Source organism: Pelodiscus sinensis, chromosome 3, assembly GCF_049634645.1.
Source record: "Pelodiscus sinensis isolate JC-2024 chromosome 3, ASM4963464v1, whole genome shotgun sequence".
NCBI lineage: Eukaryota > Metazoa > Chordata > Testudines > Trionychidae > Pelodiscus > Pelodiscus sinensis.
In genome coordinates, this window is record NC_134713.1 from 182,349,865 (window position 1) to 182,421,953 (window position 72,089).

Below are 72,089 nucleotides of genomic sequence, written 5' to 3' on the forward strand. Positions count from 1 at the left end.
TCTGAGACTGAAGTCCACTTTCTCTTCTTCTTGGCTTCTGTAATTCTATGCTTTCCTAGTCCCAGCCTTCACCTTCATGACAGCTTCTTCACTATCTCCTCTAATGGCTTCTCCTCTTCTCCTCCTCTACTCATCTTGCCCTTGGATTCTTTTCATCAGTCCCTTCCTATTCTCTCTCAAGCTTATCTGCACTTAGATGGATTCCAGTTACCGACTGTTGCAGGTTTGCAGATCTACCTCTACTTAGACTGTTCCCTCTTTGTCCAGACTTTGCTCTGCAGCTACTTTGTCTTATATCTTCTCCCGGATGTCCAACTACCATCTCAAAACTGAGTGATTCCAAGCTCAACTTCTTAAATTATCTCTTCATTCTTTTCTACTTTCCTTTTTTTAATCTCCATTGTGAACTCAGTTATATTTACTGCTGCCTGGGCTTGTAATCTGTGACTCTGTTCCCTCTTCCCCTTTGTATCTGGTCTCCTGCAAAGCTCTTTCCCTGCTTGCTCTTTAATATCACAAGCATCACTGGTTCCTCACTTTTCTTACTGGTGAAAACCCCTATCCACACTTGGTTCACCAATCTTCTTCATTGCTAACGGCAGTAAATATGTCCGGGTATGTCTACACTACCCTCCTAATTTGAACTAGGAGGGTAATGTAGGCATACCGCACTTGCAAATGAAGCCCGGGATTTGAATTTCCCGGGCTTCATTTGCATGAAGCCGGCCGGCGCCATTTTTAAATGCCGGCAGTTCGAACCCCGTGCCGTGCGGCTACACGTGGCACGGAGTAGCTAGTTCGGATTAGGCTTCCTAATCTGAACTAGCTGTACTCCTCATTCCACGAGGAGTACAGCTAGTTTGGATTAGGAAGCCTAATCCGAACTAGCTACTCGGTGCCGCGTGTAGCCGCAAATGAAATTCAAATCCCGGGCTTCATTTGCAAGTGCAGTATGCCTACATTACCCTCCTAGTTCGAATTAGGAGGGTAGTGTAGACATACCCTCCCTTTTCTCTCCAGTCTCTTCACCATGTGGCCTGCTAAAGCAATCTTCCTCTCTCTCTGGTTCTGATGTCATCTACCTGCTTCATTGTCTCCTGCTGTGTCCAAGTCAAGCATCTTCAAAGCCCTACATAATTTTCACTGACTTCAAGCTCTGTTTCAATTATTTCTACTCCTACTCCTTCTGCTCCTCACAATACTTGCATCTTACTTGCGCCCCTCTTCTTGTTTTCCCATTCCCTTCTGCACTTTCATGCATGCTTCTCCCTACACATGGAATGGTTTCCTGGAACATATCCACCCAATATCCTTTCTCTTCCTGAAAACTCTCCTTAAAACTCACCTCAGCTTCAGACATATCATCTAGCATTTCACTCACTGATGATTCCCATGCCTCCTGATGAACTGCTCAATACCTCATCCTATATTTGTTATGTCCTGGGTCTGTAAACACAGTGAGGCAAGGAATGCATTATCATCCAAAGCCCTAAACATACTATTTGCTCTATGTGGAGAAACGCTTATGCCCAAATGAAGTTGCACGGAAGCTGATGTGCCTATATAAAAATATATAACTGGTTTTTTTTTAATTGCAAGTAGCAGTAATAAAAAGAGCTGAACACATTTTTGCGGAAAACTGAAAACATTATCATCTGAAGCTGAGTTTGAAGCAGAAATTTCTAGCCAATTTCTAGCTTTAATGGCAAAACTCCTGTTCCCATTCTGCGATATTCTGGGGAAGAGCCAGCAGAGAGGAAATTGGATACATACCGCAGTTTGTTTGGGTTTCAGAAAGCTCACAATAGACAACACTTTTGGTTTTACCAAGCAAGGTTCTATGTTATTCAGAAGGTCAGACTAAATAATCATCGAGAGTCTTTCATAGAGGTCCAATAGGGGGCAAAGAGGGCAACTCCCCCAGGGGCGGGCGGTTCAAAGGGCCTCAAAACTCTCAGCCACTGTTGCTACTACTGCAGCCCTGGGCCCTTTAAATCCCCACTGGCGCATAGCATCACACACTCCAATGGCTCTGAGAGCTGTGGCGGGGGTTCCAGTGCTATGCTCATGACGGTACTGAGGGCTGGCTGCTCCTGGCCCCACCTCTTCTGAGGTGTGGAAATGGTTCTGCACTCACACCTTGCCCAGAGACCTGTGGTGGCTGTAGGCCACGCTGCATCTATCAGTTTTTATCTAGAAATTTCTTGTCTAGTCTATAAAATTTCTCTATAGGGTCAGAAAGAATGATGGAGTTAAGCACATAACATTTGTTGGGACACTAAAAGCAAGGCATATGCAGATGTAGAAACAGAGACGGCAGATAGACTGTCACGTGGATTCATATTCTGATTCATTGTAGACCCCAGTCCTGTAACTGGATCCACAAAAGTCTGCGACCAGGGAGCTGACAGAAAGATTAGACCTCCTCTTTGCTTAGAATCAATGAACGGGGGAAGGAATGTACAGGAAAGGAGCCGCTAAAAATGACAAGACCAACCCATACAAAGAGGAAGGCAACCAAGTCAGAATGACCTGACTAGAATAGGAGTAAGAGAAGACAAGGAGCTTCTGTATGTCAGTGTAGAGAAATATAATGAGACTATCAATATTATTCAAGGACTGTACTTTGAAAGGAAATTCTCCATAGTGGAGTAACAGATCAGAAGAATATGAGTACGCTAGGACACAGGAGTCTAAAAAGCTTCAGCGCAGTCCTTAAAAGCACTGAGGTAAATTACTGTGCACACATCGGAGGAGATTATTATCACATTCTTAAGTGGGGATTAGTTCCAAATGGTCGCTTTCTCTCTCTCTCTTATAGGCACAATCCCTTCCCTGTGCTGATCCCGGGCTAGTGCAGATGTAAAATCCTGTTTAAAATATTAACTGGTTAAACTAAACTGGAGCAGCACTAAACCTTAATACAAAAAGAAACATCTACATTAGATAAACTAGACTTCTTCCAACTCATACAGGTCTTAAGCAGGCTTTGGATCATGCAAATGCTTCTTGCATTATTTTAGTGACCGTGGATTTGGACCATGGTATTATTTAATATAGATTCATTAGTGAGGGATTTCATTGAGGAAATCTCTATAAAAATCAATGTAGGGAGATGGACCTTTGTCCCTAACCTATCCTTTTTTGTCTAGTGCTCATGGTGTGCCAATATCCAGATTGTTCCATAGCTCCCCTGCTACAGGAGGATGATATAAATTATATCAATGGGTTCTCTGTTTAAGTACAGTGATCACATAGGGTATGTCTACACTACAAAGTTAATTCGAACTAACAGACGTTAGTTCGAATTAACTTTGATAGGCGCTACACATGCAAACCGCTAGTTCGAACTTAATTCGAACTAGCGGAGCGCTTAATTCGAACTAGGTAAACCTCATTTTACAAGGACTAAGGCCTAGTTCGAATTAGCTAGTTCGAATTAAGGGCTGTGTAGTCACTTAATTCGAACTAGTGGGAGGCTAGCCCTCCCCAGCTTTCCCTGGTGGCCACTCTGGGCACCACCAGGGAAACTCTTCTGCCCCCCTCCTGGCCCCGGAGCCCTTAAAGGGGCACGGTCTGGCTATGGTGCCCGTGCCAGGTGCAAGCCTGCCAGCACCCAGCCAGCAGACCCTGCACCTGGCACGGCACAAACCAGCCACCCGCTGCCACCCAGCCCTCCGCCTCTTCCCAGGACCAGGCTAGCGGCTCCCAGGAGACTGCCCGGGGTCGCAAGAGGTGGGCGCCCGCCTGGTCTAGTGCGGACATCGTGGACCTCATCCAGGTTTGGGAGGAAGCCTCCAATGTCCACGACCTCCGCACTAGGCACAGGAAAGTGGCCGTATAGGGCAGGATAGCTGCCAGCCTGGCCACCCAGGAGCAGGTTTGCATGAAAATCAAGGTGGTCGAGTGAGACCCCCGACCTTGAGCCCTGAGCTTAGAACATAAGAACATAAGAATGGCCATACTGGGTCAGACCAAAGGTCCATCTAGCCCAGTAGCCTGTCTGCCGACAGTGGCCAACACGAGGGACCCTGGAGGGGATGGACCGAAGACAATGACCAAGCCATTTGTCTCGTGCCATCCATCTCCAGCCTTCCACAAACAGAGGCCAGGGACACCATTTCTACCCCCTGGCTAATACCACTCCATGGACCCAACCTCCATGAATTTATCTAACTTCTCTTTAAACTCTGTTCTAGTTCTAGCCTTCACAGCCTCCTGCGGCAAGGAGTTCCACAGGTTGACTATTTGCTTTGTGAACAATAACTTTCTGTTATTAGTTTGAAGCCTGCTACCCATTAATTTAATTTGGTGTCCTCTAGTCCTTCTTTTATGGGAACTAATGAAGAACTTTTCTTGATGCACCCTCTCCACACCACTCATGCTTTTATAGACCTCTATCATATCTCCCCTCAGTCTCCTCTTTTCTAAGCTGAAAAGTCCCAGTCTCTTTAGCCTCTCTTCATATGGGACCTGTTCCAAACCCCTGATCATTTTAGTTGCCCTCCCCTCTCCCACCTTCTCTCTTCCCCTCTCCCACCTCCTTTTCCCAGTCTCCCCCAGTTTTGTTCAATAAAGAGAGTTTTTTTGAACACACGTGTCCTTTATTTTGTACATCAGGAAGGGGGGCTAGGGAGGGGTAAGTGGAAGGAGGTGAGGGAGGAATGGGGTATGAGCCCCCGATGGGGAGGACTGGGGTGGCTCTGTGGGCTCCTCGGGGTGGAAACTCTCCTGCAGCCCCCTGATTGACGCCCCCCCGGATGGCAGCCTGCGGCAAGTGCAGCCGGGCTGATGGCCGAGTGCTGTGATGTGCCGAGTGTGGGCACTCAGGGCACTCCAAGCCAGGACTGCTTTGCAAGTAGGGAACCCCTGAGAACTTTCTGTCCGGGGTGGGGGTCGGGTCCCTTTAAGCACAGCCCTCGGCTAGCCTGAGACAGCATCTCCATGCTCTAAGTCCTCCTCTGATGCCCTGCCGGCACTGCTTCTGGCCATCCTTAACCTCGGTTCAGGGTCCACTCAATGTGGACATGCTAGTTCTAATTAGCAAAATGCTAATTCGAACTAGTTTTTAGGTCTAGATGCACTAGTTCGAATTAGCTTAGTTCGAATTAACTAATTCGAATTAAGTTAGTTCGAATTAGTGCTGTAGTGTAGACATACCCATACTGCCTGCAATACATAAGCACAACAGCAGAGAATTAACTGTTATTTTCTAGTGCAGATTGTGTCCTTCTAGGCTCTCCATTTTCCTGCTTTAAACCCCTCCACTAAACTCCCTCCTGAACCCATCGTTCAAAGTGTGATGGAAATAGCTCTTTGGAAGCCTGAAATTCCAGTCCTGATGGAGTATGACACAGTGCCTCACTCCTTTCCTGAAACAAGGCCTCCAGCTTTTGCTGTCTCATGTAGAGAGGAGACAAACTCAGTGCCCAAGCATTACCTTTTACATGACAACCATGAAATCTGCCTGGCTTTCACTAGTCTGAGTGTTGCCGTCATAGCAGTATTTTGTGTGTGTGCATTTATATTATTTTCTTTAAAGTTAGCTGAAGCAAGCTAGAAATCATGGATTTAAAAATTGTCTTAAAAAGCATCCACCCACCAGGTGCCTGAATGAAGCAGGCCCTCTGATCACGGCAGCCCTGCTGTGGATGATTGTGCAAAGTATATCTATTTATGAACACTTTGAAAATCTGTATTACTTACCAAATACAACATCAGCCTTGAGTAAATATCTACAGGAATACTTACAATATACCTGAGGAGGAACTTCAACAATGCAACTCCTTTACCCAGCAGACCATTGTAAATACCCATTTGGTCTAATAAAAGGTGAAGCACACCTGTGGGGCAGGAGTGAGAAATCACAAGTTTCCCATTGAGTTGAAAGGAAAATTCACAAGTTCCCACAGTGCATGTGCATTTCACATTTCAGTAACGGGCATTATGTCTCTGCCAATGTCAAATGTTATAGCTCCACAATGGAGCTATGACAGCTTACACCAGCAGAGGATGATGCACAAAGTGTTTTGTTATAGGTGTTATTTACTCAAGCACTAGTAATAGTTCCTCTGGAGTGTTTATGGCACAGCCTGCTGTGCCAGCCTCTTCTAAGCTGACTTTGAGCTGTTGGAAAATGTCGTGTCAGTCCATAACATAGAGACATTCTAACATGCATGCCTGGAATAATCTTACAACAGGTCTGTGTCATGCTCATCTCTTTGATAGGTATGCAACCATTTTGACCTTAACAAAGATGTGCAATTACAAATAGAGTGTAGAGGAAAAAATTATGATATTTAGACAATTAAAATTATGTTATTTACTTAGTTGTGATTTGACATATTTACCACTCTTACTGACTCTGGAAAATACCCTTTAAGTAGTACCAGTGATGTCATTGAAACTAGTCGCAGAATAAGGCTTTGGGTCAGATTTACAAAGGGAGTTAGGCATCTGAAGTTGTAGATGGGTACCTAGTGTCCTTTTCAAAATCAGGTCCTAAACAGGTGCTTTGGAAGAGTTTGCTTGATGCATAGTTGAGCACTGGGTACCTTTGCAAATCTGGTCCCCTTGTCTACATGAATGGACTGTAGTGATTTTACTAGAATGTTTCAGAAAGGATTTTTGCCAGGTAAGTAATCAATGCAAGTTGATGTGATATTAGCTGCTCTTAAACTGAAATAACAATTTCACACAATTCAATTATGTCAGTTTGTAAACTGATTTAGCTCAATCAGCACAATTTTCTCACGTAGCTAAGGCCTAAGACACTATCACAGATCAACACTGATTTATCAACTCATATTTGATATGCAGTAGAATAAAATTCAATTAATTTTATGCAAAGGGGAATTCTAACTTAATCCTTATTTTGTAAAGGACACTTATACTTTAAGAATAGTGATAGAAATGTAGCCGTATTAGTCTGGTGTAGCTGAAACAAAATACAGGACTATGTAGCACTTTAAAGACTAACAAGATGGTTTATTAGATGATGAGCTTTCGTGGGCCAGACCCACTTCCTCAGACCTTAAGGACATTTTTAACTTCCAGAGCCGTGTAAATGAGGTCTTGGTATTAATGCGAATTGGGCCCTAAAACAATATTGGCTGTGCATGTTATTTCTTTAGTTTTAATATGATTTTACTCTCTCTCTCATCTTCATAAATCACATTTTACTACAAAACAGGTGTTTTTCCTGTGGATGAGGAAGAGAAGTCATCTTCAACCTCCATGGTAGTGAAGGAAGGGTGCCTGGAGACTCTTGCATGTGCTGCTTTCAAGGTTGTGATCCTCTAAGTGCCCAAGAACAACTTAAGTCACTTCATTTATAGATCCAAAAGCACTTTAGAAAGGAGGTTAATATTTTACAGACAGAGCAACCGAGAACATCAATGTGAAATGACTTGCTAAACAGCACCCAGCTGGCCATGACAGAGCAAAGTCTGTAAAGCAGGTCTCCAGGATCTCAGTCTAGTGTCCTACCACAGTAGGGATGAGAGTTTTCATGCCCACGTAATACTGTTCACCAGGGTGCCCAATAGTGCAAAATGTATGGGGTGGTTTTGTTTGAACTTAACCTGATACCATTCCCCATAATATCACACACACCAGTGATCAGTCATTAGGTAATTAATTTTCAAGTCACTATTATAGCCGAGTGAATACTGCAAGCTCACACAAGTAGATACGTGAAAGAAAAAAAGATACTTTTAAATATGCTTTCCATAAGTATTCATGCTAGTAACATCTGGAGAAACAATATTCCAATTCAATGCCATGCAACATACCTCTCACTTTGAACAGCAGGGCTAAGGCAACCATATTAGGGTTTGTGTGATTAGACAGTTGGCAACCCAAACAAATATTTAACGGTAAGTATGCATGGGACTCCTCATATGCTTAAAGTTAAGCATGCACTTAAGTTCTTTACTAGACTGTGGCTTAAATTTGAGAAGACAAAAGACAGTTTCCATTACTGAATATTCTAAAATGCAATATAGATGGGAGCATGACAAATGACAAACTGCAGCTGTTTCCTGCTACCTTCTTCCCACTATAGCCCTTTAAACAAACATTATTTGTTGATATTTTAAACTGCAAAACCCACGACACAATAATGGAACGAACACAGTTTTTTCTTAGAAGGTGATGAATGTGCTTAAGTTAAAGCATGTATTTAGCTGAGACTAACACACATGTAGTGTGATATAGTCATTAGGCCATCACAATGCATGGAACCCAGCTTTTCTCAGTAATTTTGAGAGCTCCTCTTATTTTATGTTATCTTTTCTCAGGTCAATGAGGGTTCAAGGAGTCCATTAATTAATGGCGAGCAGAGTCTTTTTGCTCCAATGGTGCATAAGACAGTTTCTGGCAATGGAGAATGTGGCACCCATGAATCTTATTTTGCATTTGTCTAAAGCAAGTGCAGACAAATTGCTAAGATAACACATTTATGGTTGTAAAACATTCATTACATATAATACTTCTTCCAACAAACTCCTTCTTTGGAATTTTTCAGTGACTGGGTGTCAAAAGTGCATTCTCCAAGTACCTAGTGTCACATTTGAATGTAATGTCATCATAACTGACAAGCATTTTATTAACCTAACTTGTGTCCCAAGCTTTCTCAATAAAATGAAAAAGAGCTGGTTTGTATTTACTGACATTGTTTCAAACGCTTTTCAAATTTCTTTACATTTATTTTCATAGATCTCTCTCTGCAAATTGTCTCCCTACTTTCCTCTATATTTATGCAGTTATTCATTAAAAAAAATAGTAATCATTTATTTTAACTGGCTCCCTACCCAGTATTATGATCTAAGTAGTTCAGTAAATTCAACTCTGGTCCTTAAAACTTTTGGAGTTAGTGACTTGACCACGTATTGAAGATATATGGAGAAATGAGTGTAAACTTCAGGAACTTGAAAAGCAACTCCAATCCCTTAAAAAGTTTGATTGCCATATAAACTCTAAAAGAGTATGCTTACAAGAGCACATCCAAGGACCTCTTCAGACTTTGAGAGCTTACAGTTCACAAAGGTGAACCATCCTGAGGAGTTGTGAAAAGCTTAAATGTCATTTGGATTGCAGTATCTTCCATAAAAATTCCATTTCGGCTTTTGTTAGCCTAGAGAAAATCTACTACATATTTGAGAGAGTTTGTCTGTCTGTGGGTGTCTGTCTGTGGCTGTCTGTCAGTTCAAGAATTCCTCCTAAATGGCAAAAGCTAGGACCACCAGCAACGCAAGGGTTTGGTTGTGCCAAGAAAATAGGATATAGCTGACACTGGATTACTTCTCATAAAATATAATGAAAAGAGACAATCTTGAGGCAGGTGAAAGGGGATGGTTAGGGACATGATCCTCTCCTCACCCCCATTCCCCATCCAAGACTGCCTCAAACTTCCCACCTCCCAGGCGCCCTTTGGGGGAGGGAATAAAACTCTCTTCCCTCCACCCTCCCGAGTCATATAGGAACATTGTTGGCTGGTCCCCTTTCACCAGGGAGTGAGAGGAAAGTGCAGTTTGCTGCATTCCTCACTCTAGCGGAGGAACACAGGGGCAGATGAACCTGGGCCTGCCCAGCTAAAGGACATGCACCCCTCCCCCAAGCTGTGCCTGCTGGAGCTGCAGTGATCATGGAGTCATGCTTTTCACCTGGCCCCAAGCTGCTGCAGAGAGAGAGGGCTGAGGTAGTCCTCTTTCCCTGCGCAGCCTGCATACAGGACAACCTCATCCCCAGCCCCACCAGAGAGCAATTACTCAAATGAAGCATGGACATACTCATTCTATTTTCCAAAAAACAAAAATGAATTAAGGACCCAAGTGGTGCTGGGTAAATATTCTAGTGTATGTATAAACAACCCTTTTAGATCACAAGCAATTGGGGGGAGAGGGGAGGCTGACTTGTCTCTTTTTTTTGCTTCCTTTTGTTAGTTTGTGTCATTATGGTTGCTTTGAGAATTAGTCTTTCAGCCCTGGAGTGCCCCTCCTCCCCCCATCAGCTGGTGTCATGCCTGCTGGTACCATCCTCAGTCAGTGCCCTGTCCTCCCTTCCCAGGGAACCCCAATCGCCCTATACCTGCCTTGCATCAGTGACCCACTGCCAGTCATCCTCTAGCCCCTTGCCTCGGGGCAAACTGCAGTCTGAAATGGCCACTCATCACTGGCAAGGGATGTGGACCTACTGCTTTTTCCTATTCTGGCAGTTTCCCTGCAGCCTTAGTACCTTCAGGCCTTGGTTCAGGCCCTGAAGTCTAGGACTATGTCTACACTGGTAGCTTCTTGCGCAAGAACAGCCATTCTTGCGCGAAAACTTGCCTGCTGTCTACACTGCATGCGCATTCTTGTGCAAGTAAACAAAGTACAGCGTTGTAAAACAGGGCTTCTTCTGGAAGAATTATTCCTCTCCCCACGAGGAATAAGCCCTCTTGCACAAGTGCTCTTCCACAAGAGGGCACTGTAGATAGGCAACTTGAATTTCCTGTGCAAGAAGCCCCTATGGTTAAAATGGCCATCAGAGCTTTCTTGCGCAAGAGCAAGAAACTACACTGCCATGGATGCTCTTGTGCAAAAGCACATGCCAGCGTAGACGCACTCTTGTGGAAGACTTTTTGCGCAAGAACTCTTCCGCAAAACAGTTCTTGCGCAAGAAGCTGCCAGTGTAGACATAGCCTAGGAGTGAGGTCAGGTCAGAAATCCCCAGCTCTGCCCATCTTTCCTCAATCCTGCTCTGTCTACAGCCCTAGTATTGTCGAGCCTTGTCTCTGGCCCCATTGCTTGGAAGTGAGGGCAGGTCAGCTCTCCCCAGTTCAGCCTGCCTTTCCCCAGCCCTACTCTGTTTCAGGAAGCCTCTAGTTCCCTGGCAGCCAGGTTCCTCCTGCTCCCCAGCAAGAGTGAATCTTTCCTCCCCTCCAGGAGCCCTCATTTATATAGCCCCATCTGGACCCTAATTGGCTGTATCTGCCTCAGCTGCAGGCTCCACCCTCCCAGCCTTCTCCCAGAGCTAGGTTTTACCCTTAAAGAGCTAGTGCAAGGCAGATGCCCCATCTCAGCTTGAAAGAGGGTATTTTAAAAGAAAGTTGCTGGTCTTTCATATGTAAAAGTCTGATTTTCCCTGATCTGGCAGATACTGAGAACTGCACTACTAGTAAAATGGCATAGACACAAGACACAAAATAGTGAAAGCTGAGCTATAAAGAGGGAAAGAAATAGCGAGTTTATAATATTTGACAGGAAGGATTGATTTGTTTATGGCAGTGATCTCCGACCCTTTTAAGTACAAGATCACTTTCTGAATTAAAGTCAAACCAGGATCTACCTCAAACCAAAATTCCCTTGTCCTGCCTCCTTCCTTGCTTCTTCTCCAAAGCCCTGTCCCTGCTCACTCTGTGAAAATGGGGTATACAGGTGATGGGAGGGGGAAACCCTGACATCAGCGCCTCCTTCCTCTGCCTACACCACCCTGCAGAGCAAGTAAAAGGCTCCGGGTGGGGCCAGCTCCAACAGTAGGAAAAGAATGGCAGTGGGAGGAGGAGCAACTGAAGTGCTAGCTCTTGATAGCGTCCTGGTCAAATCAGTCAGGATCACCTGTCACAGGCTTCAGGATTTACCAGTAGACCCTAATCTACTGGTTGGCAACCACCTGCTTAGGGCTTTTGTTTGTTTGTTAACATTTATTTAACTTCAGTAATTAAATAATAGTTTTGGTCTAAGATCATCTCTGTGAAATATCCAATGTCCCGATTCTTCTCTATGGCACCTACTTTCTCTTAGGTCTACACTGGAGATAGAGATACCGTTTTCATTTTGGAAGATATAGCTGCACAAGCTCTGGTTGAGCTAGTATCCTAAAAACAGAAGGGTAGCCATAGTGGCTAGTCCAACCCTAGCATAATCCTCTGAAACCCTTCGCATGTACACACCATCATGGTTACACTTCCATTTTCAGTGTGATAGCTGTCACCAGCTGACCCAAGCTGGAAATTGTCCCTCCACTCCAGAGCAAACACACTTAGACATTCAAGAAGTCCTGCAGTAACACCAAGCAGGACAGGAATTTACATTCCTGATATTTCTAAGATGAAATAAAAACCAGTGACGTAAAAGCAACTTCTCTGCACTTTGTAATACATAAGTATAAGTCCATTAATAGATGAGATATGAAAATGTTGTCAAATTTTTATCCCCACCTATATGTACTTAATTTCTTTCTTAAAGTATGTCTAGTTTTGTCATTAAGGACCAGATTTTTAAAAGTATTTAGGTACCAATTTTTCAGATACCAATTTTTCAGACTGCCTGGATGTCTAATTCACATTGGTTTCACTGGGAGTTGGGGGCCAAGGCATTTTTTAAAACCCCACTTGGCACCTTTTAACAAATCACACTTAACCCTCCCCCCCCCAGCCCTAAGGCTTCAATTCAGCAAAGCATTTAAGCCCATGCTCAGTTGCCACATGGAAGTATTCCCATTTCTATTCAGCAAAGCATGTGTTTAAGTGGTATGCTGAAGTGCAGTTTGAATTCAACCATTTTCCATACAATGGGGATAACTTAAAACTTTATATAAGAGAGAGTTGTATTCAAAGTTTAATTTTCCACATCCTTATAGATCAAAATTCTTCAGAGTTCAAGTCTGAATCAAGATTTTCCTCTATGGAGGGTAACCTGAAAACCCCATGGCAGTTCAGGTTGAACCTCCCTGGCCCGGCACCCTTGGTACCTAAGGAGTTCTGAACCAGGAAGTTTTCTGGACCGGGAGAGGTCAGTGCTTCCTTGATGGCCACCATCCCTGTAGGCTCCACCCCTGTCTGGCAGGTCTTCCAGCCACGGGAGTTGCATCTTCCCAACAGTCTGGGACTCCCAGCTGCAGTTTCCCAGTCCTGACCTCTCTGCTGCTGGCTTGACTGAGGCTCCTCTGCAGCTGGTCTGGCTGGGGTCTTCCCAGCTGCTACCAGTTTTCTGGCCACCACCAGCCTTCGTGCCACTGTCCAGTCAAGGATTTCCAGCTGCTGCTGGCCTCCCTGCCACTGACTTTGTTGCAGCCAACCCACCAGCCCCCCACGCCTCTAGACTCCCAGCAGGCCCTGCTTCCAGCCACCAGGGCTCTCTGGCCAGCAACATCTGTAGTCCTTGATGGACCACGGATGTTGCTGGACCAGAGAGTCCCGGATTTCAGAGGTGCAACTTGTACCTCCAATAGAAATCAGAGTTAAAGAATAAAACAATGAAAAATAATTATATTTATGGGTCTGATTCTTCACTCACATGAAAAATAGTCCCTCCATTTTTAAATCAGTACAGTAAAAGGCCCTTAATGTTTTGCAAACTACCGCTCTGAGCTTGCCTGCAGACAGTAGTAAAAAAATACATGATTAGTTCCACAAAATCAGTACATTAGACATTGTTAAATTTTTTTTGAGGCAGGGTTTCTCTGACTATTCTGGCAAAAATACCAGTATACGGAGTAACCAGAGCTTTGGAAAAATATTAGTTAAGATGATTTACAACACAATTGCCAATGCATTCCTAGCTCCATCTTTGATGGACACTTACTCAAGCTGTCATCTGTAGTTGCACAGATAATATCTCCCATTGCCCCCTTCCACAAACACTGGAATCACTGGAGTGTGTTACAGACAATTCAGCTCTCAAACAATGAAGCATTTGTGTTAATTTTCTTCCATTTTACCTTTGGAGTTTTGCTATTTAGGTCACTATCTGTTGCTCCCAGCTATTCTTTCCAGACAAATCACAGCTCTTTTTAGACTTAGAAGATATAATCAAAGAATGTATCTAATATTATTCTTTGGGTATAAAGCTCAATAGGTAATAAATGGTACACACGTTAAAAGATAACCCTGCCATTCCTGGATGGCAGCCTCAAGATTAATTATGTGTTACAGGAAAGATTTGAGAGCTCCTGGGTGCCAAATCCTGACCCCATCAATTCAACAACAACAAAAAAGCAATATTTGTAAACTACTTCACTGTGTTAAGTTAAACATAATTAAGATACTTCACTAGCAGGAATTAGGACATGGTGTAAAAGAGGTAGAACTACTAACTGAATTTCTTAACTGCTCATAGACTTCTGTCTTAAAAAATCTGCTTTAGTGACCTCCCCTCCCCCCCACCCCCCCACACACAAAAAATCCAAAGGATACAGCAGTGAAGATGATAGACTCAACAAGATTAGTTGGTCTCTGGAATAAAAAAAAACAAAACACTCTATAAGAATCCTATATACATCTGCATATTTACATGAAATTTAAACTGACTACTCTGTTTGCATCAAATCCATTATTATGCTCAGAATGAAATGAAGATGAGAGCTTAAGCAAAGTCATAAACTGATTTATAATGAAACATGACGGTCATAATTTAATTTGGAATGTGTTTAAAATTGTTGTTACTTTTTGTATAGGTCTTTTCGCCCTGAGGAAAATGTGGCTGCACAGTGATGCATCAGCTATTGAAATACCAAATTTCTGTACATGCGCATTAATTAATTAAAATGATGTAGCTACTTTACTAATCAAGAATTGTCTATTGCAAACATTATTAAATACAAATCTTACAGGATAGAAACTGACACATGGAGATTATATTAGAGGTATGCACTCAAGAGTTTATCAGTGAGTAATGCAACTCAGAAGTTAATAGGCTAGATCAGTAATGGCAACCAAGGCTAGCAAGTGGGCTGCATGAATGGCCCTCCATCTGAGTGGACTACAAGACTTTTGTAACCAAGATGGTTTCCCGGGATAGGGTAGCTTTGCTAACTGCACTTGTATATCTTGAATTTGTGGGGTGAACCGCAACAGCACTTTGACTGGATGCAAATGGAACACATGGCTCTCTCAGTCAATTATGTGTGGAATCAGCATGCCCCTCACTCACTTCAGGTGTCCTTGCTTTACATGCGTGTCACTTTATTAATGCCAGTAGGAAAAAAACTATGTGAATGGAAATCAGAAGAATCTGGCAACTAGCAGAATTGCACCCGAGCACTGGGAAACAAAATACCTTGCAAGCCATAGACAGAACCCCGACATGCTGCAGACTTCCCACCAGTAACAATGTGCCCTCTTAACTTTTTCCATCCGTGTGCAGAATAAATGTTATGTGCACCAAGGCATGTGCTGATGTGCACCACCAGTAGAAACAGGCTGCTGGCAGTTGGCACTCTGCCAGTTGGTTGGGCGGCATCTGAATCTCTCCTGGGCAGCTGCCCAAATGCTCAGCTTACAGGGAACCGGACTAGATTTAACACTGCACTGTGGCTACTATGCAACATCCCTATTCTATGGCCAGTGAAGGGGATGGAACTGAGGAAAGCAAAGTACAGATAGTACTTCCTTGGGTCCCAACTGCTGTATCAATCCAAGACTATAGGCAGCCTGTACAAGTTACAGCAATTTTATGACTGCTCTTACACCGGGATCTGGTCTGGTGCACAGTTGCTCAGAGACTATCTAATGGTAGTTTTACCTTCACCCAACAACACACCTGGGAGCTGAGTTATCCTGTGTGCTTCTTGGCCACAGACAACAATCTAGGCCTATATTATAATATTTTTATGTTTTTATATTTTACATTTTATGGGTGTTTTTTCCTGTGGAATTTGCAAATTCTCTGCATTGTGCTAACTTCTTATATGCAGCTGGATAGGCAGAAGGGGAAAATGACTGGATCACAAACCATTGCAAAGCCAGCATAACTTTTTAAATGGCATACCAGTTCAAAAAGGGAGTGCTCTGCCAGCAATGCTCCCAGTCTCATAGGTATTATTAAGAAACTATATATTCAAAAATGTTTGAATTAAAAGTATGTAGCAGATTCACAAAAATGTGGACATGAAATATGAATATCTTGCCAGCTTGTAAAAGTCAAGGAACTGTCATATTTGCATATGCTAATGTTCTACATGGTATGGTTTCCAACAGTGGCCAATATCCAGGCACAGCGACAGGAAGGGACAAGGGCTATGTCTACATAGCTACCTTCTTCTGCAAAAGCCTATGCAAATGAAATGAAGATTAGCACATTGCTACACTTCATTTGCATAATTAATTAGGAACGGTTTTTGTGCAAGAGGTTTTTGCGCAAAAAGGAACCGTCTACTCAGCGCCTTTTGCACAACTCCCCCATCTTCCAGAAGAAAAAATGAGGAAGAACGGCTCTTGCGCAGAAACCTCTTGCACAAAAATGGCCCCTAATTAATTATGCAAATGAAGCACTGCAATATGCTAATCTGCCACCTACCCCCACACTTACCCCCACATCTCGTCCAGAGGCTCAGCAATTCTGTTAGCCCCCTCAGCAATACTTAAGACTTTATAACATGATGACCAGGTCTCAATAAACACTATTTTTTTTAATTCTAGGGGGAGACATTTAAAAGGATCAAATGAATTTAGAAGCACTAGTCACATAATAACATTCAAAAGGATTTATTTTCCTCAGTCTTAAGGACAGCGCCACAAAGACGTAAGTGCCTAACGTCCAGTTTGAGGTACAGTCTTAGTTTTAGTGACTGTTGTGAATGATAAAACCTGTGCATGGCTGCTGCCTAACTCTCTAGGTATCTGAAGTCCCTCAGCACCTAAATTTCCATTGTAAAAGTTCCCTGGAAGCCTGTATTTCTGCTGCTCCAGGTGGCTGAATGCCCACTTCCTGCCTAAGCCACACCAGCATTCAGAAACCAGTTAGCAGGTTCTAGCTTCACACAGACCCTGAGCCCGAGCTCAGGTGACAGGCCCAAAGCCCAATGACACAGCCTTTTACTTAGCACATGAGGTAGATCTCCACTAGAATGATTGTCTTGCTGGGTTGCAGGGTTCGCTCTCAGCTGCAGTATAGACATACTCTTAGGTGCCTAATCCACTGATCGAGGGAAAAGGAGTGGCTGTGAATCACAAGCACAAATTGTCACCTCTCTGCCACTTGGGTGGCAGTCTCTCCTCAGGTCATTGGTCCTGCAGGCTGCCACTGACCACACTGGCTGTCACTCTCAACCTCTTCAGCCGAGGCTCTCTGGTCTAGCAACATCCATGGTCCTTCTGGACCATAGATGTTGCTGTACCAGAGTCCTGGAGGAGAAAGGCTCAACCTGTAGCAGTAAATGGCTCCTCTTCATCTGTATTTAAGGAGAATATTACCCAGCCATGCATGGAGGAGAGGCCAATCCAAAGGCAAAGATTAATGAAACAGCGGTAAGCACATACCTCAAGCCTTAAGTGAATGAACACACACAAAACTAAATCTGGTGCCCATACCAAGATTTCACAATAAAATCTCTTTACGATGCATTTCTTTTATGCTGGGAAAGCCAATATTTTTTTTCTGGTGATGAATTTACAGCAAACAAAACTCCTCCAACCTTGACTATTCCTTTCCCATATGACCAGGAGCTACCCCTCCTCCCCCAGAGCCAGGCCCCCCAACCTAATGCCTCCTCCCTCTCCCAAAGCCAGGCACCCCCCCAGGGCCTCCATACCTAATGCCTCCCCCTTTCCCAAAGCCAGGCACTCCCAGCCCTCCCTAACCTAACCTAATGCCTGGATCCCGGAGCTGCTGCTGCCGCCACCACACATTTCTTCCTCGGGCACTGGAGCAGCATGAGTACAGTGGCCAGCTGTGAGCAGGCGCTTGATGCCTGTGCAGAGCGGCCTGGCTGGCTGTGAGCACATTCTGGAGCGCCCGGGCTGGCCGTGAACAGTCACTGCGGTGCTGTGCTCCGAGCGGCCGGCCGGCCATGATCTGCACTCGGCCATGTGCTCTGACGGTATGTCTACACTAGTGTTATTTCAAAATAACACATCTACACACAAAATGCATTTCGAAATAACATTTCGGTATTTCAAAATAGTGCATAAACACTGAGAGGACTCAATCACATTTAAGACTGGCCGGAACCAGCTCCTGCAGGGCACCAGGTCAGGACTGACTTTGTGTGGCTGCTGCCTGAGGCTACCTGGTCTGTGCTTAAAGGGACCCCTCCAGACAGCCAGTTCTCAGGTTTCCCTGCTTGTCTGTCTACCTAGATGAGGGACAGCAAAGCATTTTGTCTCTGCGTACTCTGGTTGCCCTCACTCGGGACACCATAGCACTCTGCAACATGGAGCCAGAGCTGTGCCTGGGCACTCTGGTGCTTCTCATGGATGTGTTGCTGCGAGCCTGGCTGCACTTTCTGCAGGCTGCCATTTGGGAGGTCCATCAGGGGGCCGTCAGTATCCAGGAGGTCCTGCGGGAGAGCTTCCACCCTGAGGAGCACTACAAGCCTCCCTGGTCTGCCTCACCGGGGCCTTGTGCCTCATTCCTCCCTCATGTCCTTCCACTTTCTCCTCCCTAACCCCCCTTCCTGATGTCAAATAAAATACATGTATTTTCATGAAGACAAACTCTCTTTATTTAACAAAACTGGGGGGGGGGGAGGGGAATGAAACTCTGGTGAGACTGGGGAAAGGAGGCAGGAGAGGGAAGAGGATGGGGGATGGGAGGGGGAAACCTGGGAGGAGCGAGCTGGAAGGGGGAAGCAAGAGCAAGAATGGGGAGGGGAAGCTCAGGGTCTCACTGGACCAACTTGATATTCTTGCACACCTGCTCCTGGGTTCACATGTGGCCTTTGGTGGCCAGACTGGCAGCTATTCTGCCATAGACAGCTGCATTCCTCTGTCTAGTGTGGAGATCATAGACATTGGGGGCATCCCCCCCAAACCTGAATAAGGTCCATGATCTTCACCTTGGACCAGGAAGGCGCCTTCCTTCTCTGGGCTCTGGCAGGCTCCTGGGAGCTGGCAGACTGCTCCTGGGGAGTGGTGGTGGGCTGGCTGCCAGTGGCTTGCTGGCTCATGTTTTGTGGCCACTGGGTCGGGGCAGTGACTGTTGGCTCTGGGCTGGCAGGTGTGGAGCTGGCACAGGCACCTGTGACCAATCAACCCAAGGGCTTTGGGGTGGGGGGAGGGAAAGGAATGTTCTTGGTTGAGGCTGGAGTGGCCACCAGGGCACCCTGGGAAGGCTGGAGGCCCCCTATTTCGATACAAGTGTCTACACAGCACTTATTTTGAAATAGTATTTCAAATTTGGCGCTTTTCCTCATGGAATGAGGTTTACCAAATTCAAAATAAGTGCTTTGCTATTTCGAATTAATATCGAAATAGCTGTTTAGCTGTGTAGACGCTAGGAAAGTTATTTTGAAATAACTTTGATGTGTAGACATACCCTGATTGGCCAGTGGGCCGCACTTTATTCTTTTATAAAAATGTAGTGACAGGCCGCAAAAAATTTTGATCAGGCCACATGCGGCCTGGCAGAAGCCTGTATGACATTCCTGGCCTATAGTCTAAACAGACCAGACAAAAGAAGCATTATGCCAGTGTTCATAGATGGGGAACTGAGGCACAGAAAGATTAAGTGACTTGCCCAAGGAGTCAAAATTAATGACAAAAATCAGATACTGAATTCAGATCTCCTAAATCCCAGGCCAGTGTTATATCCACAAGACCAGCGTTCCTTTTTTTCCATACTTGGGTATATTCTTCATTAAAGTTACTTGCTTTTACAGAACAAAAGAGAATACTTAAATGTAAAAATGGCAAGTTTAATAATGGTTCACAAATATACAATATTTACATTTGTAAGTTTTACAAACCAAAAACACAGTGTACAGGAGATAAAGATTTTGTGACCCTTTAGCAGCACTCAGCAAGTTATTAACAAAACCAGATAACCAAATAATGTTTATAGTATCACTTATGATACTAAAACATTTTAAACGGAAAGCAGTGGTCTGCTGTGAAATGCCTACCAGCTTAATCACAAGTAATTTTACAACTTGAACTAGTTCTCCATGTATCACTGTTGAAACAGAGCTTCAAAATTTCACAGTCAAGTTCATCAGGTCAAATTAGGAAGAATATAAAGAATATAGCATTTGATACATTATGTTTAAGAGCTTCACTGACCAAGGGTTACACCAAAATCTCTCTCAAACTAAAAATAGTTGAGAAGTTTCAGGCATTTTAATAGTGAACAGATGAAAGCAGCTATAGTACAATTTTCTGCATTATGTATTTAATGTAAATCATATTTAACCAAATAAAGTAATAACTGCAAAAGAGACAACAGGCCAGATCATTAAAAACAACCACCACAAACCTCAAACCCCACCTGTAATTCCAATGAGGTCAACGTGTTGTTCCCATTCATGCCATTTGAGGATCTGCCTCAGTATATTCTATTTTGTCTACAATTTGGTGATGGTTCAGCAAAGTGGCATTAGCTACATCTTAATTAATCATGTAATACTTGTTTTTGAAAAATCCATGGCGTAGCCAAGAACTTGAAATGGTAACCAGGAAAAAAAAAATACATCCTACGCTTATTGCTAGGAATAAAAAAAGTCTGTTTTTATAGTACATCATCTCAATTTTACTGATTAGCAAGCTGCTGAATTAATTTTTTTCTTTACCACTAAGATACTATTCCACCATTAAAAAAAAAAGGAGATTGACAATGTACTCTTCAGGTCATGTGCATTTCCACTAATTTTCTGATGGCTGAACTTGTTCTAATCAGCAAGCTCTAACTTCATCATTTGAAAGCTAAATTTTTAGGCTCATCTCTATGGGTTAGTTTCAAGCTAACCAAAACCAGTTTGAGAACCACAATGATATAATCAATGCACACATCAACATCTGAGCCTACTTTTTTTAAATTCTTTCTAATTGAGGAAAAAATAGACATAGAAGCCTGTGAATTAATTTTATGCTATCCTTTTTTTTTGAATACTTTAAATATGGTTCATATGAATTTCAAAACCTCAGAATTGCAACACTTGATACCACTAGTGTGTACACAACATTGAACTTGATTGCGATGGCTGTTAAGCTACTTAGAGAAAATTGTTTACAAATGTAAACTATTTTCATAATTTAATAAATTTAATGTATAGTGCAGCATTAGTTTCTCATACAGAAGTCAAGTAAAGACCAAAATGAGGCATATCAGACAGAATTTTAAAAAATGGCTCAGTCTTTATTACAATAATTTTCCTACCCAGCTAATTAAAATGCTAAAAAAATCCAAACCAAATTCAAGTATCTTTCAGAAATGCCTGCATTCTGGATTTTCTTCGAGCAAGAGCTTCTTGTTTTTTCCTTTCAATTTCTTCTTGAGAACATTTTCTGTTTTTCTGTTCCACCACAAATGCTGAAAATATAAAATATTCATTAGGGGCCTTGAATCTTGGCCAGCATGTATTTTTTAGTTTTATATCTTCAGTGTCTGAAGATAAATGGTAACAATACACTATACTGACAAATGAGGAACCCACATATAAAAATGGCCTATATACTAATATAGTTCATCCTCAAAGCAGGAGTTGGAAAGTTGCATGACCTTTGCATTGCTGCTGAAGGCTACCAACTACCGAGTATACTAGGAAGCAGACATTTACTTAAAGAAAATTTTACTGTAGCCCTTCAAGTGAACCTGACATCAAGAATAAATAGAGACTATAATGGGTTAAGAAAGTTATGGATATTAGAGAGGAAAGAGCTCTAAAATCCAAGTTGGTACTGGTATCATACTGGAAAGACATGGGGGTCAGCTATAGTTCAGGAGTCCAACAGATTTGTGTGTTTGTGTGTGTACTGTCAAAACCAACAAAAAACAGGAGACAGGGTCATGATAGCTAAACATAACATTTTATGTATTTTCCTATAGAGCGCTAAGTCAGCATGCACTAGAATTCTGGCCCCACTGAAATCAAATGAAAACTCCCACTAAAGTCAATGTGATGGTCTAGAGATGTAAATGGTTAACCAATTAACTGTTTTCCTCACCCTTAACAGATGAGGCTTATTGGTTCTAGTTCACCAGGAGCAGCTCCTCGGCCACCCCATGTAGGGGACTGCTCCAGGCCCGCCACAGCCAGTGGCAGGCCTGACCCTGCTTGTCACCGCAGGTTATATGCTGGCTCCCCGTAGCCGGGCTAACCGTGAAGCCTCCCCTTCAGCCCCGCTCCCAGAGAGCCAGCTTTGCTGCAGGCTCTGTAATATAAAGCTTATATATAAACTTTTTACTGCAGAGCCTGCAGTATGTGTAACCGCCAGGATTTTTAGCAGTTACATGGTTATATTTTTAAAGAACTTTTTACCTCCCCAGTGTGACCAGGTTTGCACCTAAGATTTTTTGCCTATTAACACATCTGGGAATACACGGTCTTTCACATTAGCGAAATAAGACAAAGGGCATAAAAACAGTTAAGGCAACTATATATGCTGGTAAAAAAAGTACGTACAAGTTTCTAGACAGATTACTTGCCAAACACTATACACTTCTAAAACAATGAATGGTCTGGTAGCACTTTATAGATTAACAAAACATGTAGATGGTATCATGAGCTTTCATGGGCACAGCCCACTTCTTCAGATGAACAGAGTTACGAGTTTGGGATGTGAACACTCGAAATAAATTGGAGGGGGAAGGAGGGAAAAGACAGAGCATCAGTAAGTATCTGGAGAATTCTTAGTAAATTCTGAGAATCTGGAGAATTCTGCCTTAGGGCTGCTGCTGCACTTCAAAGACGAAAGCACGCTTGGAGCATGGGATCAGCTGGGGACTCCCCCCACAGACCTGGGCTCCATGCAGTGCTGCCGCTTTGGAACACCGGGAAGAGCCTGACACTGGGCTCCCTGTGGCATTTTAAAGTGGCAGCACCGCATGCAGCCCGAGGTCAGTGGGGGAGTCCCCAGCTGATCCCGGGCTTCACGTGGCGCCTGCTGCTTTGAAATGCCGTGTGCAGCCTGGGGACACCCCAGAAGGCTCCAGGCTGCACACAGCACTTCAAAGCAGCAGCTCTGCATGGAGCCCAGGGTCTGGCCCTAGGATTCAAGCGGCACTACGACTTCGAAATATCTCGTCCTCTTCCCCCTCACCCCGCCTTGCTGCTTCTTTCTGATAGAGGCAGTGGGGAGTGGGGGGGGGGGGGGAAGTGGGAGGGAGTTTTCTTATCGAACAGTTGACTAGTCCTTCACATCCCTAATTCGGAGAAGCATAACTCCCAAATTTAGGATTTCTACTGGTGGTGCACATAAAAATGTATTCTGCACATGGATATGAAAAAATCTGCATATGGATAGAAAAGATTAAAGGGAACATTTAGCAGGGTATGTCCAGAAGTGTCATCAAGACACACTGGACCACAGTGATTCTGAGCACTTATATGGAGGATCAAGTACTTCGGCAAAATGGGGAGGAGAGAACACATTCCTTCAAATAAAGTAAGTTGAGAGAGGTTTTCAAAACAGAATTTCATTGCCCAAAAAGAGTTAGAATTATTTTAAAATTGTCTCATCAAGCCTAGTTTGAGAGGACCAAATACTTAAATTTATAAAAATAACATCTAAATTCCATACAAAGCTTAGAGTACTCGGTTTGGTCTGACATGATTTAATATCTCTCTCAACCCCCACCAGGTTAGTAGAATTAAAAAAGGAAACATACCTGTTGTAGAATCTGCCAGACAGTCTGAAAGGTGCCTCTTAAAAGGTAGCTTCTGATTAATTTCAATCTTCCCATGCAAAGGGACATTCAATTGATTCTTGCTTACTTCCAGACTCTGCTGAGTAACACTGTTTCCAGAAGTGCCTCCTATACGTATACTTTCAGGATCTACATGAACAGCAACCTGGGAATTGTTAATCTTTTTAAATGAAAACTTTGAAGGCACAACTGACCTATTTATCATACAATTATTATTTTGTACCTTTCCTGTGTTGTGTGAAAGATCTCGGTTGCATAACACTTTACTGTTAAATGCACTCATACATGGATTTGTTATGTTAACTGGACCAATTCCAGAACTGAGACTTCCTGCAGGCACAGAATTAGACCGATACCATTTTCCTGGAACACTCTTTGCAGTATTTACAGAAGCAGTTTTATTACAGTTTTGGGAATGGGTATACCTGTGCTGTGTAGGAACACTTGCCATTACAGCTATAGGATTTGCAGAATTTATACAGTTCACTACTATATTTCCAAATGTAGTTAATCCATCGGTAACCTTTGAGGAATTTGTACAAAGTCTTCCCATCAAAATGGTGTCCTGGTTAGCATTGATTTTTTGTGCCAATGGGTGATTGAACAGTCCTTGTTCAGATGCTGTGAAGCGATCATCAGAATCGGATTTGGAAGTAACACTGGCTCCTTTTATTACTGCCATTTCATTTTCTTGTTTAATGCCTTGGTTCTGAGTCTGTTTTTCTATATCATCACACACCTGATACAACAAATCATCATCTTCACAGTTTGTGTCCCAAAGACTATCAGATTCACAAAACATATCTAAAACTTCATCAGGAAACTTAGGCTCATTCCAATCATTAAATGACACAGGACATTTCTTTGGCATTTCAGCTTGGTTTAGGTTACTCACACCAGTACAGGTCATCACCTTCAATTGATCATTGGGCTTAGCATTAGTAGAAATGGATGACAGAGGGAAAATACTCGATTTGTTATTTCCATATTTTTCAGTGTGTGTTCTATGAGGATTATAGTGTACCAAGGCAGAGGAGGATGCTTTTACAGGAAAATTCATGGGACCACATTTAAGCTGTATTTGTTCCTTGCCAGTCTTAATATCAGATTTCACTGGAATAAGAGAAGTAGAGTCTGAAACTTTGTTTTGGTCTATTTTCCAAGTGGAATTTATCTTACCAGTTTTAACAACATGCTCATTATGTAAAAAAACAGTTTGTATCTTTGAATTTCCCATCTCATTATTTGGTTTCTGGAAAGAAAGAGATTCTGCAGCATCTTGTATGGTTTTACTATTTTGTTTCAGAGGTGCATATTCAATACTTTGGGGTTTGGATGAAAAACTTACACCAATTACAGAATTAGAAGTGTTTGTCTGTTCCTTAGTTTTACTAAAGCCACTGAGAGCGTGTGTGTTTGGCTTTTTCAGAGCTGGTAAGGCTTTTTCAGGAGTACTAATCAGTTCAGGGTTTTGGGTAATCTCCATTACAAAGGAATCATCTGCCAAAATATCAATATCCCAATTATCAAAATCATCATGAGCTACTTCTGCAGGCTTTCTGGAAATCAATGATTCTGTCTTAGAGGATGTCAAACTTTGTTTTGGCAGCACAAGAATATTCTTAGTTTCCGGAGCTGCAATCTGAGTCATAATTTCTAATGCACATGTTGAACCTTGCTTCTGACATCTCTCTTTAGCAATGTGCTGCTTTGTTACTGTACTTTCCTTAAAAGTATGTTTCTTCTCTACCAAGGGACTTCCATTTTCATGGAAGCTATTATTTAAGGAAATAGCTGATAGGTCTTGGCTCAACTGTCCACTACATTTCTGGGTAGAGCAATCAAAAAGGGCATTAAGGGCCACTTCTGCCTCAAGGTCTAAAGACTTCTGGCTGCTAGTTTGACAAGGTTCTGTGGCAGGAATGCCAGTATGCTCTGTAACAGGCTCCAAGGACAGAACAGTATCTTTTTCAGAATTTTCATCAAGGAATGACTGCAGATTTTTCAGCTGTGCACCATCTTTATAATTATTTTCAGTCTCTGCCTCTGAAATAGTCTGCATAAAACCATCACATCGATCGTCCTGCTCCTGGACTAAATCTGGCTGAATCAGGTTTTTATCAAATTGTTTAGCCAACTTCATCAGTTCCTCTTCAGTATTTTTTGCTTTATTATCTCTAAATGCAAAAACAAAACAAAAAATCAGGAACGCTGAATAATACTTTGCAAAGCGTAACCAGTTTAATCTCTACTTTAACAAACATTTATATAAAAACCTCTAAACAAGCACACAACATAACTATCAAGGTATGCTGCAACCAATAATCATCCCATTTTAAAAGATTACAAAGTAAAGGGTGAAAGCATTACCGTGTATTAACTCTGCTAATGTACAGAATGTATTCTTGAATACAATACATTCATGTATTCAATGAAATACTGCTTCCCTTACATGAAAGCGAAACTTATTTGGTGTGTAAGCAAAAGTTAATTTGAACTTTACCTTGTACCATTTAATTTTGTTCTAGTTCGCACTTTTACTATCCCAGGTGTACAAGGAATAGCATCTTCACCAATCCACATCCCTAGAAGAGATCCCTCACAACAGCCTGGTTTTTCATCCTGAACAGTTAAGATTAAATTAGTATTACTTAGACATTTGATTAAAAATTAAGATTTCTTGACACACACAAGTTTCACTGGTTTAACTTAAAACAGTTTTAGAAACAGATTTAAATTGGTACAAACTTGGCTATACATTAAAGGCCCAAGCTAAATCAATACAAACCAGATTTAAACTAAGATAAGACTGCACACAAAGTTGTACAAGTTTAACTATACCAGTTTGAAAACCACAACTAGGATATTACCATATTTACAAGCAAATTACCAAAGTGAATGATTACAATAAAATATTCTGCAATGTTCTCTTAAACTTTATTTTAGTCTACTAATACACCTAACTGAATAACTACCTAAGATGTGTTCTCTTTGTTATTCGGTTAAAACTCTGCTGACAAATTAGAGAAATTCTGAAAATCATATTGATCACGTCTCCTGAATGGGAACAAGTTTTGAATTCTTCCATTACAACATGAGTATAAAAAGATCCCCCAGAAAAATAAGTAGAAATATATAGAATTTAGACCTTAAAGAAAGATGGTCCAGAGTGCTAAAGTTCAGATTTGCATGTGAATTCTCTGAAAATTCTTCAATATACAAATCTGTGAAATTGATTCATGGATACTCATAAACAAACAAAAACAAAGAAGACACAGAATTATATAAAAGCCAAAGGAAGGGACTTGAGCCTTACTGACCAGTAATGCAAAAGTGCTTTTATTTTTTGGGGGGGAGGGGAAGACTGGTGATACCAGCCAAAGGTAATCCACAACCTGTCAAAAAGTGCAAATAAGAAGCCATAGTCCAAAACAGGCCATACATGATGCAAGAGACAGCAATAACCTATAAACAAAGGGGAGGTGCAGCCAATGGTGTTTTTAATAATGACTGTCAAACTCCAGGCTGGACTATTTTTCCAAATATTCTCTCTTGCTCTATAAATATATTTAAAAAATTCCTACGGGACAACAGAGTAACATCATCATGTCACTCTGTGCCCAGCCTGCCTCCTTCCTACCTCCCCACTCCCTGGTGCTCAAGGGACGAGAGATAGGGCTGGCGCACCATGGCTCAGGCCCCAATGCCCCCCTGGTGGCTCGGGGGGCGGGGGAGGAAAGAGAGCCAGGGCTGGCTGAGCCTTGGCATCACCCTCCTCCCCCACCCCCCGGGGAAGCCAGGGGAGGGGAGGGAACTGGCCCTGCATTGGCTTGGTGGAGAAGAGGGGGGGAGAGAGGAGGAGGGCTCAGGGGCAGGCCGGGGTTGCCACGCCTTGGCTCAGCCATCCCCAGTGGCTGGGGAGGTAGGGGGGAAAACCAGGGCTGCCTAACCTCAGAGAGAGGTGGGCTGGCGAGCAGAGGCCATAGTCCCCTACTATACTATTACTTAGAAATACAAAACCATTTTAAATGGGCACTATCAAACAAGAAGGTATATTTTTGCCAGCTGAAGATTACATAATTGTGTCAGGAAATGAGATTTTTCTTGTGGATCTTATGCTTCAGTAAAAGATGGCTTTACTATTAGAAAACAGTGTTTCTCAAAATGGGTCGTGGGCCCGCTTTGGGAAAGCCACTAGTGGAACTGAGATGGTTTTTTTTTTTAACCTAAAGGGTCTGCAGCCACAGAGCCTCACAACTCCCACTGGCTCCAACTCAGCCAAGGGGAACCACATGGCCCAATGCTGCTTCCTGCAGCTCCCCGTGGCTGGAAATCGTGACCCAGAGCCAATGGGAGCAATGAGGGTCATTGGCTACCAACCCTTTAGGTAAACAAAGCAGCGCAGGCCCGTTAGTGGCTTTCCCAAAGCAGGCTCGCAGACCTTTGAGGGATACTGGAATAGGATATTGTTTACTTTGTCAAATTCCAGGCTATGTCATTTACGTAGGTTCACATGCATCAATCCTGAAAACAGAATATCACAGACATTACCACCTACATATGATTGCTTGATTATTCTATTCTACTGCACATTTTTCCTCATCTTAATCTTGCATGGTTTCTGCACTTTCATAGTCTTTATTTCAAGATCATTCATATTTTAAGGGAAAAATAAGATTGTATTCTTTCCAAGATTAGATTTTCATTTTTTATTGCTGAAAGAAACAAAGACAAACTGGAATGGCAACACAAAATGAATAAGGTATTTTAAATTGCTAACTGACTGTTTCCAAGATTTTGGAAATACAAGTTTAAATAGTAATATAAAAAAGTTTACAATATTTACAGTCACTGAACTGTTACTATTTATAGTCAGTTTACAACAGTTAATTGTATTAAAAAGTCTGGATATAAAGGAAGTACACTAGAAAGCCCTACTCATGATTAGCAAAGTACTAACGACTTATCTATGAGTACTGCTTTTTTAGAAATGTAACTTCTAAAAAATTAAAGACAAAAGATATTAAAAAACTCTGGAAGCACAGGGGAATGTGTGCACATATCATATTAGAGTTTACACCACCCTTTCATTTAATCTCAGTTACACAAATAATGTAACATATGTACCGTCAGAAAGATGTTGAGAATGTATGAAGGGACAGCATTTACAGAAATGCTCAAAGGGAAATGGCAAAAATTAAAACAAATCTGACATACACACAATTAAATTGACTTCAATTTTAATATCCTTTTTAAAATCTCAAACTCTACAAGCTCCTGCTTGCCATTAATTGCTTTTTCTCTATTATATAAGCGACTCCTAGTGAATCTATAAAATTAAATGTAAACGGCACATCCTTACCCGATATAAACTGTCTTAATGGAGCTATGTGAATTTACACTGGGAGGTTTTTACCCAGAGAGTACAATGCACTGGCTATCTTACAGCAAGTAATTATGTGACACACACAAAATTAAAATTCTAATTTCAATGTACAAATGACTGAGGAATGTTGGTACAAACCACTTAACATAATTGTTTATGAAATAAATGTATAAGTTGAACACCAACTGAATCATTTGTATCTTCTTGTAGAAAATTCTGCCTGTGCAAACTTATTTCAGACTCGTTTAAGCAATGAATAATTTTAATTTATCTTTACTGTACTGTACTTCTTTTAACTTTGCATTCATGGGAAATTCAGACTTAATGGTGCCATTCAGGAGTTTGTTGCCAGCAAAATTGCAAGTTGTATGATTTTCTAGTTGCTCCAACATTTTAACTGCAGAAATACTATTTAAATGAACCGAGTTGCATGAAGAGTCTGAAAAACTATCCCAAAGGCAGGCCTTTCAACAACAAAATTGGCTTCAATGGGTAAAGCAGTCCAAAAGAGAACCTTAACAACATCTAAGAAAAAAAGCAAGGAGTAGAAAAAGAAAAAAATGAGGTGTCAGGAAGAGGCAAAGATGGGAAACAAACTGAGAAGTTTGTAAAAGAAGGAATAAAAGCAAGGAGCAAAGGCTGAACTAAACTTATAAAAAAGACGACGAAAGTAGCTCCAAGTAATTTCTGAACTGTTAATCTAGGAGTGGGATTAGTTTCTAAAACCAGAAACACACTAAATCATTTGTAGAAATAGGTTATTTTGCAAATACTGCACGGAAAAGCTAAAAATAACCATCAGCAGAGTAGTCTATGATTTAACAAAAAAAGGGGTGAGGGGTACAAGAAACCTGAAAGCTAGCTACTTGTATTGTGTTATCATGGTAAATAAAAAGAGGAAATCACCTAGTAAACATGATATACCTAAATTATACATTTGAAATAAGTAGTTGAAGCTGAACATGCCACTGCATCAAGAAAATGATCATAATCATCCCTTTCGAAGCTAACATCTTCTAAAAGATGGGATTGGTGCCTGTTCAAATTTCTGCACTGACAGACACATGGGTAATTTTTAACCCTCCAAATTGTACTATAATCTGAAATCAAAGATTTCCCTCAAAAGAATCAGAATAGTACAGGCAGTCCCCGAGTTACGCGGATCCGACTTATGTCGGATCCGCAGTTACGAACGGGGTTTTTCTCGCCCTGGAGGACGGGAGCGGCGGGATGCCCAGATGAACCCGGGGCGAGAAAAGCTGCTCCGCATCTCCCTGGTCTGCTGGGGGGGGGGGGGGGAGCCCCCCCGAGCAGACCAGGGAGACGCGGAGCAAAGCTGTGGAGCACGCGTACAGCGGGACAGCCCAGACGTGTCGCGACTGTCCCGCTGCTGGCGTCCTCCGAAGCTTTGCTCCCCGTCTCCCTGGTCTGCTGGTCTCAAGCAGACCTGGGAGACGTGGAGCAAAGCCGCGGAGGACCCAGGCGGCGGGACTGCGGTGCATCTCGGTCCGCCGCCCGCGTCTCCCTGGTCTGCTGGGGGGGGGGGTGCAGCTAGTGCGCCCCCCACCCCCCCAGCAGACCAGGCTTTTCTCCGGACGCCTGTGGTAGAGCAGCTGGGGCACTGCCGGTTGGTCCTGCAGTGCTGCTCTGGGTGCTACTAGACCAACCCGGCAGCACCCCAGCTGCTCTGCCCTAGGCGTCCTGATTCAGCCGCTGCTGGTCAGTTTCAGCAGTGGCTGAATCAGGACGCTTGGGGAAGAGCAGCTTGGGTGCTGCTGGGTTGGTCCAGTAGCGCCGAGGAGCAGCGCTACTGGAGCAACCCAGCAGCACCCCAGCTGCTCTGCCCCAGGCGTCCCCAAGTCAGCCACTGCTGAAACTGACCAGCGCTGACTACAGGAAGCCCGAGGCAGAGTTGCTCTGCCCCGGGCTTCCTGGAATCAGCCACTGATCAGTTTCAGCAGCAGCTGACTTGGGGATGCCTGGGGTTCTTAAGTTGAATCTGTATGTAAGTCGGAACTGGCGTCCAGATTCAGCCTGTTGAAACTGATCAGCGGCTGATTCCAGGAAGCCTGGGGCAGAGCAACTCTGCCTCGGGTTTCCTGTAGTCAGCCGCTGGTCAGTTTCAGCAGCGGCTGAATCTGGACGCCAGTTCCGACTTACATACAGATTCAACTTAAGAACAAACCTATAGTCCCTATCTTGTACGTAACTTGGGGACTGCCTGTATGTCATTTTAAGTTCAACATGACAACTAATACTAATGCAAATATTAGAAAAATTAAGAATCTCATTTTTATTATGCAAAGGATTACACAGACTAAAACTGTTTTCCCATAAACAGTTTTTACTCTAGACATGGCACCATTTTTAACCTTTGAGTTTTTGGTATAAACTGCAAAGTGCTGCGATAGAAAATTATAATTACCTGCGGAGCAATACGATTAACAATATCTGAAATGTCAACTGTACAGCTACTGATGGCTTGTTTCTTTCTTTCATTACCTAAAAAGAAAAACCTTTGTATAAACTGTCAAACGTGACAAATCCAGGTTTCTCAAGTAGAAATGTTTCACATACAACTGCTAACTTCAAAACTGCAGTAAGTGCTGGATCATAGTATGTACTACAAAAAAGGCAATAAAAAGCCAGCCTCCTAAGAAGAGTGCTTCTGTAGTAAAAAAAGATTAAGACATCTACAGTATATTTTAACTATACATTTCAAATGGCCATTTACTTACTAAAAAGCACAGATGAAATAAGAAATCTTTGGTAATAGTTACCTAGTTTGTGTGTAATTGGCGAATGAGGATCCCAAAAAATTTCTTGCTGTATATCAGCATCATTGGCTGGAGAACTGAAGGTTGATAACCTTGATCTGCTATTTAGTGATCTCTTCGGTGTCTTATATAAACATGATTCTGTGTGAATAAAGATTCTCATATAAGAAGTTAGCGCTGGCAAAAAAAAAAAAAAAAATACACAATACAGATCCCATGAATCAAGGTCACACATTTTCTAAACTGGAAAAATGAAAGAAAGAGATACAATCATCCCTTAACTATTTTTTTCACAATTACACATTAAGTTGAGAATATGACTTGTCAGCAGCATTACTGCAGATAGAAGAAATTCATTTTCAAAATGCATTGCAGGATACAGAAAGCAAGATTTTCAGACTATCAAAGAATAACTTAGTAAAGTTATTGCACCACCAGTGGAATCTAATAATAAAAGTTATCTTATCGAAACTGAGGGAAAATCCTTTGGTAGAATAGATGCTCCTCCTCCTTTCTCTTCCCCTCCCTTGGCATAGTTTGTGAACACAGTGGTGATCTCTGGTTAAAATTTCACCCTTTCAAAACTATTAGCAGCCAGTGTTAAAACAGCCAAAACAGGACTCTTCTAACTTATCCCTGGAGATGGCTATGCTCAGCAGTCCCAAGACAGGGAAAATGTTTTCCACTCCCACACTGCATTCAGCTCACCCAAACTCTGAAATCTTACCCTATACAGTCAGGTTGTGTCTAGATTGGCATGATTTTCCGGAAATGCTTTTAACGGAAAAGTTTTTTCAGAACAGAGCTTTTAGATTGGCACAGACGCTTTTCGCGGAAAAGCGTCCATGCCAATCTAGACGCGCTTTTCCGCAAAAAAGCCCCAATTGCCATTTTCGCGATCGGGGCTTTTTAGCGCAAAACAAATCTGAGCTGTCTACGCAGGCCCTTTTGCACAAAGCTTTGCGCAAAAGGGATTTTTGCCTGAACGGGAGCAGAATAGTATTTCCACAAGAAGCACTGATTTCTTACAGTAGGAAGTCAGTGCTTTTGCGGAAATTCAAGAGGCCAGTGTAGACAGCTGGCAAGTTTTTCCGGAAAAGCGGCTGATTTTCCGGAAAAAACTGGCCAGTCTAGACACAGCCTCAGTGTATACGTTTATATGCAGGCAAGAGGGTGGGAGACAGGGGCCAGTGCTCACAGGTGCTCTATCAGGGTGTGGGGAGTAGGGGGAGGGGAGAGGAGAACCAGTTGGCTCAACGGACGCTGGTACATGCTGGAGAGGGGAGTCAAAGTCAAACAAGGCAACAGTACAGGGGTGAAAGAGTTGGTTCAGCATGTACCGGCTCCCACCTGCCCCACTGCCCTGCATCAGACACAGTAAGGGAAAAGGGAGGATGGCTTTTAAACCACCTCCCTGCAAACACCAGCTTCCACTCTCACCCCTGCTACCTCTGTGGGAGGCAGCAAGGGGAGGGCCATGTAGCTCCCAACATGCACTGGCTCCTACCCTCCTAATACAGAGGCAGTAGGAGAGGGGGGGCTGTGCGTAATGGAAAGGATTAACTGATGAGCCCAGGCTCTTTGGTTAACCATGTTATCAACTGCATGGTCACATCCCTTGTATTATTAAGGTAATAATACAGAGGTAATGCTGATAGAGGCAATTCTGCCCAGGGTGGCAGGTGGTTCCCCAGGAGTGGGGCTGGACTGCACTGGCTGCTGGCCTCACCTCTGGGACTAGAGAATGGTTGAATAACCACTAAGAATAAATGGGGTTAGTTGACTATTTAATCAACCAATATCTAACATCCCTAAAACTATCTTCAACATTTGTTACCTCTTAAAAATGAAGAAATCCTTAATTACACTTTCAAGTTTCAAACCCAGAGGTATTAGCACAGAGAAAGGATTGTTTGTCCTTGCTGGAAGCATTCCTTTCTGGTTGAACTGGGATGGTATTGGCAAAACTGGAAGGAACTGAATGAGTGCAAAAGCAGAATTGGGAGGTGTGGAGGTTCAAACAGGCTTCACTATCACCACATTAGTGAATCATGAGTGTGATAACCTGATACTTATCAGTTAATGGTCTTAGTTATGCTCAGCCAGTTCCAGAGGAGGCAGTTTCACAGCAGCAAGGCAGCAAAGCCACCTCCCTGGGAGCCAAGCAAGCAAGGACTGCCTGTTCTGCTCCCCGGGGTGGATGCTTCATTGAGGACTCTGCAGAATAAAGCTAAGAACAAAGCTAAAATTTATACTGCAGAGCCTGTCATGTGGGTAACAAGTGAGATTTTCAGAGGTTACATGGTTACCCTAGTACACAATTTTTAACATCCCTAATCACCACTCCCCTTCACTTAAAAAAAAACTAGGCCTGAATCCTACAAATTACTCTGTATAAGAGTTGTGTAACTGTGTAAAGCTCTACTGAAGTTTACTCGGCTCTGTGTGGACATGTAGTAAATTACAGGACTGCGACCAAAGTTATTTACATTTTCTTGCTTACCATCATCATACAACATCAAAATCGCACAACTGAAAATCTCCTTGGCTTAAAAAAAATATATATGGAATTGCAGCAGAAAATTCAATAGCTGCCTACTAGCACAATGCACCAAAGAAGAAAATTTGCCAGTAGTCAGATCACAGAGTTTTTTTATACTGGATTATTTGTTGGTACAGATGGGAATGCTCTGCTTAAAAGCTGATTGCATGATCTGCCTTCAACCTAACTATTCATATATGAATTATGATAGAGCCTATCCAATGGGTTCCCAAACTGTGGGGGGGGGGGGAGGCATACCCCCCTGGAGGGCATGAAGAAATTTCAGGGGGGGGAGGGACCAAGCCGACCCAGTCCCCCCCATGAAGTTTTGCTCTACTGGTCAGTTTCTTTTTTTTTTTTGCTCAACAAGTTTGCTGCTATTGGGGGGCTGAGGGTTTCTCAAAAATCAAAAAGGGGGCATGATGCCAAAAAGTTTGGGAACCATTGGCCTATCCTTTCCCACAGCTGAAAAAAAGATTCAGGAGACAACTGAAAACGTTGGGAAAATGGTCTCAAGTAACCAGAGGGCGTATTTTATGACAAATCCCGTTACCTAGTTTAGATAGTGCTGCAAATTAGAAGTTTGGGCTTAACCTGCACATTTATAAGAAAACCCAATCCTCAAACACATTTGGTGCAAACAACAGCTTTTTAAAGTTTTTGTTCACAACCAAGTCTTTATTTCCCAGAGAGCTGCATGTTCCGAAGAATTAAAATTCACAAGGCGAACTGGGGCCCTTCCCCCTTTCAATCAAGAAGCTCCTTCAGAGTGAACTGACTCTCAGATGGGGAACCGGATGGATGCAATTCGGATACCTCCTCTCCGCCGGGAGAGCCAACATGTAGGATGCCCTAGCAAGGGCCTGCTCTGGGGAGGGCAAACCTCGCCCAGCTGACAGTAGTGAGGGCGTTGGGGGGGGGATGTGGAGTGTGGGGGGGCCTGTGTGCCCCGTCGAGGAGCGATTATCGCTGAGGGGGCTGCCGCGGGATCCTCTCCCACAGGACCCCGGTTTCTCAAGCTGGGGGCGCCGATCCCCGCCGGCCGGAGGAAGCGGTCACCCCGCTGCAGAACGGGGCGGCCTGGCTCCTCGGGCCTCACCCTCCGCCTTGCTCTTGCTGCTGGGCTCGGCCGCCGCCGCCGCCGCTCCATCTTGCGGGGGCCCCGCGCCGCTCTCCCCGGCCGCCGCCGCCGCCCTCGGCCTGCTGCAGCGCCCGCCGCTCCGCGTCTCCCGCGCCGGGGACCTGAGGCGGAGCTTGTCACCCCCCTTCCGCCGTCTGCTAGCCATGGCGCGCGGCCCCGCGGCTCTGCATGGCGGCCCCGGCTCCGCCGCTCACGCCGCCGCCGCCGCCGCCGCCATCTTCCCCGGCTCGCCCCGGATTGGTCGAAATCGAAATCAACTCGGCGGCGAGCGTGATTGGTCTGGAGCGCTGGGGAGAGCGGACGCGGTAGGGAACTACCACAGCAAGCGAAGCTGCAGCTGAGTGTAGATCGTTGGTGTTTCACCCGATTCTCCCCTCCCCTCACTGCACAGCCCTCCCCCTCACTAGGTATCCCCTCCCCTCATTGCACACCCCTCCCCCTCACTAGGTATCCCCTCCCCTCACTGCACACTCCTCCCCTCACTTCACACCCCTCCCCCTCAGTACACAGCCCTCCCCCTCACTAGGTATCCCCCTCCCCTCACTGCACAACCCTCCCCCTCAGTACACAGCCCTCCCCCTCACTAGGTATCCCCTCCCCTCATTGCACACCCCTCCCCCTCACTAGGTATCCCCCTCCCCTCACTGCACACTCCTCCCCCTCACTAGGTATCCCCCTCCCCTCACTGCACACCCCTTCCCCTCACTAGGTATCCCCCTCCCCTCACTGCACACTCCTCCCCCTCACTAGGTATCCCCTCCCCTCACTGCACACCCCTCCCCCTCACTAGGTATCCCCTCCCCTCACTGCACACCCCTCCCCCTCAGTACACAGCCCTCCCCCTCACTAGGTATCCCCTCCCCTCACTGCACACTCCTCCCCCTCACTAGGTATCCCCCTCCCCTCACTGCACACCCCTCCCCCTCACTAGGTATCCCCCTCCCCTCACTGCACACTCCTCCCCCTCACTAGGTATCCCCTCCCCTCACTGCACACCCCTCCCCCTCACTAGGTATCCCCTCCCCTCACTGCACACCCCTCCCCCTCACTAGGTATCCCCTCCCCTCACTGCACACTCCTCCCCTCACTGCACACCCCTCCCCCTCACTAGGTATCCCCCTCCCCTCACTGCACACTCCTCCCCCTCAGTACACAGCCCTCCCCCTCACTACGCATCCCCTCCCCTCACTACACACCCCTCCCCTTCAGTACACAGCCCTCCCCCTCACTACGCATCCCCTCCCCTCACTGCACACCCCTCCCCCTCAGTACACAGCCCTCCCCCTCACTACGCATCCCCTCCCCTCACTGCACACCCCGCCCCCTCAGTACACAGCCCTCCCCCTCACTACACAGCCCTCCCTCTCCCCGCCCCCTCAGGCCACACCCCTCCCTACCCACCCCCTCACTACACAGCCCTTCTGCTGCCCTCCCCTAACTACACACCTCTCACACTGCTCATCCCTCACTACAAACCCCTCCTCTCATTACACACCCCTCCTGCTGCGCCCCATGGGATGGTGTTTGGGGTGAAAGTTCCAGCTGGGCAGCACTTACCGCAGATGGCTTCCATTCAGTGGCACAGTGGTGCTAAGGCAGCTCTTACTTATCCTGAAACAAAAGACAGGACTATGCAGCACTTTAAAGACTAACAAGAGGGTTTATTAGGTGATGAGCTTTCATGGGCTCATCACCTAATAAACCCTCTTGTTAGTCTTTAAAGTGCTGTATAGTCCTGTCTTTTGTTTCAGCAAGACCGCTGGCTACATCTCTATTACTTACCTACCCTGGTTCTGGATGGCTCCCAGAAGCAGCCACAATGTGGCCCGTAAGGCCCAAGGCAGCTGGGGATTATCTGGGATCCTGGAGCAGATTGGCAGCAGGGGTCAGGCTCCCGCTGCACTCACTGCAGCAGCGGAAGTCACGGGGAATGGAGCTATCTATCAGCCCCTAGGTGGAGATACAACCATGTGGCTCCATGTGCTGCCTGCCAACAACCACCACCCCTGCAGCTCCCATTGGCTACAGTTTCTGGCCAAAAGAAGCTGTGGAGGCAGTGCTGGTAGTGAGAACTGAATGCCCTGGCTGCTCCTCTTCCTAGGAGCCGGAGGGAAAGGTCAGCTGTTTCTGCAAGCCATGTGGAGCCACAGCATGGAGAAACCAGCCTTAGCTCCACTGAACCACCAACTAAACTTTTAATGGCTTGATCAGCAGTATTCACTGTCGTCACTAAAATCCCTTTTCAATTGGCCTTTCTGGTTTAAAAAACAAAATAAAACCAGACATTTGGCAAGCCTACCCTTATTACAGATCCCTCCCACCACCCCTCATTACAGGTCATTCCCACTCCCAACCCCATTGCTACTATAGACCCTTCCCCTCAATACAGATTTCTCTCCTCACTATAGACCTCTTCTACTATCCCCTCATTACATACCTCTCCTTTAATGATCTTGGCATTCATTACATAACAAATTAGTGAATGAAAAGGGAATGAAACAAACTCTTATGAGTTCCTGTACACAGTCATGTGGCGTTCCCAGCCCCTGTCTCCAGGGTACATCTCTGAATGCCTATGTTCAAAATATGCTCCCTTATAAGAAGAGCCATCTCATCCATAGAATGATTTAGGGTGGCCACCCCTGAGCCCACACTTTGGGGGACCCTATGGTGGTCACCCCACCCATCCTATGTGTGGGGCAGTTCCCCATATTGATGTTAGCCCGTAAGGCCCAAGGCAGCTGGGGATTATCTGGGATCCTGGAGCAGATTGGCAGCAGGGGTCAGGCTCCCACTGCACTCACTGCAGCAGCGGAAGTCATGGGGAATGTAGCCTGCTCTGCTCCTTCCTCTCCCACCTGGGTCACTCTGCTTCACCACAGTGATGGGAAGCTGAGTGCCCCGGGCCCAGCCCATTCTTCTCCCTGGAGCTGCCGCAGTAAAGCGGAGTGACCCAGCTGGCAGATTGGAGCAGACTGCTGGGTTGCTTTGCTTTCTATGGCTCACACTGCTGTGGTGAGTGATATGACCCAACCCCTGCTGCCACCCCACGACAGGTCCCTTGGTCGTGTAGATCTGTGGAAGGGGTGCAACAGGCTTGGAAGAGCAGAGTAGGAGGTAGAAGAGGGGAGGAAGAGGTGGAACAGGGGTTGGGGGAAGGGGTGGAGTGGGGTAGGAGCAGGGTCAGGAAGAGGCGAGACGGGGCCTGAGACCGAGGGGAGGTTACCCTGGCCCTGGCCCTACACCTCACTAGAGATGGCCTTGCTTATGAAGGAGTAGCTCTAAATTATAACCTTCTACAAGCATGTGTCTAAACCTGCCCTTACTTCATACCCCTGCCACTTGTACTTCCGTCATTACAGATCCTTTCCAGTACCCCCTCATTACACACCCCTCCCCTCACTATGTTAGGAATCATATTTTTCTAGTGATCTGAGTAGATCTCTCTGTTGTAGGTATTGTAAAATACAGTAAAACTCCATTAGTTCAGCATCCAATGCTCCGGGACTCCTGATGTTCCGGCACCATCAGGAACCCAGAAGTGCTGGGGCAGCCGGACAGGCTTCCCACATTCAGCTGCTGCTGAAACTGACCAGCAGCTGAATCGGGGAAGCCGGGAGCAGAGCAGCTGGGGTGCTGCCAGGTTGGTCCCGTAGCGCAGCCCCTCAGGGCTGCGGGACCAACCCGGCAGCACCCCAGCTGCTCTTGGGGATGCCTGGGGCAGAGCAGCTGGAGTGCTGCCGGGTTGGTCCCGCAGAGCCAAAGGACGGCGCTGCGGGACCAACCCGGCAGGACCCCAGCTGCTCTGCCCCAGGGGTCCCCGATTCAGCCGCTGCTGAAACAGATCAGCGGTTGATTCCAGGAAGCCTGGGGCAGCAGCTGAATCGGGGATGCCTGTAATAGAGCAGCTGGGGTGCTGCCGGGTTGGTCCCGCAGCGCCGAGGGGCAGCGCTACGGCACCAACCCAGCAGCACTCCAGCTGCTCTTGGGAACGCCTGGGGCAGAGCAGCTGGGGTGCTGCCGGGTTGGTCCCGCAGCGCCGAGGGGTGGCACTACGGGACCAACCCGGCAGCACCCCAGCTGCTTTGCTCCAGGCGTTGGGATTCAGCCGCTGCTGAAACTGACCAGCAGCGTCAGTTTCACCAGCATGCTGAATCCAGACGCCTGGGGCAGAGCAGCTGGGGTCCTGCCGGGTTGGTCCCGCAGCGCTGACCTTTGGCTCTGCGGGACCAACCCGGCAGCACTCCAGCTGCTCTGCCCCAGGCGTTCCCAATAGCAGCTGGAGTGCTGCTGGGTTGGTGCCGTAGCGCTGCCCCTCGGCGCTGCGGGACCAACCCGGCAGCACCCCAGCTGCTCTATTACAGGCATCCCCGATTCAGCTGCTGCTGAAACTGACCAGCAGCGGCTGAATCAGGGACGCCTGGGGCAAAGCCGGACTATAGTAAGGGGGGGCTATGAGGGGTCTGGGGTGGCATCCCCTCCCACCCTACTCCAGACCCCTCATAGCCCCCCCTTCTGATAGTCTGGCATATTTGATAATCCGGCACCCCCTGGGTCCTAAAGGTGCCGGATTATCGGAAGTTTACTGTACCTATTATCCGCTATCTAAATGCTTCAGAAATAGGTAGAGGGGATTTGTTGGCTTAATGCACTAGCTTGCCAGTGTGAGCTCACATTTTAGATTGTCAACAGTGCCCCTTTAACTGTGGTTCTCCAGTAACTAACCAAGTCAGACAGTGAGGCTGTGTCTACGCTAGCAGCTTCTTGTGCAAGAACTCTTTTTTGGAAGAGTTCTTGTGCAAAAACTCTTCCAGAAGAGAGCGTCTACACTGACATGTGCTTTTGTGCAAGAGATGTGCTTTTGCGCAAGAGCATCCATGCCAGTGTAGACGCTCTCTTGCGCAAGAAAGCTCTGATGGCCATTTTAACCATTTTAAGGGCTTTCTTGCACAAGAAATTCATGTTGCCGGTCTTCCTGAGCAGTAGAACGTCAGTTTACTTGCGCAAGAACACATGGCCAGTGTAGACAGGCAGCAAGTTTTTGCGCAAGAGTGGCCGCTTTGGCGCAAGATCACGCCAGTGTAGACACAGCCTGAGGGTTTGTTTCTACTAGCCAGGAGATTGATGATGCGGAGATCAGTGTCCTGGGGCTTGATTTAGTGGGTTTAGTAAGGATCTGCTAAATCGACTGCTGATCGCTCCCCCTGTTTACTCAGGTACACCACTGGGTCGTGAGGAGTAAGGGAAGCTGATGCAAAATTTTCTCTCATTGATGTCCCACAGTGGGGATGCTGCAGATATTTGTAGGCATATTCTTACCAAGAAAGCAAATTTTGTGTAATGTCTTGTATGCAGTACATCACAGGCTGGTTATTTATGGATGACTGAAACTCTTCCCTCCCCTCTTCTCCCTGGCGAAAAATTAAACCTGAAGTATAAACATATCTATGAAGCATATTTTTTCAAGGAATAAATTGCTTGTATTTTGGTAGACTGTCCAGCTGGGATCTTATTTAGTCAGTTTGGAATAATCTTTTTAAAAGGATCACATTTCATTAGAGGGTAAAATTAGTGTAATCTTATGGTCTGGAATATGAAAAGTTAACCTTCAAGAAAAGCGAATCCCAGCACTGGCTGGGTAAATTGTGAAGCTTCCATTACATTCCTGCCCTAGGCCCTAGACCAACAACATGCTTCCCCCTCTCCCTCTAGTTCTGCAGTCTCAGGAGCACAATTAACACCAAAGGAAAACTTTTAATCAGAGGAAAAATAAGCATTATATTATCAAACAAAAACCATGTATTACATATATGGCTAAGATTTCATATTTAATTACAAAAAATGGGATATTTAAAAGTTTAAGTTCTCAGGACAACTCGGCTGTGTCTAGACTGGCAAGTTTTTCCACAAACGCAGCTGCTTTTGCGGAAAAACTTGCTAGCTATCTACACTGGCCGCTTGAATTTCCGCAAGAACACTGACTTCCTACTGTCTGAAATCAGTGCTTCTTGTGGAAAAACGATGCTGCTCCTGTTCGGGCAAAAGTCCTTTTGCGCAAAGCTTTTGCGCAAAAGGGCCAGTGTAGACAGCTCAGATTTGTTTTGTGCAAAAAAGCCCCGATCGCGAAAATGGCGATCGGGGCTTTTTTGCGGAAAAGCGTCCGTGCCAATCTAGACGCTCTTTTCCGCAAATCATGCCAGTCTAGACGTAGCCCTCAGGTACAGTGCACATATTAAATATAAAGTGGGATCAAGAGTTAAAAAAAATGACACCTAAAGTTACACTCCACAATCTATATTTAGGCATCTAAAATAAGATTCCAGTCTTGCAATCAGATCTATGTGGCAGACACAGGCATAAGTCCAGAGTAAAGCTATTTTCAAAATTGTTCGCTTTGTGCTTTAGTATATCTATTTTGCTTCATATGGGTGCAGGAACTGTTTGACTGGATTTATTAAGATGTACATTGAATATATGTTGTATGCTTTTCGATTTTGATAAAAAAGGAAAATAAGAAGATGCTTTGTATACTTTAATACGTTTTGAACCTAAGAATACTTTGGAGGGTTGTAATTTGCAGTTATATCTAAGTGCTGTCACAACCAAAAGTAATTTACTAGAGAATGAAATGAGTTGAAGTATACTGTTTTGCTGTATATCTATAAATAGTATGTTGCAGAATTATAAATGAATCTTGCAATTTTAATTAATCCACAAACCTGAAAAAAGCCTTTTTGTCTCACACCACTTTCTTACTGCAGGTCTGTATGCAGGAAGGGTGCGAACATACCACCCTATATATAGTTCCCCATGAGGCTGATTCCGGTCAGTAGAAGTGACCTGCTGCTCAAGCCTCCCTTATGCTCTGGCTGGCAGGGGAAGGCTGCAGCTGATTCCCCTACCTCCTCTCCTGTGGCAGGAGTGGAGCGGCCACCAGTCCCTCCCGTGACTTGGACCAGGTTGATGCAGCTGCAGCCCAGCCCAATCAGCTGATTCTGACCCAGCCCAGCTATAATTCAGTGCTGCTGGGTGTCCCACAGGCATTGGTTGACCTACAATCTATTTCACTACTGCTAGCCTATATATAGTCTTAACTGAAAAACTTTGAAGATGACAACTGGAATATTTTGGAATATTGTTTTTCACTTACAATATTACAGCAAGATCCCATAAGGTAATTTCCTGTAACATCTTTATTACTGAATACGTATTGGCTGTGTCTAGCTGCTTTTGCAGAAAAACTTGCCAGCTGTCTACACTGGCCGCTTGAATTTCCACAAGAACACTGACTTCCTACTGTAAGAAATCAGTGCTTCTTCCGGAAATACTATGCTGCTCCCATTTGGGCAAAAGCCCTCTTGCACAAATCATTTGCACAAGAGGGCCACTGTAGACAGCACAGTACTGTTTTGCGCAAAAAAGCCCTGATGGCTAAAATGGCGATCGGGGCTTTTTTGCGCAAAAGCGCATCTAGATTGGCGCGGACGCTTTTCCGCAAAAAGTGCTTTTGTGGAAAAGTGTCCGTGCCAATCTAGACGCTCTTTTCCGCAAATGCTTTTAACGGAAAACTTTTCCGTTAAAAGTATTTGTGGAAAATCATGCCAGTCTAGACGTAGTCATTTAGTTTGTTAAAACAAAATCATTTTACCAATCACTGTTTCCACTCAAATTTTTCATTAGCCTTTCTTATGCACAGTCATTGCATGACTATTTTGAACTCCTTTATATTTAAAAAAATTGCTGCCCACATTTACGAAGACACACCTTCCCAACCACCAGAAATTCCTATGTATGGGCCTGTACTGATCACTGCAGAGTGCTGTAATGAGGCAATACTACTCCATAGTATAGTTCATTTACTAGGATACTCTGACAGGTGAAGTTTAGTTTTAATTATGAGTCTATTGCAAATTAAATGAGCGCTGTGAATTTTTTGGTGTAGTTTCCTTGATTGTTTTCCCCCATAGTGTTTGTTCACTTACTACCTAATTCAGAAAATGTGATTATTTGCATTGGTCTATTAGACAGTGAAGTTTTACTCTTACAGTAAAATCACTTTTAAAATAAATTGTCACAATGTGCATCTAGTTCTGCTTGAGCAATCTTATTACATCAGTCTCCGAGTATGCAAAGTTGAGTTTCCAAGAACTGGAGTGGGAGGAGGGGAGGAACTCCTTATGCTAGTAAAGTTGAACAGGTGTGAAGGAAAAAAAAGCTTTCCTAATGAATTAAAGTAGCAGGTGTATCTCTTTGCACTTTGAGAAATCAGCTCTGTGTCTGATGCTGATTATTCAGTTAAGAAATGTAGTAATGGGAGTCTGTGATGTTGAAAGGTTTCTCTGTAGAGTGATTGCCTCAAGGAGGAGGGAGTTTGAGTTCCCTTGTCATGATACTAGCAGCTGGATCAATGGCTAATTGTGGTAAGGCTCTGTTCCAGGGAATAGCAACAAAATCATTGCTGTGCTGCTAAATTTTGAGTCCTAGTCCCAAATCAAGAGGGATAAATAATGAAGAAGACTGAATAAATAATTAAGCTAGGTGAGTTTTAATATTGTTCTGTCTGAGAAGTTTTAGAATGTTTTTTACAAGGGACAAAAAAATTCAAAGATCTAAAACAAAAGCAAGTAGACTTGGAAGACCAGAAGGGTTGCATAATGAAACCAGTATTTCAAAATCTTCTCTCATATTAAATTCATCCAATTAACAAAGATAGTAACTTCTGATTATAGCTGAGTTCCCATTATGAACCTGATTTTGACTTTCACAGGCAAGCTAAATTAGAAAACATCCCAAATCCTCTTCTTTTCAGACAACTTCTGGGGTGAGACTCTGATAAATCAGCTTCAGAATAATTCTGCTACATAAGATTTCCGGGGGAGTGGGGAGGGTTGTCAGTTTCTCCTTGTGAAAAATCTTCTGACTTCTTTATTAAAAACAACTTTAGATTGTGATATTCACCATTACTAGATGGAATCCAATGAGGATTGTTATTTGTGATTAAAAAGTTGGGTACAAAATTTGTAGAGCTATTAAGTGTCAATTTTTGAAACCCTTTCTGCTATGCTTGATTCATGCTGAGGTCACAAGCTTCATCCAAGTCCAGGGTGAGTTTGAAAGCCATATCAGATGAACCACATAGGTTTAAGGCAAATTCTGTTAATGTTGTTTGTGAAGTTTGTTCCCATATATTTTGAGACTCTTGAAGACATCTCTCACTTTCCAATAAATTGTTCATTCAGATTCAAGGGGTAAAATCCTGGCACTTGAATTTTGTGACTGACTTTCATAGTCAGTGTTGCTTGCACATAGTTATAGACTTCACTAACAGGGAACTTGATTCAAACATTATGTTGTCGGTTTTTTTCCATAGAACCTGTAGGCTGTGTCTACACTGTCATGAATTTCCGGAACTGCTTAAAACGGAATACTATTCTGGTTTCAGTTTTTCCGGAAAAGGAGCGTCTACATTGGCAGGCTGCTTTTCCGGAAAAGCCCTTTTTCCGGAAAAGCGTCTGTGGCCAATGTAGACGCGCTTTTCCGGAAAAGAGCCCCGATCGCCATTTTTGCGATTGGGGCTTTTTTCCGGAAAAGACTACTGGGCTGTCTACACTGGCCCTTTTCCAGAACAGTGTTCCGGAATAAGGACTTATGCCCGAGTGGGAGCAGAATAGTTTTTCCGGAATAGCGGCTGATTTTGTACAGTAGAGCATCGTTGCTTTTCCGGAAATTCAAGGGCCAGTGTAGACAGCTCTCAGCTTATTCCGGAAAAGCATCTGATTTTCCGGAATAAGTGGCCCAGTGTAGACACAGCTGTATTGTTTTATACTAGTGTGTATTTATAATGACAGTAAAATAAATATATAATAATTAATAATAATATACTGGCTTTAGCATATAGAATAAGATGAGTGTCCAGTGTTCCCTCTAATTAGCTGTGAAGCTCTGCTCCACACAGATTAATCAACCCTTCCCAGTCAGGGGCTCACTGACTGGGTGGGGCTGATTAATCACTTGTGAAGCTGTGCTGCTGCACAACCTAGAGGGAACACTGTATAGTGTCCAAAGACAGAGACTCATTTTGATCTTCCTGATTCTGTTTTCTCTCTTAACATTAAGGCCAGGTTCCTGGTGTGGAGTGCTCAGTAGTTTCATAGCATTATTGGGCACCACAGTGTTTGCTTATGTGGCTCCAATGTAGCTACATACTACTTGGTTGACTACCTATTGCCTCACTAAAGGTATGATTCTGCTTTACCCAACTTCCACTCATGAATAATGATTAGCTTTTAGGGAGTAATGTAAGGGGAGACCATGTCTCCCTGAAGTTCTAATACAGTAAGGGGAAAAACTGCCCGTAACCTAGACTTGGGGAGAATGAAAACAGAATCCAAAAGAGTGATCAGCTTGTAAAAACCATCAGGATAAAGACGCTTCCCTAGATTAATTCTGGGGCAGGGAGAGGAGAGAGACTCCCTACAGCAATTTTTATTTTTTGTTTTTTAACTGCAAGAGGAGGAATTCAGGTGGTTCTGCCATTTCACAAGGCTTCAGATCTAGTGGCAGGTTAAACTCCAAGTAGGAGTAACAGCTTATTGCCATGAATTCTTTACTTTCTGTACACCCCTGCAATTGTTGCAGTACTCCTCTGTGGAACAAGTGCAGATCTAGCTGTCATCTCAGATATTTGCCACCTTTAATCTCACAACACCTCTGTATGATAGGACAATGCTATTATCTCCATCTTATAAATATGAAACTCTCAGGCACAGATGAAGTGACTTGGCCTAGAGTCAGTCACAGGATGACAATGACAGAGCAGGGACTTAAACTAAAGTCTCAGGCCAATTCCTTAAACCTTGGACTATCCATCCTCATCCACTCATTGCTTCCAAGGCTGATTAACCTGCCACACAAGAACTTTATGAAGCCTTCTAGGAGCTTTGTATTTCTTAAAGCAATGCACAGCTGGCCTTTAGCTTGTTTTCTAATGAGCATCAGGCAATGGATTGATCTAACTTGCAATGGAGTGTAGATGGGCTACAGAAGATTGCTTGTTTGTTCTAATTTCTCTTATGTTCTTCTCCCATCCTATATTTGTAAATGCCCGTCGCTCTCTGTGCATAATCTTTGTTGATAAAAAGGTCACTACCATGTTATTTACTTGGTAGAGACAGATTATGAATCTAGTCTCATTAGACTGAAATTCTTTCATAAACATTGTCTAGATTCCATAACCAGGATAGATATTTTTCACATATTTTGTATTAGATGTATAATTAGTTACACTTCATATTGATGATCCATTTATAGTTTATAAAAACCTATTAAGTGGTTAATAGCTGTTTTAATGAATAGTTAATAAATTGTTCTAATAGGCCAATAGGTTGCTGATAACCATCTCTTTAATCTAGAACACCTTCTGCTGATAGTTCTTAGAATATCTAAAATAAATACATATATCTAATATGCATATAATACTTATTAATTCTTGGTAAATCATTTATAAGTAGACCCTAATAAAGTGTGATTGCATAATCTAAACAGGCTACAAACCAAGAAAATGTCTAGATTGTGCAGATACTGGTGCACATTCTTACTCCATTACAAATTATTCACTGATTAGCAGTTGTATAATACACAGCATATAAAAATGTAATGTACCTGCATCAGCATTTAAAACAATATATGTCTTAAAGAAAGAGCCTGCATGGAATGTCTGGAAAAAATATTTACATTCTGGAGGTGTTTTATTAGAAAGTCCGTGTTTCTTTAGTCAGTACAAAGGCAAGGAAAGTTAGTGATAAATCTTATCTGTCTTATGCAACAGAGAGTTTAAGGTCAGCAAATAGATCTATAGTAGCAAACTTTCTGTTCCTTTGTTTCTTTTGTTTTTGGTTTGTTTGTTTCTTTCTTTCTACTTAATGTGCAGTGGCATTTAAAAAGTGAATGGAATATTAGGAACCGTTAGGAAAGAGATAATAAAAAGAAAATTTCATAATGTCGGTCTATACGTATATAATATGCTCTCACATTGGATATTACATGCAGTTCTGCTCCTCCCCCTCCCCGTGTGTGTGTGTGTGTGTGTGTGTGTGTATTAAAAAAAAAAAAAAAGGGAAAAAGTACAGAGAAGGGCAACAACAACAAAAAGGATTAGGCACCTGGAATGGTTTCCCTATGAGGAGAAATTTAAAAGACTGGGACTGTTCAACTAAGGGGGCATGCATGGTGTGGAGAAAGTGAATAAAAGTGTTTATTTATGTCTTCATATAACACACAAGTTGGGGTCACCAAATGAAATTAATAGACATTAGGATTAAAACAAATATAAAGAAGTACTTCTTCACATAACATAGTCAACCTGTGAAAGTTGTTGCCAAGGGATGTTGTGAAGGCCAAGAGTCTATTGAGTTCAAAAGAAATTAGATTACTTCATGGAGGATCAGTGTATGTGAGCCAAGAAGGTCAGTGGTGGAACTTCATGTTCTGGGTGTCCCTGACAGGGGATGAATCACATGATTAATTGACTTGTACTGTTCATTTCCCCTTGATGCATCTGGCACTGACCATTATTGGAAGATAGGATACTGGGCTAAATGGACCCAATATGGCTATTCTTATTTTCTAGTTTATGCTTTTGCACTTGCTCTCTCTCCCAATATTGAGTCTACACTCATTACTGAGCTTTCATAACAGCTTTATGAAAAGCTGGCCTGGGCTCCGAGACCTATATTGTGGGTATGGGTTTTGCAATGTAGACACATCCCAGGATTTAATAAAGAAAAAGTTTATAATGGAAGAAGGCTGGGGGCAGGAGCCAGTAGTAAATGATATGCTCTCTAGCAGAACTGTGGAAAACTTTCATTATAAACTTCATGTATAATTCCACTTAAAGAATTAACTCATGTTGTGTGACCTTTGATATTCTGCTTCTGTGCCAACTTTCTGGTGCAATAGCATCCCCTTATTGAATAGCAACTAGCTCAGCCTTGCTACAATGGCTGTTTATGGAAGGTTTGTCTTTTGTTGTCTGGGTTGGAGCTTCTGGGTCAGGTGTTCAACCTCTCATGGTCCTCAGTCTTTGTTCCCCTTTCAGCCCCAGCACCTTGCTGGTGTGCAACTTTATTGACTCTAGTCCTACAAACTTGTTTGCCTGTGACTAACTTACGCATGCAGTTAGTCCTCCTGGGTCAGACTGGGACTGGCTAGAAGACTGGGACAGGGAACCAGTGGGATATATGAGATGTGGAAGAGGCAAGATTAGGGGGGCAGACAGGATTGCTGGGCTCCTGGGCAAGATGGGAGGGGCCGACTAAGGATCAACTCCTTCTGGAATCAAAGTCAGATGGCGAGGAGGCTGGAGGCAGCCAGCCCTCAGCACCTCCTTGACCATGCTATGCTGCACCCTGCCAACCCCGGTCAGCCCTCAACCCCACCTGGACTGCACCACATAGCATTCTGGCAGTGATTTAAAAGACCCAGAGCTCCAGCTACTGCAGCCCCAGACTCTTTTGAGTTGCTAGGTCCCAGGTTCCAACTCTGCTGATGTCCTCTGAGTGTCAATATGATGTCATAATATAATTTCTGTGGTTTTAGTTTTCATTGCTTAAAAATCTCCAAAATGAGATCCAACCTATTAAGGTTGCACATGCCACATTAATTCTGGCATTTCCTAATTTTTGAGTGCTTTAACTTTGCAGCAATGATAATGTTCTTTTAATATAAGACTTTTTGTGTAATTATACATAAGAAAGGGAAACTATCTTTAAAATGGCAAGACTTTGGAAGTACAAAAATACTTTGTACAAAAGTGCTCTTGGAGAGATTTTTACTATTTTTTTTTTTTTAATTGTAACATAACACTTCAAGGAGTGCTGATTAATCCACTCCTTGGATGTGCCTGAGGACTTTGCTGAGCACCTGAGGCCTACATTCATCACCACCCACATGTAGTCTGTCATGTCATTTTGCTTAACAAATGAAAACAAGCTGTAAACAATAAAGGGATACAAAATGTTCTTAAAAATTACAGTAACCAAGTTATATAATGTTGACCCTACAGTGTTACAGCTCCAGGCTCTTTCATAGTGAGAAATAGGTTCTCAGATTTAGTCTCATACTGTGTGCATGTGTGGTTTTGTTTTGTTTTTATTGTTAGTCCTTATATGAAAACCAGATACAAACTTCTTTGGAGAAGAGGGAAAAATAGTTTGCCTGATTGCTTGGGAAGTCTGACCAACGTTAATTGACTTTACATCTTGTAGATGATTTCTTTCATCAGCGACAAAAGCTGACTTGCATTTGAAGACCCAATATTACTAAAACTCTTGCAGACTGCAGTGTAAACTAGTACAGTAGTTACAAAAGAAAAAGCAGGCAGTGTTCAGAGAAAACATTTCTGATGAGCCATGTAAGAGAAAAATAATAGCCCCTGTTTATTTCAGTGGTGGGCACCCTGTGGGCTGCATGCAGCCCATTGGGGCTCCACCTGCAGCCCGCAGACCTCCTGTCTGCCACCCTCTCCTACGTGCCTCTTGCATGCTGGGGCACTGGATTTGTGTCTCTCAAAGTCCTGAGAGGGAAGTGCTGGGCTCTGCTACCCACTATGTGAGAGACTCATGGGAGAGGGAAGTAGACAAGTGGTCTGTAGGCCACAAGTGGAACCCCAATGGATCATGGGCTGCTGCAGCCCACCGAGATGGAAGAGCACTCATACCGCCCACTCACTCTCGGTGATTTATTTAAAATAAGCTTAGTATTTGATCGACATGTACACCTCAGGAGAACGTTTCGCTTGGAGAGCTACATAGCTTACTGAAGAGCTAATAATCAACTACAAGCCAGCCCTTAAAATGCAGCCACTTCATGTTTTTTTTTTCAAAATACTTAGCTTTTCCTTGATAAAATATTTTTCATGACAAGTGTTGAAGGCTCAGTCGAAAAAAAAAACCCCAAAGTTCCTGTTAACAAAATTCATGGAGGGGGGGAGGGAGAGGTTTCTGTTTTATAAATTCTATACATTATCTGTTGAGTCTGCGTCACATTAAGAATAAGCAACGTTTACATGGATATGCATAACAGTGAAGTCTCTCTAGTCAATATGCATATGTAACTCCTATTAATAGGGTAAATTCGCTGTTGGTTCAAATGTCAGTGGAGATTGAAAGTACCATTCAACAGCTGTTGGGTATTCTGTTTGAAAAGAGTGAGTGGTCTCTGCCTACTACTGATGTCTACGTTACAAACCATCCACACAGCTGGCACTAATTGGCAACATTGTTCTCAGTCCTTTTTGGAGGTGCCAAGGTATGAATGGACATAGCAATTCTTGCCCTCCCATCCCCATTGTGATCCTCTAGAGGTCAGGACTAAGTATATTGTCAGATTCACACAGGGACAGCAAGGACTTGTTTTATGGTTGGAGAAGTTTTCCAGGACTATCACATCTGATGCCATTCATCAAGCACTACTGAATTCACTATACATCACACACATAAGAAAAGATCCCTATTATGTTTGTTAATTTTTTTCATTTACTTTTTCAGATGGCTTTCACTTTCGTCTTATTGTTCACACCTAATAAGTTTGACTTTTCTTATGCCACACTCTGTCCTTGCAATAATTTTGCAGCACTGTTCTGTCCCTCTGGATTTTACAGTGATGGATCAGGAAGAAAGTGCAAGCCCTAGAAGGAATAATATACCCAGTACAAATCTTCCAGGTACTAATTTCTGCCATATTAAATACTGCAGTGTTTCTTTTTTGGGCTATGTTAGTTGGTCAAACTGAAATAAATCAACTGTGTTATTGCCATCATCAGTGTTGGCAAAACTTGTGGCTAAACTAAACTTGGGAAAAATGCAGATGTAAAAAAAAGTTGGAGAATTTTTCTAATTATAGACTTTTCTAACCTATCCTATTCATGTTTAGGTTCTTATACCATGTCCATTTGCTTGTTCTGTTTTCTGATCAAGTACACCTCACTATGGATAAAGGAAGCCCTTCAAATGTGGAGCAGTGCCCCCTTTTAAATTTAGTACATGTTCATTATTTGAATTCTGAGATTTCAATGAACAATTAAAAAATTAGTTTTAAGAAATTAATACAATTATACATAGGAGGTTGCACAATAACTATCATTTCCTTTTGACTTCAGTTATAGTGATGTGAGTGTGAGAAACAATTACTTTATATGTGTCCTTTTTATTTATTTAATTTTTCACAGCAAATTTTTTGTCTGAGTAGATCCTTTGAATGTAAGTATTATAGTTACCCCTTTTGACATGATTGGCTAGCAAAAAAAAAAAAATCATGTATTGACTCAACTGGAAAGAGAAGTTGATCATTCAGTTTCATGTGTTTCCAAACTATGTACAAAGGAGGAGGTTGTTTTGTTTTTTTTTTTTTTAAAAAGAGACAATTTCCTTGTTTTAGGCAGCACCAAATTAAAAAATCTATCTCTAGGTTTTTCTCGTGGCCTGTACTTATTGAGTCAGTTTCTGGGACTTCTGTCTGTTTCCATGTGCTTCTCTAATTTCCTCTCTCCAAATGACCCCACTTCTCTTATCCAAAACAGTACACAGTGAAGCCTTCCACCAATGTAGCTTATTCTTGGAAAGACTCACATGTGACTTTGTTTTACATGGAAGTTGCCATAATTGAACTTCACAGCTGTCTTTTTACAACTATCTTAGATGAAGGACAGCAGTTCTAGCCATCAGCATTAAAGAGGATGTATGTGTTCCTAAATCTTCTTTTCTTGTTTATTTCATCTAATTAGCTCCTTAATTTTTAATTGCCTTCTGGGAGATCTTTACAGTATTGTCTTACATTTATACATGCAAAACAATGATATGGTTAAGATCACTGAAAAGGATTGTATTGGTGATGGCAGTGATGCTTGCAAATTGCGGTATCGACTTGTTTCCTTATTTTGATGAACACTGTCACTTTGAGTTAGTATTCAGTACTCATTGTGACTGTATGTTAAGAAGTCACAATAGCAGCTCCATAGTTTAAAAGGCACTGTCACATGCACTTTAAGTCTCAAATCTCTTAGCTATTTATGAACTGCATAGAATCTGCTTCCCAAACTTAGAGCACTCTACATTTTTTTGAGTAATGGAACATTTTCAGAGAGTTGTAGATACACTTACAGATTAATGTATTCATAGATTTGGAGGACAGTGGGACTATTGTGATTATCCTGCTTGAAAAATAGGTGCACTTTGACTCTTGTGTTTGGGGGAGGCAGCTCCAGTCAGGCCAATGGAACTGCACGTGGGGGAGGGATAAATTCTGTACCTGCCTGAGGCTTGCTATTTGGGAGGGACAATGCCCCTCTGTTCTCCTTCCCCAATGTATGCACATGGACTTAATTCCTGCATAACACAGGCTAATGAACTTCCCTTGATATTAATTTCTGTTTCAAGACCAATAGGTTTAGAAAAGCTCCGATCTTAATTTTAAAATGGCCAGTGATGGAAGATCCACCAAAATGCTTGGTAAATTGTTCCATTTAGCCTCGCTGCTAAAAAATTGTACATTATGTCTAGTCTGACTTGTCTGGCTTCAATTTTCAGCCATTGGATCTTGTCAGACCTTTGGCTGATAACAGAAGGATCTTCAGTCTATCAAATTTCTATTCCCCAGGTAGGCAAGTTTGGCCTGTGATCAGACCACTCGTTATCTATCTCTTTGATAAGCTAAATAGATTGAGCAACTTGAGTCTTTGACTAAGCAACAGGATTTGTAATATTTTAATTGTTCTTGTGGTTAATCTGAGCACATTTCCAAATTTAAATTCCTTTTGGGAGTGTGTACACCAAAACTAAATACTGTGTTCCAGCACTGTCACACCAGTGCCATACAGAGAGGTAATAGCTCCTCTCTATTCCTACTTTATATTCCCATTTATACTTCCATAGATTGTATTATCCCTCTTTGGGTATGTGAAGACAAGCCCTGAGATCCACGCTCCAGAGACTGATCTCCCAGGGTTTGATTTAGGAGGGGGATCTAGTAAGGACTCACTAAACCAACTGCTGATGGTGCCCTCCTCAACCCCAGTACTGCACTGGGTTGGGAAGAATAAAGAAAGTCAATGAGGGAGTTTCTCTTGTCAATCTTCTACAGTGGGGATGCTGCAGAAATTCAACTTAAGGTACCTCAAATCCAGCTACACTATTCTCTTAAATGTAATTGTGTATCTTTCTCAGGGTGCAGCTACATAGCCACCCTACCTTTCTCAGGGTGCAGCTACACAGCCGCCCTACCTCAAAATAAGCTACACAATTTGCACTATGTAAATTTTGTCGCTTATTTCGATCTTATTTGGAAATAGCTTTTCGAAATTTGGCGCTGTCTACACTGTGCCAAATTTTGAAATAAAGTGCTATTCTGAAATGTCCCTTATCCCTTGTGCAATAAGGTTTACAGTGTGGAAGCAGGCTCTTTGCTGGCCAGGCCTCTCGCGCGTATTGCCATCCAAGCAAAAGGTCAACTTCCCCTTGATGGAAAAACCCTTACACTATGTAACTTAAAGATCAGCGACGAACAGGAACCAAAACCAGACCCAAAAAATTCATGTAAAGTTTGTGCTGGTTGTGCTGACTGTGCCATGCCCGATAAGGCAGAAAAGGAAAAACAGGAAACCATCTCACCCCCTTACTCCTGTCACTTAACAGACAGGGTCTGCTAGCCTATCACAAGAAGTGCGCAAAAGCTCTCTCTATAAAACAGCTTCCCCTCCTGTATCAAATTGAGGCATCCCGAATAAACACTGGATGGCGGAATATGAGCCAGGTCCAAGGACTGATCACCCGACGGCCACCTCCCGCTCACCGAACCAAACGAGTTCCTGTAGAGTGTAATGTATACCAAACATAACGAATACCAAATATGTTGTTGTTGTAGTTTGTATGTCTGTTAAATGTAAGTATTGTTATCTGAAATTGTTTAGAGGTATTGTTAAGTAGCCGTGTTAAAAGTTTTAGATAACTGATTAGTCTTATAAGTAAGACTGATGTAAATGTAACTGTTAATAATCACTAGTCCCTTGTTAACAACTATTGGGATTTAGAGAAACCTCAAGGAATTTTCTTTACTGTATTGCATTTTGCTTATTGGTCATTCTAATAATTTGGTGCCTACGTATGTAAGAAATTGATAAAATCATAATTTATACGTAGAAGCCCTTTAATAAAAGTTTAAAAGATATTTAGTAATAGTTTGCCTGTTTCTGTGCCTCCCTGGGACTAGCCACACTTCCGAATCTTTTACTTTAAACCACATGCAGGAATGTCGGAATAGCGAGCCCGTTATATTTTGATATAAGGGCTTGCTCTTAAGACACGAAATAGCTAGCAGTGTACCTTCGGTATCCCAAAATAGCTCTGCAGTGTAGACATAGATACAACATGGCTATCATTCTCAGGCTAAGGTAGACTTTCCCTGGTAGTGTAGAACTGACCTTAGCCACAGTATGTTGCGCTGGGAACTCATGTTCGTGGTGGATAATCAGATGGACCCCACATATTTTACAGTCACTACTTGCCAGGATACAGTCTTCCATCCTGTAACTGTGGCCTAATTTCTTTATCCCTAGATATAAAGCCTGATATTTGCCATTCTGAAATGCGCGGAGTAAGATCAAGTGATCCAGATTGCGCTGTGTCAGTGACCTGTCCTTTTCATTATTTTCAACACTTTTAATCTGTGTCATCAGCAAGCTTTATCAGTAATGGCATATTATATAAAAGTTACTTTTATCAACCAAACTTGTTAAACTAATTTTATTTTTTGAGATTACAAGATCTTCTTTCCATAAACTCATTCTGGGTGGCATTCATTATATTACTCTTTTTAGTTCTTAATTAATGGAGTAATGCCTTTTAAGCATTGCAAAATGGATCTGCTAGCTTTTTTTGTGTGATTCTGCTGTCAAAAGAATTCCTGATTTTGAGAATTGAAAATTGACTGTAGAATGTCTTTAATCTGTAATTTTTTTTCTCTGTCCCTTCCCTTCCATATCAGACAGTCATTTCAGCAGGGACTTCTTTCTCCATAGCACTTTGAGACTGTCCAGGACTTTGGCTCTCAAATAGGGGTGGGCAATAAGCAGCCCCCAGGCTGGATGTGGTTCACCTGGGGCTAATGCTGACAGCCCACCACGTGCTTTATTTACCTGCGCATTCACTGGTACAGTTGCTCATGGATACTGTTGGAGGCAATTCATCTTCTCTTGAAGCATGACCTGCCACTGCAGAACCTGCTTCACTGTCATCCAAATTCCAGGAATAATCTACTCATTCCCAGAGTCTAAGACAATTCCCTTTCCTGGGGCTAAGTTATTAAATATCATTTAGCTCCTCCAAAAGAACCTCCTTTGGACAACCCCATCTTCATAGATCCGGGGCTGTCTGGTCTTCCTCAGGATTGTGTAGTTCCAGTCCTGGCCTTCCTGGCCTGCAAACTCTCCTCTTAAGTTCAGGTTTTTCACAGCCCTCCTTTTATGTTCTGTAACCTGAATGATTTTCCCCCCCCCCCCCCCCCCTCTTAGTAGGCTCTTGTTGACAAGTTAGTATTGGAATCTCCTTTTTGGTTAACCTGCTTAGTCATATGATTGCTCCCTTCACCTTTCCTAGGAGAATTTAATAACTCCAAAGAGATCTGTCTGGTCTGGATGGAGGAGAGAAGGTCTTTCCCTGTCTTCCCTACCAGGGTAATGGACCTGTAAAGAAATGATTACTTGGTTTTCTTACCACTATCTATCTGTTTCCTGAAACCATCCTTTTCTCATCCATGTCTCTTTGATTATTCCTTTTGCTTTCCCTGGGCTTACAGATTAGAGTAACTGGCCTCTAAGCCTCTCTCTTTCTGTATTATAAGTAACATTACCTTTTCTCCAATTTTACCCTTCTGCTGGATTTACACCAGCAACAGAGAAGTTAAAGGGTCTCATATCTCATACCAGTCCCCTTCGTTCATATGTTTGCTGATTATTCTGCCATATTAGAGAGAGTTCAGGACAAGAGAAACCTAAAGACTCCCTGTATCTGAGCAATGAAATGTCAGTATGATTACAGGTACGTTTGTTTTCTGGGAAGATGGATAAGGGCAGCAGTTTTCAATCTTCCTTCCTTCCTTCCTTCCTTCCTTCCTTCCCTCCCCCCCCCCCCCCCCAATTTATTGGCTCCTCAAAAGACTTCAAATAGAGGTGCTCCAGGTTGGAAAGCCACTGAGTTAGGGTAATATTTCAGTTGCCTCTCCTAACACTTGTCATTGTGTAATCCAAAGAGAATCGTGTTTGTCAAACTGTCTGGAGTAGCTCACAACTGTATTTGCCTACCTCAAGGCATACTGTCATTAGGCCATGTCTACACTGCCAGATGCAATGTGCTGGCAACTACAGTGCCACTCATGGAGCAGAGTAGTGAAAATGCTATTGGGAGGGTTCACACTGTCAGTTGCCAGTGTATTAGTGTGACCACACTTTGGCACTTGCAGCACCTTTCAGAATGGTACATTCTGGGCAGCTATCCCACGGAGCACCTTTTCCTCTTCTACCACAGAAGTGAGGTTTGTGGGGAGGCGCAGGTATCCTGGCAAACTGCAGCCAATGGGAGGTGCAAGGTGAAGGATGCTTAGATGTCCAATCTATATAGGTGCTTCTAGATAGTCTGAGGTAAACAGGATGAAGTTTAATAAAGACAAATGCAAAGTGCTCCATTTAGGAAGGAACAATCAGTTTCACACATACAGAATGGGAAGCGACTGTCTGGGAAGGAGTATGGCAGAAAGGGATCTAGGGGTTATAGTGGACCACAAGTTGAATATGAGTCAGTAGTGTGATGCTGTTGCAAAGAAAGCAAACATGATTCTGGGATGCATTAACAGGTGTGTTGTGAGCAAGACACGAGAAGTCATTCTCCCGCTCTACTCTGCGCTGGTTAGGCCTCAGTTTGAGTATTGTGTCCAGTTCTGGGCACCGCATTTCAAGAAAGATGTGGAGAAATTGGAGAGGGTCCAGAGAAGAGCAACAAGAATGATTAAAGGTCTAGAGAACATGACCTATGAAGAGAGGCTGAAAGAATGGGTTTGTTTAGTTTAGAAAAGAGAAGATTGAGGGGGGGACATGATAGCAGTTTTCAGGTATCTAAAAGGGTGTCATAAGGAGGAGGGAGAAAACTTGTTCATCTTGGCCTCGGAATAGAACAAGAAGCAATGGGCTTAAACTGCAGCAAGGGAGGTTTAGGTTGGACATTAGGGAAAAAGTTCCTAACTGTCAGGGTAGTCAAACACTGGAATAAATTGCCCAGGGAGGTTGTGGAATCTCCATCTGTGGAGATATTTAAGAGTAGGTTAGATAAATATCTATCAGGGATGGTCTAAACAATATTTTGTCCTGCCATGAGGGCATGGGATTGGACTCGACCTCTCGAGGTCCCTTCCAGTCCTAATATTCCATGATTACTAATTCTGCCTCCTTGTTTTTCCCTTTGGCATTTTCATACCCTCTGCTCCTTGTTTCCTATCCCCTTCCTTTTTTTTTCTTTCCCCCTTCTCCCTTATTTATTTTGGATCTGCATATCCTACACTCAAAACTCCAGTCATCAAAGAAGTGGGCTGTGCCCATGAAAGCTCATGATGTCATCTACATGTTTTGTTAGTCTATAAAGTGCTGCCAGACCATTTGTTGTTTTTTACTTTGTTTATCTAACCTATCTTGTGTCCTACCAGTGGCTTACCTAGGCAGGCCCACAATCCAACTTTGAAAGCCCCTGGTTTAGTGTCCACACTGGATGTTCAAGGCCAGTGAATGCTCTAATAATAATTAATAATAAATTGTCTAGGAGCTATATCTCAGGCAAGTAATTAGTAAGTGTTCTGCCCATCCTCAAAATTGCTACATTTGCAGGTATGTAAATTTTATTTTCACTGTTCTCCACTACTTCTGCCCCTACATTAGAAGCCATGATACTAGAATTGCAATGGCCAGCCCACTAGTTGGAGAGTTTAAGTCCATTAAGTGACTAAAGCTGTGTTTTTTAGGCTCTTACTTTGCTCAACTAGTGTGGTGTGGGATATTTTGGGAAAATGTTTTCCGAAATGCAATTTTATAGTCCAGAACTAATATCTTGTAACACCGTGAGTGCTTTGTGCATGTAATAGAAGAGCTAGAGCTACAACAGCTCTTATATTAGCTTAACTGAGTGTCTGCACTGAAACCATTTCACATCTTTGGAACAGCTCACGCTTAGGCTCATTATAGAAGTTGCCTAACCAGCAGCAAGTGGCGCCAAGATCAGTAGATATTAAAGTGATTACTTCTTGGGAGGTGTTCATCCAAGTGTAAATTACTCTCTCAGAACAGATTTTAGCTGGTGCCTGGCAGCTTGAATGACTGGCACATTGTCATTTTCATAACACACCTGAAGAGGAAAGTGCCAAAAATATAAGCAGCATTGGTGCAGTTAAAAATTCTGTTCTTGTTCTCCTTTAAGGCACAGCAGCAGAAATATAATAGCTCTAGTTAATGTCTCAGGTAAAGCGTGCATTGAAACGTTCCATAATCTTTATTGCTTTAAATACTCTTTGATTTTCATTTGAGGGAATTTCTGTGCATGTGAAATTAAGAGTGAAGGTATTTGTGAGTCATGCCAAGGTTTGTGGTGATTCTGTGCTGCTTCTAACACGCATCCCCTCCCGAGTCTTCATCCTCTCAACCAGAGGCGGATGAGGATTTTGCGGGGCCCAGGGCAGCACAATTTCGCGGGGCCCCCCTTTTTGACACGGCGCATGCGCGGGGCTTCTTGAAGCGCGGGGCTCAGGGCGGCCACCCCGCTCGCCACTGCTCTCAACAGCCCTCATTTACCCCCTCCCCAACTCTGAATCATAGGCTCAGACTCTCCAACGCCATGTCAAAGAGTGTGGTATAAAAACCAAAATGGATAGAAAAGCCCTTTGCTGCATGGAGGCTGTTGGAGACAGTGTCATGGAAATAACTCCCCTTCTCTTCACTAATGTTCCCTCTAATTTTTTTCCATACTTGAGTGGAATAAACTTTGTTGTGCGCACTAAGGTGTATGTGGATGTGCACCACCAGTGGAAACATGTTGCTAGCTGTGGTCACTATGTGCTCTTCAGTCATCTGGGAGACATGTGAATTTCTCCTGGGTTGCCACGCAAGCACTTAGCTTACAGGGAACATTGCTCTCTAGCCAAACTGGCTGGCGGAGATTGCATAGAGGGGAAACGGTACACTTTCTGATTTTTATTTTTTTAAATACATCTTTTGATGCAGACAGTGATGAAATGAGAGACACAAGAATGGATTTTACGCAGCAGATCATAACATTAATAAAAGCTTAACACTGAGGTAATGTGAGTGGGACAGAGGATGCAGAAGGGTGGCGACTTCAGTGTACAATGGCTATAAAATCTGACCAGAGCCTGTGAAAGCCATAATGTCTCACCTTATCCCATAAGCCCAAGGCATATCACTAAATTCCCACATCTTTCACATCTGAGAACACTTTATTTTATCCTTTTAATGGTGTGGAAACTGGCCACAAGTTGTGATGCGTTAACATCATCAACTACCTCAGTTAGGTGCTAAGAATCTTCCTACTTAATTCACTGTGGTTATGTCTACACTGCAAGGGTTTTGCACAAAAACAGTTGTTTTTGCGCAAAAATCCATGAAGCATCCACACCTCAAATGAGCTTTTGCACAAGTAAATCAACAGTAAAATGGCAGAAGGGAGGGCTTTTTCTAGCATAGGTAAACTTCCTTTTATGAGGCATAACTCCTTTTTGCACTACAGCTATTGCACAAAAAGGCAAGTGTGGATGCTCCAGAGGGGTTTCTTGCACAAGAAACCTCTATGGAGAAAAAGCACAGGTGCTCTGATGGCCATTCTGAGAGTGGCCATCAGCTTTCTTGCGCAAGTGTGTCCATGCAGTGTGGATGCTTTCTTGCACAAAAGCACATTGCTTTTGTGATGAGCTTTGAGGTGTGGACATGCTCTTGTGCAAGAAGTTTTGCGCAAAAACTTTTCCGCAAAAGGCTTCTTGTGCAAGAAGCATGTGGTATAGACGTAGCCTGTGGCTTGAAAATATTTTGAGGAAGGCACAGCTCTCTGGTCCTCTGACAATTGGCACATGGAAGAAAAAAAATCCTTCCTGACCCTCAGATGGGTAACTGACTAGACCCACAGCATCTGTCCCTCCAGATTTCTAGTTCTGGATGGGGAGGGTGGAGCTGCTGGAATAGAGATGAAAGAGGCTCCATTTGTTTTGTTCCAAGTTAAATCCTGAGACCTGAGGAACACTGACCAGTCAGCTCCCCTACATCCCCCTGTCCCAGTTGGCCAATGGTTGCCAGAGACTCCGTGGGTGGGGAGAAGCTATCGGATGTTCTCCAGTTGAGTGCTTCCCTTTTTAGTTGCTGGGACTGTGACTTTTTACCTACAGTGCTTTAAGTGGTGACATGTGTGGGAGAAAACAGTTGCTTTCACTTGTACCAGAAAAATATCTTCCTGTGAATATTTGTCCCCCCCCCCCCCCCAATGTTTTGTAATTAGGTCTGTTCAAATAAACTAAGTCACTTGCAGCACTTTAGATTCTGTTTTCTGGCAAGGCATATGAAGACTTTGCAATTTTTACAAATTTTAAAATTAACAGAAATGGTGACTGTAAAAGTGAAAGCATGCACACCAGTGTTTTTGTTTGTCTCATTTATTTAGCACTGCATGACAAGATGGCCTTGGAACTGGCTTATATGGTCATTACCCTATTGATTAAATAATGTGATGAAAAGGGCATGATAATGCAGTGCTGAGAGATTGTTGCCAGACACTTTGCAAACAAAGCTGCTAAAAGGAGAGCAGTGGCAAAACCTTTAGCATTGGTAAGTAATTAGCAAGCAAGTTGGAATTGAAATAAGGGACACATAGTATAATGTAGTGATTATGTGCAGATAAACTAATGCTTTGAATACCCTCTTTTTCTAGCTCTAAATGCCTTTTCATCTACTTATCCAGAATCCTTAACGAGCTGTTGGATGTGTTTGTCTGGCACTATGACAGTGTAAATAAAGCATGGAGCTTTTGTTGTCGTTGCAAATCTATTATAGCGTTCTTTTTTCTTATTTTCTTCTGAGATATTATATTTTTATAACAGACAATATTGTATATATGAATTTTGTTTGATATTATTATAGTGAATTCAAGTCCTGTGTGGATGCACTATTTCTTTAAATGACCATTTGGGACTGACACTGGAATTTGAACTAGTAACTTGCTCGGGGCACACCCCTATTTCATGAATTAAAGGAGAAAATCAATTAGCTGTGATCACTAGCAAATGCCTAAGTGTCTTATGTGGACCAGCCTCTAGAGAGGAAATAGACCCTCCACACTCTAAATGTGGGTTTCATAATGGAGACATCCATTTTATTTTGCAGCATTATTTTCACCTCAGTAGTTCTAGGAGGTAGTGGGGCACCATGAGTCCAGAGGGCTCCACAGGAACTGCCAGTACTGCCTCAAAATCAGTTAGAGGCTCACATGTGGAGGGCAAGAGATGAGGTGAACAGGTGTTGCTGGCAAGAGTGAGTCTCAGGTCCGACACTGGGTTCTCAAAGTACAAAGACATGCTACACAGGTATGTCAAACACAAGCAGTTTATTTCCTGACAGCTATCAGCTGTGCCCCTTAACTAAAAGAACAACATGATGGGATAAGCAGCATTTCTTACATCCCTTCTGCTAGCCGGGGAAACCATTTCAGCTGCAGATGAAGTGGGAGACTCTCACTTCCAAGGTGCTGGTACCTAAGCCCATCGGTGAGGTCCAAATTGCTGTACTCTGGTGCAGCTTTAAATACTGTGTCTCTACCTTGTTTCTGGCAGTTTGGAAATTTCTGGGGGTTACTCATTGCTTGTTACAGTATGGCTCAGCTGTACCGCTTGTCCTTTGGCTTTGTTTACATGATCAGTACATTTAGGTAAACAAATTTATGTTCCTGCCCTTATCTACAATTTGTTCTTGCTACAATGGTGTATGTTCCTAGAGGCTTGCTTCTGGCTCATCAGTAGTAGGGAAGGGAGAGAGGGGGAATGCAGGCTTCACTACCCTTATACTTCACACATACAGAGTTCTTCCGCATTGACTCCAACAGGTAAGGTGAGGAAAGTGTGAATTTTAAGAATGGACATTTTGGATTGTTGCAAAAGGAGCTAGATGGGGAAAGTGATCTTCAAAGATGTAATCCTCCCTGCTCTCTTTGAGTTTATGGTTTGAAGCTTACCTGAATACGTCTACATCTAGTTAGTATTTTTCTGCTTGGAAATGACAAAAAAAATAGAAAGAAAGAAACTCTGATCTGTAGTAATATAGACCTAGAACAAATGATGAAGACAATGGAGCATATTCTAATCCCTGAACAACAGAAGTTTGAGGACTTACTGCATGCTCCATCACAGCTAAGACCTTCTACGTATGGATTTGCAGCACCAGATTTTCTGAGATATATGAGGCTGGGCTTACCATGTATCAGAGTAAATTCTGGCATGAGATCTTAAGTCTGAGTAGGTAGAATTGCAAAACAATTCAGTCATTCTCAATTATGAGAGCCACAGATTAAAAAAAAAAAACAGAATGAGGGTATTGTGCAGCTCCATTGCAGGTATATTGGAGCACAGTAACTCAATGTTCTGTGTATAAAATATCATTTTTAGTTCAGTTTTTAAATTTAGTTTTAAAGGGGAAATGAGATGACCTCTGATAACCAGTTGTTAGAGAGAAGCTAGAAGCATCATATTTTATGGTGCCAGCACACATTTAGTATAATGTCATGCAAATTAATCTACTTTTAAGAGAACAGTAACATTGCAAAACCAAAGTGCTCAAAAGTTTGTAAATATCAAAATTAAAAGTTCTGTACAAACTCAATTTGCAAACCTTTGGGCATATGAATGATGAAACTATTTTAGTGGCTAGAGCAGGGGACTAAAAGCTAGAACTTGTGTTATATGTGTTTATTAAGGATGCTTTGCATTTATATAGTGTTCATTCATATTGTTCAGGGGTCCAAGTGATTTGTGAACCTGGGTATGCAAGAGAATCACCATTTTGTAGATCACCTAGTCAAGCACATAGATTTGGTACATTTGTTTTGACAAGCAGTGTAGCTAAGTAAAATAAACTTGGGTAAGCCATATTAGAGACCTGAGTTTTATTCCTTGCTCTGGTGGAAGTGACTCTTTTACAGTTAAGATTACTACAGATATTAGACGTTAAAGGAGGCGAGCAGGAGTCACACTTGCCTGCTTCATAAAGAAATGCTATGAAGCCTTGCTCTATACTAAGCATTGTGAAATGTACAGTGTTATTAACAGTCATCAGAAGAGATATAGGTTAAATCGTATTTTGATTAGGAAAGGCAAGCTCCCTGATTGGCAGGTACAAACAGCTCAGGAAGGCTTTCAAGCATGTAGCTGAATCATCCAGAAAGCTAAGGATCAAATGCTGAATGGTGATTTTCAGAAGATTATAACTTGGTCAAATTAGGTAGATTTTCATGTTGATAGCAAATGGCGCCTCTGTAACCTGGGATTATGCCCCAGGAAGTAGAAATTTGGCAGGGAGATGAGACCTGTTTGAGTCTGATTTTTTTTTTTTTTTTTTTAAATATTAGCAAAATTACTACTTTTCCAAACAAAGCAAATCTAGCCTGAGGCAGAGACCAAGCAGGAATGATTTCAGCCTGAATGGTTAAAGTTTGGCAAACATATAAACAAATAAAATCATGACTAGTGTGGAGCAAGTGAATGAAGAAAAGCTATTCACTCCTTCCCAGAACACAAGAATTAGGATGTACCAAATGACGGCAGCAGGCTTAAAACAAAGAAAAAGAAGTACTTCACACAATTCACTCACCCAGTAGAACTCCTTGCCAGAGGACATTGTGAAGACCAGGACTATAATGGGGTTAAAAAAGAGCTAGATAAATTCACGGAGGATAGGTCCATCTATAGCTATTAGTTGGAATGGGCAGGGATGGTGTCCCTAGTGTCTTTGTCAGAAGCTGGGAATGAATGACCGAGGTGGACCACTTGTTGATCGCCTGTTCTGTACATTCCCTTTTGGGGCACCTAGCATTGGCCACTGTCAGATGACTGAATACGGGGCTAGGTGGACTTTTGGTCTGACCCAGTATGGCCATTCTTCTGTGATATTCTTATAAGGATCTCCAAGGCAGAGGGCCTTTCTGGCCAGACTTCATCCTTCCCCTTGGAAGGAACAGGCCTCCTTTCATAACAGGGACTTGAATTCCCTGGTGAATAGGACTCAAGGAATTAAAGTTGAAAACACACAATTGTATCTGACAGCCCTGAACAATGGTCCAGGACTGCACGGTGGCATCAGAAGGTAGTTTATTCTAAATCAATCTGCTCTTCTCCCAGCAGCAACACTTCCTGGCTTTTTTTCTCCATTCACCAACAGTAGCAGCAACTGGTGCAAGGCCCTGCCTGCCCCTTGTCCATAGCATTGACACAGAGCTGAAGCTGAATGTTCAAGAGAAAGGTAATCTCAGCCACTAGAAGGAGACTGCTTTGCTGCCATTTCGTCTTAATGGCTAAATTGGGCATAGTCATGTTTGTATAATGAGCATGCCCACCAGGGTGTAATGAAGATGGAATGTTCCAATTTAAAGCTAATTCTTGTCTTCAGGCGATTGCAAGGACTGATGCTATGGCCAGCCCCTGTACTGGACATGCAATTTGTGAGAACAGCTCCTTGAATCTTTCCCTTGCTCCCTGTTACATAGCTGCATGAGTCTCTGTTGCAATCTAGCCTTTAGTATAGAAATAGGAGGTTAACAATTTTCTAGTTAAAGGTGGGGTTTTAAAAGTTATTAGCATTGTTAAGTTCATTTCTGCTCCCATCGACATCCGAGGGTTGATGTCAATGGGAGCAGACTGGGCCAACACTGACCTCTTTGGAAAACTCTACCCATAGTGTAGAGTAGTGCAGTTTTAGACCTTGTTTGCACGGCACGATTTTGTTGACCAAAGTCAGCTTTCATTGCTATAACTCTCCTGCTATGTGGACAAAATAAAACCAGCTCAACAAGAGGCATGGATTTTTTGTGTGGCCAAGTTAGTTCAGTGTAGGCACTGTGCTTGCTTATGTCTCCATAAATGGCCTCTAAGGCTATGTCTAGATTACAGTCCTCTGTCAACAGAGGGATGTAATCTAGACAGAGTCAAAGAGGTGTCCCCTCAATGTCCATCCTGACCACTCTGGTCAGCAATTTGAACTCCATTGCTCTTCAGCCAGGTATACAGGCATCTTCCTCTCCCCCTTTAAAAGACAGGATTTTTTTAAATTTCCATTTTCTGTTAGGTGTGGAGAGCTCACATCTCATCTATCCAGCTAACCATAGTGGCTCCATGCAACAAATATATATCAGAGTTGTTGGATCTGCTGGGCAGAGGATGCCATCATAGATGTCGACTCCATGGGTGTTTTGGATCATATTTTTTTGGTCTTATTTTATGTAACACACATTAACTGAGTAACTTTTGTCAGCCAAAATGTGACTTTTCATTTCTTTGTTGTTGTGAATTTGTCTTGGTCTTTGAGAATATAATACGCGAGGTGTTTATCAAGCTTTATCTCAAAGCCTTTATGTTGGTGTGACCCAAAATGGTGGTATGGTGGCAGTTTCCAAAAATGTGTCTCATAGCACATTTCCCACATCCTTTAAAAGGTGGTGGCTGTTTTGAGTTAATGTTTTTGGTGATGATTAATACACAGAAGGGAGTGGGCAACCCTGCTTTGGGGGTGAGATGGCCTGATTCTCTGGATGATCCCCATCTTCATAGTATTTTCATGCTGGATCCTTGGCCCCATTGAATTCTATGGCAAAGCTTCCAATGACTAAGCAACAAAAATGATAAAAGTCTAGAAAACATGACGTGTGAGGAAAGACCGAAACTACTGTGTTTGTTAGTTTAGAAAAGAGAAGACAGAAAGGGGACATGATAGCAGTTTTCAAGTACCTAAAAGGGCGATACAAGGAGGAGGGAGAAAAATTGTTCCTCTTGGCCTCTGTGGATAGGACAAGAAGCAATGGGCCTAAATTGCAGCAAGGGAGGTTTAGGTTGGACATTAGGGAAAAACTTCCTAACTGTCAGAGTGATTTAACACTGGAATAAATTGCCTAAGGAGGTTGTGGAATCTCCATCACTGGAAATATTTAAGAGCAGGTTGGATAGACATCTATCAGGGATGATCTATTCTAGACACTGTTTGGCCCTGCCATGAGAGCAGGGGACTGGACTCAATGATCTCTCGAGGTCCCTTCCAGTTCTAGTAATCTATGATTCTATGACTTCAGTGAATTCAGGATTTTGCCTCTGTCTCCCCCCCCCCCCCCCCCCCCCCCCCCCCCCCCCCCTGCCCACCATGGTGGAATGATAATAATTATTTCCTTAATGAAAGCATTTGGAATGAAAGCCTACAGTGGATATCTCTGAGAGTTTTCTTCTTTCCCTCCTCATCTGAAGCTGTTCTCTTATATCTACCCTCCTCACCTGCTCCACACTGTTTTTGTTACACCAGCAGAGTGAGGCATCCTTTGTTTATAGTTTGAGCATTAAGGATAGTGCTTCCAATTGGCTGACCACTTCCTAGCAGTTTGTATGCCAGATATGACATAGTTTACTGTGGCAAACAGCCGGAGAATACACTCTTCACTCTCAAATGTGATTGTAGAATATTAGCAGGTATTCAGTCAAGATAGATGCATCATCAGTGGGGCCATCATTATTTATCACTTGTTAACATAGAAAAAACAAAATATTTTCGTTTTTAATGGCACTGTTCCTCTGCCCTCCCCTTAATCATTTTAACTCCTGTATATTATGCAGTTTTCAAACATTTCCTGAGGTGAAGGTGGAGAACTGGGGTGAAGGGAGAAATTAAGGGGCGGGGGAATTTATTGCTTTAACAGTGTGAAACTGACCAAACTAGGAGTGTGGCTTTTTTTTTCCAACTAAAACATCTGTTTCTGTGCCAGAACTGAGTGAAACTGCTGACTTAGCCAAGGTTGTAAATTGAACTGGTCCTTTTACCTCTAGAAAATATTAAAGCATCTTCTGCCACTGAGCTGGCACACATTGTTGGATCAAGTGCTACTATTAACGGGAAATCAGGAAAGTACATTATCACTATAGTGCTGTCATTACCAGAGGGTTTCACTGTGAACTATAGCATTCGGGAAAGCTAGGCTGCAAAGATGAGAGAAAAATGGAACACTTAGGGTGGGAAAAAAAACGGCAGGCAAAAACTTAGTGACATATTATGAGTTTGTGAAGGTACCATGGATGTGAGGCATGCTAGTGCTTATTTCAAAAGGGATACAAATAGGCATGATTCTTCAAGTGTAGGGTTAGAAGGAAACCAGCACAGACTTTTTCTAATGGGCTTGTCTAATCAATTCTTGAAGGTCTGAAACCTGTCAAGGCAAGATTGTGTCCATCTTAAATTATCAAAGTACGTTCTGTACAAAAGAAAGCCCTGAAGAGAGAATTACCATGTGAACTTTTTTCTTTTCAGCTTTTAAAGGAAGCTATCTTTCAGAAATTCCTTTGTTATATTTAATTATTTTAAATGCTATTTATCTTAGATTGTATCAGTATCTTGATTGAGATTATAATAGAAATTACAAAATAAAAACGCAAGATCAAAAGGATTGTGGCTAGGTTAGAGATGTTATTAACTTAGGCTTTGATATTGCATTGATGCACATGGGCAGACCATTTTACCTGTGCAATCCACATAGGTAGGTGCTTCAGTTTTAGAATCAGAGCCTTAAAGAAGTTCATGCTTAAATTAAACATTTTTGTTACAGTTTACAGTCTGGTCTGTATCTGACCTCCATTGTTTAATTTATGGGATAGGAAGATGCCAACTAGTACCTAGCACTTAGTTCAGCCTTTCATTTTCAAAGTTTTTCAAAATCACTAATGAATTCTCATGATCCCTGTCTGAGGTAAATATTACTACCAATTTTAGAGAGTCAGGAACTGAAATGCAGAGATGTTAAGGGCAACATTTGAAAATTTGGGCACCTAAATTTAGACAGCTTTGCAAGTGGGATGATTTATTACAAGTGTGATTACTAGTGATTTCATTGCAAATTGTGGACCACTTATTTAGAATACTTAGATCAGAATCTTCAAACCAGGATCTCTAAAATTAAGCAATTAGGCAAAGGCCAGAGAGCAAGTCTCCATTTGAGATGGGGTAAAAATTATGGAGCTTGGCTCCCAAGCTATTGTTCACACCATTGGATCATAATACTATAATGCTTTTAAAGTCTTGCCTTCTGTTTATAAGTGTGTAGCAGATTTTCCTAATAGGGATACACAAGATGGTTAAAATATGGAATTGTTAGAGAAGGTGATTCAGAGATCCAATTCCTGACTCTTCTTCATTAGCTGTGTGATCTTGGGCAAGTACCTTAAACAATGCATGTGTCCCAGTTTGTAAAATGAGAGTCCCATTACCTACCTCAAAGGTATAATCAATATATATTCTGAAATCAGCACAAGGCAAAAGACTATAGGAATGTAAAATATTATTTTTGCCAGACAGTTATCCTGCACAGAATCATTGGTCAAGCTTCTAACTTCCATTGCAGTGCCTTCTAGGAGTAATGCAGAATTTTTTTGGTTTGTTTTAGGGCCTAATCCTATATTTCTTCTTCACCCAACATATTCATTTCAGTGGGAGCTTTGAGTCTGCAAAGAATCCAAGATCAGGATATGAAATTAAAATATTCAAAAACAGCCAGTGATTTAGGCTGTTTATTTTTTATATGCACTGCATGAGACACCAGTAATTAGCATAGGTACTGAGCACATGTAACCTCAATTTACTTTATTTGGAGTTAAGAGTGGTCCACACTTCTGAAAATCCAAAATGAAGATGTCTCAAATCTACAATAAAATCTGAGGCATCCAGGCTCAATAGGACTTTTGAAAATTTGGATGATACGACTGAGTACTAATAGGTAAGGGTATGTCTACACTACCCTGCTAGTTCCAACTAGCGGGGTAATGTAGGCATACCGCACTTGCAAATGAAGCCCAGGATTTGAATTTCCCAGGCTTCATTTGCATAAGCGGGGAGCCGCCATTTTTAAAACCCCGCTGGTTCGAACCCCGTGCAGCGCGGCTACACGGGGCACGAACTAGGTAGTTCGAACTAGGCTTCCTAGTTCGAACTACCGTTACTCCTCATTTCACGAGGAGTAACGGTAGTTCGAACTAGGAAGCCTAGTTCAAACTACCTAGTTCGTGCCCCGTGTAGCCGCGCTGCACGGGGTTCGAACCAGCGGGGTTTTAAAAATGGCGGCTCCCCGCTTATGCAAATGAAGCCCGGGAAATTCAAATCCCGGGCTTCATTTGCAAGTGCGGTATGCCTACATTACCCCGCTAGTTCGAACTAGCGGGGTAGTGTAGACATACCCTAACTGATCAGTAAAATTTTTAACAAATTATGGTCTCAAGGAGACTAACAATATTGAGCTGCTGCTCTTAGAAAAGCATCTATTTGATAAAGAACAAAAAACAGTAGTGCCCCCTAAGTTGTTTTCAAACAGCAATCGCTCAGACAATAAGACTTCAGTGCTGCGAAATTTTATCAGTGTATTCATTCTTTGGACTCCTATCTCAGTCTGTTTTGCCAATCAGATAAAACTTCCCATTTTTCCCCTAATGGCATGAATGGTTCTCTTGAACTTATTGGAACAAAAAGGATTTTGTGCTACAAATAATTTTTCATAGAACCTTTCTGTTGTGTTAAGTGAACTCTATGCAGATGATATGTAAAAGCATTTTCAGAGATGTTAACACCATGAGAGAGTCCCAGTAAAAAGAAATTAAAATATTGTGGAAAAATGTATTCTTATAAATTAGTGAAAGGTTAAATGTACAGTGAAAAAGGATGACGAGAAATATGTAAGCATTGCAACATCATTTATAATAGCATACTACTCATACAGAATATCTGATTTTTGTGTTGGGATGTTATTCTTTTGTAATTAGCAAAATATGATGCTTTTTATTTACAGCCTAAAGCTGCATGTTAGTGTCTCTAAATGGAACATGAAACAGACCTACAGGTTCTCTTTGTCCTTTGAAGAAAAAATGGAATGTCATTTCTTCCCACAACTCCCTGCACCCATGCCAGTAATAAAGGCTTTTCCTACAGAAAAGCACTAGATGGTGCCCCTTTTCTTTGTGTGCGGCAGAGCTGGATTTCCCAAGAGAGGTGCTACTGCTGTGAAGATCATGCGCTAGACTTGTATGTTCTTCTTCTTTAATATTATTGTTGAGAGAACAATGTAATATTTTTTTTTTACTTCTTTCAAGCCTTCAGTAACCAGGTCATCTGAACAATGATATTCATCTTTTGTGTTAAAGATTAAGAGTGAGTCATAGCCTCAAAGGTTCATGAAAGCTAAAATTAAAATATGATTTTAAACCGAAAAAAAGAGAGATCATGCTATCTCTCTCTTCCTTCTCTCTCTGTCTCTTTAGCACCACCATTATTGTATATAAGAGCATTTTCTATGCTGCAAATAAAACTTTTAATGTCATGGATTTTTAATTAGATTCTTGCTGTGAAATCTGGCTGATATAGTTAACTCATTAATTTTATTATGACCCTTGGTCCATAACTGACCATTCTGTATTAGCAGCCAGAAATAATGTTGCATTTCAATTTTCCTCTTTATTTCAAAAGTGCTAAATATGGATTGTATTTGGTCTAAAAATAATATTCTGCTAGTCCTGTCAACCTGCAGCTTCTCTCTCTTTTAAAATCTTGTTAGGCATGGTTAACAGATTGCTAGCCTGTATTTGGAATGAGAACAAATAATTGGTTTAAGGGATATATATATATATATATATATATATATATATATATATATATATATATATATATATATATATATATATATATATATTTTGGAATAGCTCTTTACCTGCATTATGCCCATCATTTTGCGTTTAGAAAGTTGATCTGTTCAGAATGGTTCTAGTCCAGCGACAGCTGAAATAGATAAACATGACATTGAAAGAAATGCTTAGCCCCCTCCTCCCTCCAACACACACACACACACACACACAAAACAACCCATTTCTCCCCAATCCAACTCAATAACTACAAATAACATTGCCTATATTTGTTGAGAGTAAAAGCTTAGGTGACATCAAGTCACTCATTATAAAGTCCTTGAAACGTAAACTAAAAAGCAACTTAATTAATCTGTTTGTTTACACATTCTAAAATGACATGAAAACATTCAGTCTTGGGTGTATTCTGGGACTGTAGTTTCTTACAAGTTTTAAAATGGTGTTTAGAAAATTAGGTCCATTAGTATCTGGGAACAAATATTCAACTGGGGAAAGAAGCTTTAATATGAAACAGAGAGAATTATTCCCATGCTCTAGCTGCCCTGTCATATGTCATGACATGTGGCAGGTTGACTGCTCATTAATTCTATTTATATCAGTATGATAATACACCCCATTGAGTACACATGTGTTAAAATATTCATAAATTATATTTAGTGGAAGCAGATATATATTAAATGCCAAA

The 72,089-nt window shown here is 42.7% G+C and overlaps 1 protein-coding gene across 2 annotated transcripts; it reads right to left on the reverse strand.

The window, feature by feature from the left end:
* Positions 1-19,593: 19,593 nt before the first annotated feature.
* Positions 19,594-35,779, reverse strand: ETAA1 (ETAA1 activator of ATR kinase). 2 transcript variants are annotated; one of them, XM_075925569.1, is made up of 6 exons: positions 35,366-35,779; positions 31,728-31,865; positions 31,373-31,449; positions 26,065-26,183; positions 23,523-25,738; positions 19,594-21,224 (listed from the first exon to the last, which is right to left on the reverse strand). In XM_075925569.1, exons 1-6 carry the CDS (start codon positions 35,550-35,552, stop codon positions 21,109-21,111), a joined length of 2,853 nt encoding a protein of 950 aa, XP_075781684.1. In that variant the 5' UTR covers positions 35,553-35,779; the 3' UTR covers positions 19,594-21,108. The 2 variants fall into 2 exon arrangements, with proteins under 2 accessions (XP_075781684.1, XP_075781682.1); XM_075925567.1 differs by having other exon boundaries at positions 35,083-35,556.
* Between the last annotated feature and the right edge of the window lie 36,310 nt (positions 35,780-72,089).

Coding starts and splice junctions, on each gene's coding strand:
- ETAA1 (XM_075925567.1), bottom strand. CDS start 35,416: ATGGAGCGGCGGCGGCGGCGGCCGAGCCCAGCAGCAAGAGCAAGGCGG. Junction 26,184..31,372: donor TTAATCGTATTGCTCCGCAG/GTAATTATAATT, acceptor TTAACTGTTCAG/GATGAAAAACCAGGCTGTTG. Junction 25,739..26,064: donor ACAAAATTAAATGGTACAAG/GTAAAGTTCAAA, acceptor TTTTGCATTTAG/AGATAATAAAGCAAAAAATA.